General features: G+C 46.4%; 2 protein-coding genes across 5 annotated transcripts in view; both read left to right on the top strand.

Moving 5' to 3' along the window:
- The first annotated feature begins 16,860 nt into the window (after window positions 1-16,860).
- On the top strand, window positions 16,861-46,935 carry LOC135054843 (zinc finger protein OZF-like). Of its 3 annotated transcripts, none has more exons than XM_063958237.1 (7): window positions 16,861-16,957; window positions 42,260-42,418; window positions 42,681-42,872; window positions 42,989-43,061; window positions 44,242-44,318; window positions 44,891-45,002; window positions 45,519-46,935. In XM_063958237.1, exons 2-7 carry the CDS (start codon window positions 42,341-42,343, stop codon window positions 46,520-46,522), a joined length of 1,536 nt encoding a protein of 511 aa, XP_063814307.1. In that variant the 5' UTR covers window positions 16,861-16,957; window positions 42,260-42,340; the 3' UTR covers window positions 46,523-46,935. The 3 variants fall into 3 exon arrangements, with proteins under 3 accessions (XP_063814307.1, XP_063814309.1, XP_063814308.1); XM_063958239.1 differs by lacking the exon at window positions 16,861-16,957 and adding an exon at window positions 18,421-18,478; XM_063958238.1 differs by lacking the exon at window positions 16,861-16,957 and adding an exon at window positions 18,432-18,482.
- Window positions 46,936-57,491: 10,556 nt separating this feature from the next.
- Window positions 57,492-71,780, top strand: part of LOC135054839 (oocyte zinc finger protein XlCOF7.1-like) — a 25,684-nt gene continuing 11,395 nt past the window's right edge. Inside the window, exons 1-7 of one of the 2 annotated variants that reach the window (XM_063958229.1) lie at window positions 57,492-57,627; window positions 60,441-60,567; window positions 60,650-60,841; window positions 60,921-61,044; window positions 61,159-61,247; window positions 62,756-62,873; window positions 64,473-64,570. In XM_063958229.1, coding sequence (XP_063814299.1) covers window positions 60,490-60,567; window positions 60,650-60,841; window positions 60,921-61,044; window positions 61,159-61,247; window positions 62,756-62,873; window positions 64,473-64,570 — 699 coding nt within the window. In that variant the 5' untranslated portion in view covers window positions 57,492-57,627; window positions 60,441-60,489. Of the gene's footprint in view, window positions 57,628-60,440; window positions 60,568-60,649; window positions 60,842-60,920; window positions 61,045-61,158; window positions 61,296-62,755; window positions 62,874-64,472; window positions 64,571-71,780 lie in introns of both variants that reach the window. The other variant, XM_063958228.1, reaches the window with a different exon arrangement.

Below are 71,780 nucleotides of genomic sequence, written 5' to 3'. Positions count from 1 at the left end.
ACCCTTCGTATCAAACAAAGAGGGATCTCCTTGTCCATGAACATGCTATATTAACTAAACTTTCAGAATCTATCAAAGGGACCATAATCTACAAAATACATTATATAGTTAAAATATGTTACGAACGAGTCGCCCGCCAGACGCACATAAACTTTACCGTAAATGCGCACACTGTGCGCCCGCGGGTGCACGCAACAGCGAGTATGCGCACGCACGGCAGGGCTCATGAACGTGCAACAGGCACTCGCATGAGGTGCAAATATGGCAGTGTGTAGCGTGATATTTTTCTGACTTTGACAGTCCACCCTTTGGCAGTCAACAATAACTGCCACTTCCTAAAACATTTCAAAAAGAGAAAAATATATGTCATGTGTAAATATTTCTATGGTTGGGTAGGGGAGGAGAGGAGAAGGTAGGAAAAAAAGGGTATGACCTAGTGAGATAGCAGAAGCATGTGTGTATGAATCCATGTTTGGGGGGTCATGTATCATCGTGCCGTACGTGTTTTAAATCAAGCTTCGAGGTATTGCGAAGTATACATTCGAATTCCTTCTTATCCCGTGGTACGGGTCTGTGGATGGGCTGTCAAACTTTACCAAGCTCTCTTCGGCTTTTGGTTGCAACAAAATGGGGGAGCACATTTTAGTTGATGATACATGAATGGGGGAATATGTGAATGCTGATATCTGTGCCGGTATTCCCTATCGCCTATGTGTGTGCTTTACCTGAAGGTTGTAGAGATGAAGATAAGACACAATTATGGTAAATGCAGTGGTATTCTATGTCAGGTTAATGAACATTTGTCGGTTGAAGTCTTGTCTGGTGTCTGTTGAATGCAGTCTTCTTTGGGCTTTTGCCAAAAGGTGTGGGCAAAAAGCTTTGTCAATGTCCATAGACTTACAAAAGTGTTGGGCTAGCGTAATTTTAAAATTTCTAGGGAAACTGGGGGTCTATGGCATAGTTCATCAAATATCTGTGTATAAGGTTGTCAAAACTTCTTTAATCCATCAGTTGTCTGTATACAGGGTCATCAAATTCCTCGTCAAAAGTGGGTCTTTTTACCTTGGAGAAACCGGAAAAACAGGTGAAAGAAACGGACCGTATAATCGCATTTTCATCACATCATTGTTTCTACAGTTGGGTCATAAATCAAATCCACTGGAATTACAATTTCCTCACTCCTTAGACTCATTACCCTGGTACTACGTTTGCACTTCATTAAAGCCTGAACGCATCTAAATATCAAACCAATCATTATGACAACACCTAAGATACATAGGAGAAACTTCCCGACATCCATTATGACTCCTTGAGCCCATTCTCCTAAACCAGAGAACCAATTTCGCGGGTTCAACCATGACACCCAACCAGTCAGCTCATTACCCACAGCAGCAAGGGTGAGATTGTGTCTCCTGCGAAATTCCCACTTTAATTGGAGAATATCGTCCATCTTTTGGTCTATGACCTCGACCGGGTCCTCGGTACTATTCGTTATATATGTGCAGCATTTCACGCCGTACTGCGTTGCCAGTGTGACACAATATCCACCTGTCACTGCCGTGAGATAATTGAGAACCATTCTATGCTGAACCAGTTCTGTTTTATAAGCTTGAAGTTCTCTTCCAGTATACCTAAACGTGTCATCATACATTTCTGTGATATTGTCTAACAAATTTGCGAGCGCAGATATGTATTTATAATTCAGCACGCCTCTGGCGGTGCGAGTGATGTCTAACGAGAGTAGAACCTGAATCCCGATGGATTCATGGATCATGTCAGAGGCTGGATGCTCTGTTCTTTCTATCAGGTGCCGTTTAACTACGTGCTCGTAATGAGTGTGAGTATAAGGAGCTTGGGCACCACGGTGTATATCTTTCATTTTGGCATGCGATACAGTCATTACTTCAGGCAGTACTTTTCCAATATAACACAATCCTTCAGAGTTTGGGGCAAGCCACTTATACGCCTTCCTCCCGCATATGAAATATGCATCATCGGGGAGAACATATGGGACGGAGTAGGACATAACCATATTACACATCTTCCATGTGAAATCTCCTAACCCTAATTCTCCCATCTGTCTGGTACACGTATCAGTTTGTACGATATGTGCACAGTATCCTGGTGATACCTCTCCAACTCTCGTAATCCTACTTCCTAGGGTATACCTATATCGGAAAGATTTTTCTCTACTGGCTATGTGGCGTATAAGCTCTGTATCTGTCGGCATTCTATCTGCTCTATATGAAAAGGTCATGGTTTGGTTACTCCATGACACTTCCCAATTTCCCGGCTTTCGGGGATTGGAAATGTTAAAACATATTAGGGATCTATCCACGTGATATTGGTGGAGCTTCAAACTAGGAGGACTGGAGATATTAAACCTCCTGTCCACCGGTCTCCCACCCTTTAGCTCAAGCACCTCCCCTACCGTTAAAGGAAATGGTACTAGTCCTGATTTGCTATGACCTTGAGGTACTTGAGAGCATACCCAACAATCTGTTTGATTTAACACACTACCCACTAAGGAGTGATAGTCACTCAAGGGGTGCCGGTCCATGTGGATATTGAAACTGGATTGGCATTTCTTGATGCACCCATCCTCAACTACATTGTCACAGAGCCTACAGATACAGTTTTTTTCAGCTAACAATCCTTCACAATTCCTTCTATTGTCAATGCTATCGGATCGTTTTCTGATACTCGCCTTTACTTGTTGGTTAAGTTGTTCTTGGAAAACTACGCCTCCATCTTTGTCATCAGAACCCATTCCAGAACCTTTCTCGACCTCCATGGTACTCTCGCCGGAACAGACTGCTCTGGTCAACATCATGGTCAACAGGAAAATCCGGATCACAGTCTCTTGGGGCAAGTACATCTTATAGGAGGAAACGAAGAAGAATGAGAAGGGGGAAAAATATAATTTGAGGGAGAGGGGATGGGAAGTGGAGAAAAACAATAAAAGGGAACAGGGAATCGACAACTGCTTTTGATCTTGTGATTTTCAATGCTCAGGTGCCGCCTCAGTCCTCCTGGAACAGACACTCCAGTGATACAACTTCCTCTACCGTCTGTTCCTTATCACGGGACCTCTCTGGATCAGCAACCTTCTTACAATGGGACGAATGAACCCAAGTCTCTCTCTCGGCAACCTTCAATGCTGTAGTGCTAGTCAATAAGACTTGGTATGGTCCTTCCCATCTGTCAATAAGGCAACCTGAGCGTAGAAAATTCCGTATCATTACATAATCCCCAGGTTCAATGTCATGACAATTACTATCTGGTAAATCAGGAATCACTAACTTCAAATTATCATTTTGATTCCTTAGCTGTTTACTCATGTTAATCAGGTACTTTACAGTCACTTCATTGTTACACTTCAAATCATCCTGAGGGTTAATCATAACATGCGGTTGTCGACCAAACAAGATTTCAAAGGGAGACAGATTAAGAGGGGACCTGGGAGTGGTTCTGATGCTGTATAGTACAATGGGTAAAGCTTCCGGCCATGTCAATCCTGTTTCTGCCATAACTTTGCTTAATTTATTTTTAATAGTGCTGTTCACTCTTTCCACCTTCGCACTCGCCTGGGGGCGATATGGAGTGTGCAGCTTGCTATCAATTCCCATCAACTTACACATTCCTTGAAAGACATCACCTGTAAAATGGGTACCCCTATCACTTTCGATTATTCTAGGGATACCATATCTACATACAAATTCCTGCACAATTTTCTTAGCAGTAAACATAGCGGTATTTGTGGCCGCAGGAAATGCTTCGACCCAATTTGAGAATACATCTATACAAACAAGTACATATTTCAAATTTCGACAAGGGGGTAATTGAATAAAGTCAATCTGTATTACCTGAAAAGGGCCGCCTGTAGGTGGGATATGCGATGGTTCTGTTGGTATTGCCTTTCCGATATTCTTTCTCAAGCAGGTAAGGCATGACATTGCTCTCTTACCTGCATGAGATGAAAATCCTGGGGCGCACCAATATGTTCTTACCAACTTGCACATTCCCTCCTTGCCCAGATGAGTCAGCCCGTGTGCTGCCTCAGCTAAACATGGAAGATATGCTCTGGGGGCCACTGGTTTACCCTGTCCATCCGTCCAGAGTCCTGAGGACTCCTGGCCATATCCTTTTGCCTTCCAGACTGCCTTTTCCTGTGTGGAACACAAATTTTGCATCTCACACAACTTCTGTGTGTTGATGGTATTAAATACCATCAGTTGTGTGGTGTCTGTCTGTCTGGGGGTACCAGCTGCTAACTTAGCAGCTTCGTCTGCTCGGCTGTTACCAAGTGATACTGGGTCCTGGCTACATGTGTGTGCTTTACACTTGATAACAGCCACTTTGTCGGGTTCCTGTATCGCTGTTAGAAGCCTTTTTATGTGAGCTGCATGCGCTACCGGTGTACCAGCTGCCGTCATGAAATTTCTGAGGCGCCATAGGGCTCCGAAATCATGGACTACCCCGAATGCGTATCTAGAGTTGGTGTAGATATTGGCTGATTTGCCCTTAGCCAATTCACATGCTCTGGTTAGGGCGACCAGTTCAGCAACCTGGGCTGAGTGAGGTGGGCCTAGCGGTTCTGCTTCTATGGTGCCTTGGTCATCTACGACTGCGTATCCAGTACACAAGTCTCCCGAGTCTGACTGTCTGTGACAACTACCATCCGTGTAGAAGGTAAGATCTACATCTTCCAGTGGGTTGTCACTGATGTCAGGCCTTGCGGTAAAATTTTGGGTCAAATATTCCATACAATCATGTGTGTCCTCCTTTGTATTAAATTCTCCTTCCCCACCACTCTCATCTTCCGCCCTTTGTGCCTGTCCAGGCACACCTGGGAGATATGTTGCAGGATTTAATGCACTGCATCTCCTTATGGTGATGTTTACGGGGGCCATTAGTGCCAATTCCCATCTTGTAAACCTCGCTGATGAGACGTGTCTGGTTTGGGCAGAATTTAGCAAGGCTGACACTGCATGTGGTGTATGAATTGTGAGGTTGTGACCTAGCACTACATCTTCGCTTTTCGTTACTAGCAATGCTATCGCAGCAACGCTTCGCAAGCATGTGGGGAGGGATCGCGCTACCGTATCTAGCTGAGCGCTGTAGTATGCTACCGGCCTGCTGGCATCACCGTGCTTTTGGGTTAGGACGCCTGCTGCGCAACCAGCACTTTCTGTTCCGTACAGCTCAAAGGGTTTCCCATAGTCTGGCATACCTAATGCTGGTGCCTGCATTAGGCACTGTTTAAGTCTCTCAAATGCCATCTCGGACTCGTCTGTGTGCGAAATCCGATCAGGCTTGGTTGAGGAAACCATCTCCTGCAAAGGTAATGCTAGAATGGAAAATCCTGGGATCCAGTTACGGCAATACCCACACATTCCTAAAAACGTTCTGATCTGTTGCTGGGTTTGTGGCAGAGTCATGTCTCTAATTGCTTGAATTCTATCAGCGGTCAGGTGTCTCAGTCCTTGTGTTAGACAGTGTCCCAAATATTTTACTTTAGTTTGGCATAATTGCAACTTGTCTTTGGAAACCTTGTGTCCTGTGTCTGAAAGATGAAACAGGAGCTGTTTTGTATCCTTCAGGGATGCTTCCAATGAATCTGAACACAGTAGTAAATCATCCACGTACTGTATCAATATTGATCCACTCCCTGGTTGGAAAGACTGTAAACAATCATGCAAAGCCTGGGAAAATATACTTGGACTGTCTATGAAACCTTGTGGTAATCGAGTCCATGTGTATTGGACTCCTCTGTATGTAAATGCAAACAAATATTGGCTGTCAGGGTGCAGAGGTACCGAAAAGAAAGCGGAGCAGAGGTCAATAACAGTGAAAAATTTCGCAGTGGGAGGGATTTGCATAAGGATGACAGCTGGATTTGGCACTACGGGGAACTGACTCTCAACTATTTTGTTAATCCCCCTTAGATCCTGCACTAGCCTGTAACCCCTCCCCCCACTCTTTTTCACAGGGAAGATGGGACTATTGGCAGTGCTGGATGTTCTTACCAAAATGCCCTGTTGTAGCAAGCGCTCTATTACTGGGTATACTCCTAACTCCACCTCTGGCTTCAGAGGGTATTGTGGGATTTTTGGAGCTATCCTACCATCTTTCACTTGCACAACTACTGGAGCTACGTTTGCCATCAATCCAGTGTCTTGTCCGTCTTTAGTCCACAATGACTCTGGTATCTGGGATGTCATTTCTTCTACTTGGGATGGAGTCCTATTTGTCATAATGGTATGTGACATTAATTTTGATGGGGAGTCTAACATGTCTCGCACTTCCTGAGCGTGATTCTCAGGTATGTCCAAGAATACACCTTCAGGAGTACAATAAATGACGCACCCCATTTTACACAATAAGTCTCTTCCCAGGAGATTTGTCGGTGCCGATGCAGCCAGCAAAAAGGAATGCTTGGTATGTAAAGGCCCTATTGTAATCTCGGCTGGTTTGCTAACAGGGTAATGCTGGACTACTCCCGTTACTCCCATGGCTGGAATTGTCTTACCAGTGGTTCTCATGCCCACTGTCGAATTTATCACTGATTTGGCCGCCCCCGTATCTACAAGAAAGTTTAATGTTTTACCAGCTACATTAATTGCAATTTCGGGTTCACTTCCAAGACTTGCAATCAATTTTACTGGCTGCAGATTACAGGTATGGCCACACCCCTATTGGGTATGGTGACCTCCCTGAATCCCGCTGGCAGCAACTACTTGTGAAGGGGTTAACTGGGAACTGCCAGAGGCTTGCCAGTCTCTGTTCGGGGGGTATCTTTTTGTTTCCCCTGCATGTGGCTCATAACTCCGTTTCTGCGGACCCTGCTCCCAATGTCGTGTGTCGTGTCGTTGTCTAGGGGGTTGATAAGACTTTTGTATGTTTCTCGATTTACAGTCTCGTGCAAAGTGTCCCTCTCTATGACAGAAATAACAGGTTACAACATTTGACTTACCCACAGGGTTTGGTGATCTATACAAAGGCTGCCTTGTGGTCAGGGCCTGTATACTTACGGTCATTAACTTATCACCTTGTAATTCCCTGTGTCTGGTGATATTCCGATCGTGATCCACAGCTGCCTCTCTCAAAGTAGCCACCGACAGACCCCGCCAACATGGTTGCGTGGTCTGTACCCTTGTCTTTAATGCCTCTTTTAAACCATCCATTAGTACCGATACTGCTACTTCTCGATGGTTTATGTTTGTTTTAATGTCCTCTATGCCTGTGTATTTTGCCATATCTAGTAATGCCCTGTGAAAATATTCTGCAGCAGTTTCTGACTCTTTTTGTTTAATGGAGAAAATCTTGTTCCATTTAACTACAGCTGGAAAATACTCCTTTAACTGTAAACTTATCCTTTTTACATTGTCTTTGTTGTACACATCTGTAAGAGGTACATCCTGATCCAATCCACAGTCAGCTAAAAATTGAGCCGAGTCGACATTGGAGGGTAAACAAGCCCTCAGCAATACCTGCCAGTCTTTGTTATTGGGCTCTAAAGTGTTCCCTAGGTCTCTGATGTATTTCTGGCTAGCAACTAAGTCTTTCCTAGGGTCAGGGAATTCAGACACTATGGTTCTTAATTCCATTCGGGAAAACGGGCTGTACATGGCAATGTTTCTGATAGGAGTGACTCCTGTGGTGTCCGTTTTCCCATTGGGAACTGCGATTACCCTAACGGGAGCAAGTTTAATAACATCATTCTGTGTAGATTCTACAGCCTGTGGTGAAATGGTTTCAGCATAGTGTATGGTGCCGTACTTACCCGTAGATACGACCTCACCTGTCCCTCCGCTAGGGGCCTTTGTTACTAATCTTAAGGGTTGGGCCGTGCCTACTGTTGTTTCTGATATGGTGGCTGCTAGAGAGAGCGCCGATATTGTTGCCGATTCGTCCTCTTGATCACACTCCTGGGGAAAGTTCAAAACAGGGTACAACTTGCACGGGTTAATACTTGCATTGGTTAACTTATTAACATTTACACAGTTGCTAAGTGTTTGTTTGTTACACCCTAATGCGTCATTCTCCGCAACCAATTTCTCTCCTGATATGTATGGTGGCGGCGGGGCCGTGGCTATCAGTTTCCTGATAGGATTAGATCCCGCCGCCTGAGCCAATCCTCTCTGTATTTCACCCTCCTGTTGCCATAACTGCAAATAATCATAATGTTTTATTCGTCTCTTTGTTGATTTAATGAGACATATCCTCCTCCTTAGATTTTGTAACACTTCTGGGCTAAAGCTGCCTACTTATGGGAACTTCTCCCCGTCATGTACCGTCATTCTCTCCCATTCATCACATAAAACCTCTGTGTGTGAACCGTATTTTTCACACATTACGTACCTTGCCGACCCGATTGGTCGGTTTACTGAATCAACCCGAACCGAGGTTGATCGCCCCCTACCTGAACAATTGGCCCCCATAACTTGCAGGTGTTGCTTTCACCACCTCTGACCTTCAATCAGGGTCTTCAGCGAACCCTTACAAAAACCAAAATGTTCAAGATAGGCTGACGGTGGCGGTTTACCGAGTACCCCACTCACTCGCCCACGCCGACCAATACGACCTACACACTGCCCTAGTGCTGGCGTACTCGACCCAGGGCCCCTATGAACCTTCGTTTACTGGAACATGTGAGTGTGATCCGCAGAGCATTAACCCTTTCCAGTAACTGTTGGTTGTTGGATAATTTCTGAGTGACCAGCGAACTTCCCTTTAGAAAATAAAAAATTACACAAATCACGTCAGAATGTACAAATAGTGTTTATGACCCGTTTTGTACACAAATGGTACTGGTCAGATTAACTAATGCACACAATTACGTGCGGTACAATCGTTCAGCACATAAGCAACTAATCTTATGTGCAGAGCGACCAGTGGAATCGAAAATTGCGGCTGCGAATTCCTTCAGCATGAGCTTTAATGGCCTATATGGGTTCTGCACCAACCCCCTGGGTTGTGCTCTTTTCTCTATTTATAGCGGACTTCCTTGTCTGCTGTACCTGGACCTCCTGGTCAATTCCGGACCTCCTGGTCTGTGCTACAATAGACCTCCTGGTCTGCTATACTCTAATGCTCAGATTTTATGTTTAACAAAGGATGCCTCCCTTGCCACCATGCACGTCACTTACATGTATGTACCCTGCGAGAACTCGACTTCTTGTGGTTCAACCTCAAAAAATTGTATAAACTTATATATGCAAACACTCACTCACCACATGTACACTTTTGTTTCTATTTCTATTTCTGCGCAGAAATTTTCTTTCCTTTAGACCAGATGTGTTGTAAATTTGGAGAAGGATCTGTTAGTCTAAATTTCGGACACTAAAATAGATTTGCGCTATTTATCGCGTTGCCACCTTTTCGCCTGTTACAATAACACTAGCGTGTGATTTGAGTTACGTGGGCGTACCCGGATGCTCCGTTGCGTAATATACGCTGCGTGCGTCGGCCTTTGAGTTGCGTACGCGAGTCTCACCCTTTGTTAGAGACACGTGTACACAAAGCAAATATCCACCGTAACACAATTTTACACGTTTATCAATGTAGGTGATCCTCGATCATCTACCGAACACCACACCAATCTCTCCTTGTATCTTTAGGTAGAGCTGTGTGTGTGCTTTGCAATTTATCTCTTAATGTATTACTTTTACTCTTTAACTATGAAATAGCGGCAAATCTCTCTTAGCACGTTTATCAATTATAAAAATGGCAAACAGAAGAGTGATATATGAAAATACACGAATGAAAAGAAATGCAGATATATGCGTGCGTGCGTACGCAAGACAGAAATAAACAGTTTTAAAAGACACTAGCGTGTTGTTCTTACCTCCGGTTCCCGGATTCCTTCAGCACCCTTTACTAAGCGAAGCAGACGCTTATCCAGACAGCACTACGAGGAATATGATCTCCCGCCCTTTGCTGATGGATAATGTCTGCTGAAATTACCTAGCATAGATATGTGAAGGACGGGCGAGCCGCCAATTGATAAAGCTAAATATTTATCTTACTTAAAACCCTTTAAGAAGCCTAAGAACACTGTACGCTATTGACGTCTGGAGTACCGTAAGGGTACGCACGTTGTGTAACAATCGCTTAGCCGTAGTCGAGACGCTCACGCGTTACGTTCGCTCACGGCCAAGAGATCACAGGCAGGCCCGCTATTGGCTGCCGACTAACGTTATGGTTCGCTATAGCGTAGCGGACGCTCGGGACCACGAGGAGATCACCAGCGGCGCATACGCTCACAATGTTAAACCTTTACATGTAAACCATGAACACTGTATTATACAGAAAAACCTTAGTGTAATGGTGGGGTGTAGATGCAACACAATGTAACCTTATTAACTTAAAGCTGTTCGAGCGTCTCCGACACTCTGAGAATACTTAACACTATAAGAAATACACAAATACCGGGCTTAGGGTCTAACGCCTTATATGAATGTTATACTTGCAAAAGAATAATACAATACAAGTCATACACTACCAATATAACATAGACTAACTAACCAGATAACTACACAGGAAATACAATACAATACAAGTACGTTTAAGGGAAAATGAGAGAAAGAGGAGAAGAGAGAGGGAGAGAGATATGGCCCACAATACCAATAAAGACAATATGATTGCGGAGAAAACTTACGCACAAGGGGAACGATCGCATGCGCCTCTGGATATCCAGCTCCCGATTATCAGCAATGAGAACCGTTGAAGAGTGAGCTGGATAGGATCGGCTTGTCTATTTATGCCCCACACACAATGCAATTCAATGGTCCCTACAATCTCATTGTTCATTGGACACAGGAATTCGTCTTCACATTATAACAAAAGGTCATAGGTTGGTTCATACAGGTGGGCTGTGACTATTTCCAACTGCTCAGGTGGGTGGGAAACTAGGTTTCCCGCCGCATGGATAAGTAAGTGCAAATAATAGTAAAAGTACATAAACTTCTTATGTCCATAACTATTCGCACGAGCGATTAATCTGCTCCAAACCAACACCGGAATATTGCTAATTAAATACTCTTCCGATGGATACTAAACACCACTGTATGACTCATGTCTGACCCTTCGTATCAAACAAAGAGGGATCTCCTTGTCCATGAACATGCTATATTAACTAAACTTTCAGAATCTATCAAAGGGACCATGATCTACAAAATACATTATATAGTTAAAATATGTTACGAACGAGTCGCCCGCCAGACGCACATAAACTTTACCGTAAATGCGCACACTGTGCGCCCGCGGGTGCACGCAACAGCGAGTATGCGCACGCACGGCAGGGCTCATGAACGTGCAACAGGCACTCGCATGAGGTGCAAATATGGCAGTGTGTAGCGTGATATTTTTCTGACTTTGACAAGGTCGACATGGGTTTTTAACTTTTTTCCATTTTTTTTACTTTTTCATACTTTACGATCCACATGGACTACAATTGGGAACGGTAACCTGTGCCAGGCGGAGCGAGGCACCTTGCCCGAAGCATGGCGAGCGAACATATTGCACTAATTGGGGTTCCCCGTCACTTTACGAAGAAAACGACACCCAAAAAAGTAAAAAAATGCATGTCGACCTTTTCACGTCGACCTAATGACTGTGCCGACCTAGTCACCCTGTCGACCTAATGACTGTCAACCAATAGTGGTCGACCTAAATCTTGTCTACCAAATGACCCATACCCCTTTGTGCAAGCAGCCAACACAGGACATGCAGCAATATTGCATTACAATCATTAGACATGGGGGGCCATTCTGAAACGTTCGCACACTGCAGTTTATCGCAGCGGTGCGATCGGTTCAGAACTGCGCATGCGCCTGCGCTGCAGTGTGCCGGCGCATGCCAGACGGTCGAAGGCCGTCGGGCCGCTACAATCGCCTATGCCTGATTGACAAGCAGAGGCGGTCGTTGGGAGGCAGAACGGCGGCGTTTGGCCGCCGTTTCGTGGGCGCGGTCTGGCCAATGCAGACGTGGCCGGACCGAACGGGGGGCGGGCCGCAGCAGCTGCGTGAGGTCACACGCAGCCGCTGCGGGCCGGGGAGCGATGAGTAGCTCCCGGCCAGCACGCTAAAGCTGTGCTGGTCAGGAGATACTCTTGAAGTGCAAATGCATCGCCACTGTGCGATGTCTTTGCACTTCTGCAGGGGGGGGGGGGGGGGGCTGACATGCGGGGCAGACTTGCCCTGTGCTGGGCGTCCCCCCGCATGTCAGTGTGAATGATCGTAGCTTTAGCACAGCTACGATCAGATCATCTCGGAATGACCCCCATGGACTCTGGAAGTCTGCAGTTAATAGTACGCAGCCATCCATAGGAATTACCTGCAATGTAGCCATGATTAAAATATATTGTCTTACAAGGAAAACAGTAGAGATGATATAATTAAAGATCAACTGTATATTATTTAAACATATAACATAAATATACTGAAATCAAGAATAACATCCAGAAGCCATGGTGGCAGGGCCGGCGCTACCATTAGGCAGCTTTAGGCAGCTGCCTATGAGCGCCGGCCACTGGAGGGCGGCACATCCCTCCTGAATTAGTTTTACCTAAAAATCATGTGCAGGGCTGGCTAGCGGCGGCCGCAGTACGGGTCTGACCAGCCGCAGCGGCAGCCGTCCACAATCAGTCACCCCCGGCCAGCGTGAGCCGCGTCTGCCGCGCCCCCTCTGCTGACGGACCGCGGCAACAAGCTGGAGAGGCAGCGCGATGCTGCTGGGACCTAAATACGGACAGGCAGCAGCATCATTCTCTCCCTCCTCCCCCTGCAGCCGTAGGCAGGGAGGTCCGATCGCTGCCCCCGGCCGTCCATGCTCCTTCAGCCGACGCTGTTTGCCGCCCTTCTGCTCCTGGCACCTTTGTAGTTACCTGACCCTGGCTGGCTCTATACCGCATATACAGGATGACATATGAAAGTATGACCAACAGTCCCAGCCACAGTCAGAAATAATATATATATATATATATATATATATGTGTATGTATATATATATATATATATATATATATATATATATATATGTGTGTGTATGTATATATATAGATGTGTGTGTATATATATATATATATATATATATATATATACACACACACACACACACACACACACGGTATTCAGCACTCACTGCTAATTCACAGGTACAACCTGCCGGGTGCCCTCCGCAGCAAACAGCGTGGCTAATACACAAAGATATCGGTGGCACTCGCGGGCTTTTCAAAGCCAAAAGACCAGACCAGTCAGTTAGCGCTTAAGCGCTAACTGACTGGTCTGGTCTTTTGGCTTTGAAAAGCCTGTGAGTGCCGCCGATATCTTTGTGTGTATATATATATATATATATATATATATATATACAGGCCACGGTCGGCGGCACTCACGGCTCCCTCAGCGGGGAATAAAACGAGACCAAGTCACTTAGGAAGTTGACTTTCTAAGTGACTTGGTCTCGTTTTATTCTCCGCTGAGGGAGCCGTGAGTGCCGCCGACCGTGGGCTGTGTTTGGAGACATCCTTGCTGGGGATGCCATACGGAGGGCACCGGCCTAATTCATTTGTACTACATAGTATGGAGTGCTGCTGATTACTACAAAGTATATATATATATATATATATATATATATATATATATGCTCAAGGACAGAATATGGAACCCCCTGGGCCACCAGTTTCACTATCCATGTAGTTGCAGATGTAGAAGACTTCTTCGAGCACTGTGTCTGAAGACCCCTGCCGCACCGAGCTCTCGCTCCTAACCACGGTGCTACTATTTAAAATCTGCAGCGGACCGCTCCTGCTTGGCTGCCAGTCCGCGACAGATTTAAAATAATAGCGCCGCGGTCATAGGACCCACTGTGCCACCAACCACAGCAGGGCAAAGAGGTCACTAAAAGACCCCCTCTCGGGTGGGGACACATAAAAGTACCCACTCACTGCCGTTTAGTGGCTGCCTGAGAGCTGAGAGGGCTGCGGAATAAGCGAGACATGGGGAGGCAGGGAACATTAGCGGGAGGAGCAGAGCGGAGACCGTGGACACGGGGAGGAGCTGCCCCCACGACCTGCCCCCTGACGGAGAGAGGGGTACATCGTCCGGACAGCGAGGCTGGAAGAAGCGTCGCAACGCAGCTATCAGCGAGCACCATGACGGACAAGGAGGGAGGGTAAGTGTGGACTGTGCAGATATTTTGCGGCTCTTGTGCAGAAAACTCTAGAGGGGAGATCACAACCGCCCGGCCACATAAGGAGGGTCGTCAGTGTGTGTCACCCCTGGTGCCCATCTTCATCACCCAGAGTCCCGCAGAGCGGCAAAGGTTCCATGCATCTCACCGTATGCTGTTCCCTCTTTCTCCCTGTCTCTCTCTTTCTCCTGACTCTGTCTCCCTGTCTCTGCATCTCTCTCCCTCTGTCTCTCTCCCTGTCTGCGTCTCTCTCCCTCTCACTCTCTCGCCCTTTCCCTCGCTTCTCTCTCTCCCCATCTGTCTCTCCCTGTCTGTCTTCCTCCTCTCTCTCCCTGTCTGTCTCCCTCATCTCTCTCTCCCTGTCTCTATTTCCCTTTCCCTGTCTGTGTCCCTATGTCTCTCCCTTTCCATCTTTTTCCCTGGCTTCTCTCTCTCCCCATCTCTGTGTCCCTCTCCCTGTCTGTCTCTCTCTCTCTCTTCCTTTCCATGTCTGTGTCCCCATCTCTATCTCCCTCACCCTGTCTCTCCCTGTCTCTCTCCTTCTCCCTGTATCTGTCCCTGTCTCTGCATCTCTCTCCCTTGCTTCTCTCTCTACATGTCTCTCCCTGTCTCTCTCTACTGTCTCTCTCATCCCCTCCGTGTACCTGTCTCCCTGTCTCTGCATCTATCTCTCTGTCTCTCTTCCCTCCCTCGCCCCTCTCTCCCCATCTCCGTCTCTCCCTCGCCTCTGTCCCTCCCTCATCTCTCTCTCTCCGTCTGTCTCTCCATCTGTCTCTCTCTTTCTCATCCATCTCTCTCTCATCTCCCTCTCTCCCTCCCTCGTATCTCTCTCCCTTGTCTCTCTACCTCATCTCTCTCTCCCTCCTCTCCCTCTGTCCCTCGTCTCTCTCTCTGTCTCTGCGTCTCTCTCCCTCTCTGCCTTACTTCTCTCTCTCCTTATCTCTGTCTCTCTCTCCATGTCTCTCCCTCATCTCTTTCTTTCTTTCCCAGTCTCTCTCTCCCTCCCTATCTCTGTGTCTCACACAGTAGGAAGGGGGACATGGCTCAGAAAAGGAGGAAGAGGGTAATATCACTCACACAGGAGAAGTGTGTGTGTGTGTGTGTGGGGGGGGGGGGCATGGCTTACACAGGGGAAGGGGGTTATCACTCACACAGGGCAAGGAGTCAGTAAAATACAAATAATTTTTTGCAAGGGGGGCACGACATTTTTCTTGCCTGTGGGCAATTGAGCTGAAGTTACGCCACTGCTTACCCTGCTGCCTTTCTCTCTCCCTGCCCCTATGTCCCTGCTGTCACTTTCCCTGTCCCTCTTTCACTCTTCCTGTCCCTATGTCCCTGCTGTCACTTTCCCTGTCCCTCTGTCACTCTCTCTGTTCCTATGTCCCTGCTATCACTTTCCCTGTCACTCTCCCTGACCCTATTTCCCTGCTGTCACTCTCCTTGAATTTTGTCCCATTCCATGTGGCATAATGTGAATTTTGGCTCATTCTGTGTGCTATAATGTACATTTTGACTCATACCGTGTGGTATAATGTGAATTTCGTCTCATACCGTGTGCTATAATTTTAATTTCGTCTCATACTGTGTGGTATAATGTGAATTGCGGCTCATACTGTGTGCTATAATGTGATTTTCGTCTCATGCTGTCTGGTATAATGTAAGTGGCATTACTGTGTGGCATAATGTATAGGGGCATTACTTTATGGCATATAGTGTTATAAGGGGCACTATTACTGTGTGGCATAATGTGTATAAGGAGTACTACTATGTGGCAGGATGTGAATTGACTCTACTGTGTGGTTTAATGTAAATGGGCTCTATTGTGGTGTAATGTGAATAAGGGGCACTACTGTGTGATCTAACGTGATTAAGGGGCACTACTGTGTGTTGTAACGTGAATAAGGGCACTACTGTGTGACGCAACATCAATAAGAGCCACTACTGTAACGTAACCTGAATAAGGAGGGGGGGGGGGTAGGCTTAAGTTTTGCCTAGGGTGCCGAGCAACCTTCCACCGGCCCTGCATGGTGGTAAACACAATAGTGCAAAGGTCATAGTGACTTCTGGTAAGAACAATGACATCCAAGTGACTCAAAGAAATTAGCTTAGCCTCTGTCATATCTGCTTAATATAGGGTTTCCCACGCTCGGTCCTCAAAGCACACTAACAGTCCAGGTTTTAGTGATGTCCATGCTTGAGTACAGATGGTTAAATCAAAATAACGAGGCATTAAGTGTGTCACCTGTGCTCAAACATGGCTATCCTTAAAACCTGGACTGTTTTTTTTTTGTTTTGTTTTTACCTTGAGGACTGTACTTTGGAACTCCTGGCTTAATAGAACACACTACAGCCGTACAGACTGAGAAGGCGGCTTTCACCGAATCCCATTGCAATGCACCTTAGGACTTGTAGTCCCCAGCTGCCACCTTGTACTGTAAAAACAGTAGTCCTCCCATCCTCCCCCCAATTTTGGGATGAGAGAGAACTAGATATCACATGCAAAATAAGGTTTACAACTGGATTACCCACAATGAGAAAAAAGTACAAATGGGCTTGTTCGCTACGCCTTGGAAACTAATGGAACGCAAACCAGGAAGTGAGGTGGAACGCAAACCTAGGAAGCGATATGGAACGCAAACCCGGAAGCGATATGGAACGCAAGAAAAAATCCCGGAAGAAAAATGGCGTAGATGCGCAATTAGATTCCTCTGCATTGTGTATGAACAGTTTCCGGTCTGACAGATGAGTAGAGGAATCCCTGGAGGTGAGAACTGATCCCTTCATGTTATAACTATAAGTATATTGCTCATCACTTTACTTTGTTCTTTCCTGTTTAAGAACTAGGTGCACGCTGAAACAGATTAATATTGGCTTGTCCATGTACCCCAGTCATCTGAGGTGACATGCATTTATAAAGATTACAAGGAAAGTTTTAATATTAATTTGGCAGGGTGATAGAACCAATTGTAAATTAGATCTTCACATGACAGCTGTCTGTAAGAGCTATTAAACCTGTCACTGTCAATCGGGAGGGCACTTTTGCTGGAATGAGTTGGCTGATCCCATGTTACTGAAAGATAAGATCTTAGGTATATATTTTTATTAAACAGCGCCACCTACTGCTCACATTACCATAAAGTAACTCTAACACTGGTATCTCTGTATCTTGTAATCTGCTCTTATTTTAATTGATGGCAGATTACAAATATATATATTGGTAGTTGCCGTAATACTTATATCTTGGTTGACGTGTCTTCAGTGGTTGAACACAGCTGTAGCAGCAATGTCAGTCTTTTCTGAGTTACAAAAAAAAACAAAACACCTGAGTTTCCTAAAACTCTAAAATAGACAGCTATGAGCATATCACAGGATAGCAGTAATTGTGATGGAATACTGATAGAAATACATAGTTATCATATTGAATAGAATTATACATCTTTATCAGTCTGCCTTTAGGCTCTGGCGTAAAAAAGGGGCCTTGAGAGTGATAAGGTGGAGAGAGAGAAACTACCAACCAATCAGCTCTTGACTAATTTTTTCAAACACAGCTTGTAACATGGCAGCTGATTGGCCGTAACGCCATACAGCTTCAAATATAGGAAGTGTGTGTACAGTAAACCAGGGATGAAAAGACGTTCAGCATTAGGAGTAATTTCTGTCAGAGTCTGTGGTTGCACACCTTCCCTGGCTGTTTAAAAGTTTATTTTGACTCCTACGGTGTACCATCTGGCTAGGGTTGCTCAGTAGTGAAAGTATGTCGGCACTTCCGCCTTACCATCGGCTGGACCCATTTTCATGTCTGACATGTTTCTGTGCAGGGTAAATACTGGCTGCTTTATTTTTACACTGCAATTTAGATTTCAGTTTGAACACACCACACCCAAATCTAACTCTCTCTGCACATGTTACATCTGCCCCCGCCCCGCAGTGCACATGGTTTTGCCCATTAGCTAACAAATTTACTGCTGCGATCAGATCTGAATTAGGCCCTATGTCTGGATCCATAATTCACCATTGTAATACTGTCACGGAATCTGATTAACTGACATGCTGCAACTGGTTTCCATAGCTAATAACTGTTCATTTTGACCATAACCTGCTGCATACTTACCTACCTGACCCTCTCCATGAGGAAGAAAATGCTCTGTTCCTGGACTTTCCTGGTAATGTATGATTGCCATCACCTGTGGTGAGCTAGTTAATTGATAAGAAAGGTGTTTCACCACAGGTGATGGCAATCATACATTACCAGGAAGAGCATTTTCTCCCTCATGAAGAGGGTCAGGTAGGTAAGTATAACCTGCTGTGTTTGTTTCTGTGTGTACCATGACAGGTGAATGTGGGGTTGGGGTGGGGGTGGCAGCAACAAGGCGAGAACATCCAGACATGAGAAGTTTGTGCCGGCAGATTAACCCTTTACCAGCCTAGCACCCTAGAAGCTCCTTCCTGTGCAGTTTCTGGGTAGCTTCTATTCTGTATGCGCCACAAGGGACGGTTCTTGGGTGCTGTGCGCCCCGGGCGACAATAGGGGGCGTGGCTATGTACAGGGGGCGTGGTCATTTACGCCCCCTGTACAGACTGAAATGATGTGCGGTGCGCGATGACGTCATCGCGCACCGCACAGTAAAGGACCTCTCCACGAAGGGAAACTAGACGCGTACGCGTCTAGTTTCTCTTCACAGCGGCAGCGGGGGGCAACGGGCAGCGGGGGGCACAGCAGCAGCGGATCTTGCCCTGGTGCGGCGCCCTCCGGATGGCGCCCTGCGCCCTCCGGAAGGCGGCGCCCCGGGCAAAAGTCCTGCTTGCCTGTGGCAAGATCCGCTACTGTGCGCCACCGCATCAGCATCTCATTGTCACCGGTCATTTCCGGATCCAGTGCATCAGCCTGGAATCGATTCAGACAATTCCCAGTTAGTACTTCCACGGACATTGTACTAATAAGCAACCAAGGCAAAAACTGGGTCCATTAAGGCTAAATAATTACTGTAACAAAATGCTGACTTCTTGGTGCCATTGCAAACATGCTTTACTATGAGTTTAGGTGGCAGTGGCATCTGTCCGATATTAAATCATCATGTTTTACCTACAAACAAAAAATAATAAGAAAATAAAGTCTAAACAAAAAACTGGAAAATAAACACATACAAACAAACAAACAAACAAACAAACATAAATACATAGAATTTCTTATGGCTTATGTAAAAGGCTTCAGTATATTTGTCACCATTCATGATGTCGACATACTTGGGATGTTGACATTGACCTCGCTGACATTCAGTTTGTCGGCACTGTTAAAAGATTGACATTATTACAATGTTGACAAAATGTTCCTTGTGGTCCTGGTTGGCAGCTCCAGTGGTGTTTTCTGGGTCCGGCGGATGGCTGACGAGAAGTAACTCTAAAGGTGGGTACACACTGGGCGATATATCTGCCGTTCTCTTGAACGACCGTTATATCGCGGGTCCGTCGGCCAGTGTGTACGGCCGATACGTCTCTGAACTCCGTCGTTCACAGACGTATCGCGTCGGCCCCGCAGCACAGTCGACGCCCAATATATCTACCGATATATTGGCGCGTCGCTGTGTGTGTACGGCCGACCGCCCGTACACATGCTGCAGCAGCCGGCAGTAATTGACAGAAGAACTGGGCGGGTGTGTGTACACACCCGCCCAGTTCATGACGTCAGTCCCCGACGGATCGGGCAGTGTGTATACTCAACACACTGCCCGAGCCGTCCATAGATATATCTGCCGATCAATTGATCGGCAGATATATCTACCAGTGTGTACCCACCTTTACTCCTAACTCTTCCCATAGTGCCTAACCCTCCCCTTCCTCAACCTATCTCTAACCCTCTCCCTAGTGTCTAACCGTCCAGTATCCTAATCTCAACCCCCTGTTGCCGCAGCCTTACCCTATCCCTCCCCTTCCACAAGGTTACCCTAACCCTTTCCTTAGTACCTAACCCAAACCCTCCACTGCTGCAGCCTAATCTTCCGGCCCATGCAGAATGTTAACATGATCATGTCAACTTTGTGCACATGTGGATGCCATAACTGTTGACACTGTAAATGTCTAAATTATGACTACATCCCATGTAAAACGCGGGTGTGGATAATTAGACCTACACTAAAAATGTCTACAGTCAATACGTCTACCACTAATGATAGACGTGCATTAGATCGACGGGGTCAAAAGGTTGACATGGAATACATAGACAGTAGAAAAGGTCAACAGGGTCAAAAGGTCGACATGGAAATGGTTGGCACAAAAAAAGGTCAACACTATTTTTTTAACTTTTTTGGGGTGGGTGTTTTGCCACAAAAAAGCCCAATTAGTGTAGTGCGTCCCCTCGCATGGCTTATGTTCGGGCAAGGTTACTATTTCCAGTCGTAGTTCACATGGATGGTAAAGTATAAAAGGTTGGAAAAATAAGATTTTAAACCTACCGGTAAATCTTTTTCTCCTAGTCCGTAGAGGATGCTGGGGACTCCGTAAGGACCATGGGGTATAGACGGGCTCCGCAGGAGACATGGGCACTGTAAAGACTTTAGAATGGGTGTGCACTGGCTCCTCCCTCTATGCCCCTCCTCCAAACCTCAGTTAGAGAACTGTGCCCAGAGGAGAGGGACAGTACGAGGAAAGGATTTTTGTTAATCTAAGGGCAAGATTCATACCAGCCCACACCATCCACACCATATAACCTGGAATATATACGCAACCAGTTAGCATGAACAGAACAGCCTCAGCCAAAGACTGATCTTAACTGTAACATAACCCTTATGTAAGCAACAACTATAGTTTGCAGAAATATGTCCGCACAGGGACGGGCGCCCAGCATCCTCTACGGAGTAGGAGAAAAAGATTTACCGGTAGGTTTAAAATCTTATTTTCTCTGGCTGGGTCCACAGGATTATCCACAGGATAACATTGGGATATTGTCGAGCGACAGCGAAAATGGCACCAACACGGTCACGAGCTTTCTGGCCTCCCAGGATGCATTGGGGCCTCCACTATATAGTCCCGCCCACTGACTCAGTCAGATCAGTTTTTTGCTTGGTGCGGCAGGAAGCCGCATGGTCACAGGGCTGCTGTGAAAGCAGCCTCAAGTTTTCATTACTTTATTTTTATAGACTTACTGTTTTGGTTTGAGCGACTTCTCTTAACAGCGTCTTAAACGTGTATTAGAAAGAGTCGCTCCAACAACTCCCCACCGGGTCGCAACAACGCTTACCTTCGCGGTACAGTGCTGTCTCGACGGGCGTCTGTGTCGGATGTTCTAGCAGGTCCAGCAGACGTTACCAGGCTGTGGCCGGAGCATGGGGAGACAGTGAGTATATGGACTTCCTCTTACTAGAGGGGTCAGGACACAGCTACGCTGATTTGGTGGAGACTACAAACAGCGTGTTGATGCGCCGAACATCTCGAGTGTGACAGCGCTACGCTCCGGGGATCATAGGCGCCAGGACTAGGTGAGGCCGCGATCCTGGGAGTTTAAGTCAACAGGGGGTTTCAGACGCTCTCCTGGCCGTCCCTCCTCCGAGTTCATGGCCAGTTCCCGCGGGTCTCTCGTTTCATGAACTGAATGACCTCACTTCCGGCTCAGACGCTACCACGAGGGTACTCGGTCGCAGCTTAGACGCTGCGGTTGTGTACACTGGATATAAACCCGCCCAGACCGAGTCGCAGGCCTTTAGTGTCTGCATGCACGTGGAGTCGCTCAGCGTCCGTGTCCGTTGGTGAGCGTCCGTGTCCGTTATCAGTACCAAGAGCGGCAGTGTACACCAGTAGCGTCTGAATCCACTCAGCGTCTTTCGAGCGTCTTTGCTTGGATATGGAAGTGTGGTGAGTCTCCCTGTATCCCGCTCCCTGGAGGCAGGGTATACAGTACTAAAAATTCCTTCTACTTCTTAGTGTGCACTGTTAATTTTTAGTACCTATTGCATATGAGACCTGTATATTACTGTGTTTTCTGCATGTTATGTTTGAAAAAGAACCAGATAAACAGAAGTACAATTTTCCTACTTATGTATAAGTTATTATGGAGGTTGTATTCTCATATGACAATGTCTAATGCTTTAACATGTGACTGACTGCTAGTATGTGTGCTGACTTTTCTGTGTAATGTCAGTCCTGTTCTGACCCTCAAATCAGGTGCACTGTGGTCAGATTGATTTCACCTCTCTATACTGATTATAGGGTGTGGTTCAGTCACAAAATTGTGTAGTCAATATCAGAAAAAATGTCTGTGAGCGGCAAAAGTGATGAGGAGAATTTGTCAAGCACTCCTACAGCCCTAACATGCTTATCTTGTAAGTCAGGGGTAATTGATATGATTCAATTGGTCACTTATGAGGGTTTGTGTGCAAACTGTTTCTCTTTTCAGCGAAGTAAAAAACAGGAGTTAGTTCAACCTCCAGTAGAGCCACCATGGAATATGTTCGCAAAGACTCTGTCTTCAATAGCGGACAGGTTAGCTCCAGTAGCACCACCTCAAGGGTTAGGTTACACTATGAACCCATACATGCAGCTCCCTTCCTATGGTTCCAGTAGCCTCTACAAGCAACCAAGGGGTAGGTAAGACTAAGACAGATACGTCTGTATGGCAGACTACACAAGAGGATACATCGGATGATGATGCGGAAACAATAGATTCAACTCCGTATGATGCTCAGTCGCAGAGCTTTAGTTCAGATGATGTAGCTGAACTCATTAATGCAGTAAAGGCTGTGCTTTCTCTGGAAGAACCAGCCAAGACAGCGTTAAAAGCAAAAGCACCTGTATTCAAACGAACAAAGTCAGTGAAAGCTGAATTTCCAGCGTCAGAGGAGTTGACGGAAATGATGGATGAGTCTTGGGCAGCGCCCGGTAAAAAGTATAAGATTCCTAGGAGATGGGATTCTTATTATCCATTTCCTGCTGGAGATTGTTCGAAGAGAGAAGTTCCTCCAAAAGTAGATGCACATGTTCTGCGACTAGTGCACAGATCTGCTTTGCCACTGTCATCTGCCTCTTTGAATGATGTCACAGACAGGAGGGTAGAGAGCCTATTGAAAAATATTTTTTCTCTTGTGGGTGCAGTGGTAAGACCTGCTATGGCTTCGGCCTGGGTAGCAAAGGCAATGGGCGAATGGATAGAGGAACTAGAGAATGACATCCCCTCTCCTACTAGGGAGCAAGAGGATCGTCTTTGCCGTTTAAGACAATCTGCCCAGTATTTAGAAGAAGCAGCCATTGATGTAGGCACTGTTGCTTCTAAAGCTTCAGCCCTGGCAGTAGTCGCTCGCAGAGCAGTCTGGCTACGGACCTGGAAGGCAGATGCGGAGTCCAAGAAGGAATTGGAAGCATTGCCTTTCGTGGGTAATATATTATTTGGAAAACCTTTATCGGATATCCTAGAGTCAGAGGCTGAATCGAAGAAGGTCAGATTTCCGGCTACCTACAACCCTAAGTCCAAGGGTTTAAAATTTCGCTCATTTCGCTGGCAAAGCGAAAGGTAAAGAGGAGCCTAAACAACCCCAGTTTAAATCCAGGGGTAGGAAGCAGTGGGCTAGCAAAAAGCCAGCTTCCAAACCTGAACAAAAGCCCTCAGCCTGAAGAGACGGGCCTCCGCCTGGAGGATTCCAGGGTTGGGGGCCGACTCCTGCAATTTGCACACACATGGCAACAGTCAACAACAGATGCCTGGGTGCAGAAGGTAGTATCTCAGGGGTATGGGTTCCCATTCAGGAGGCAGCCTCCTCAAAGATTTTTTTGCACCAGCCCGTCTCGTATAGAGTCGAAGGCCAATGCCCTGCAAGAAGCAGTCCAAAAATTACTGCAGTCAGGTGTGATTGTCCCAGTACCTCCATCACAAAAGGGACAGGGGTATTACTCCAATCTGTTTCTAATCCAGAAACCAAATGGGTCATATCGACCAATTCTAAATCTGAAGATGTTGAACAATTACATATAGATCCCGAAGTTCCACATGGAGACGTTACGCTCCATAATGTTGGCTATGGAACCGGGAGACTATATGGTATCTCTGGATGTGCGGGATGCTTACCTACATGTGCCTATAGCACTATCACATCAGTGTTACCTCAGGTTTGCCATCCTCAAGGAACACTTCCAGTTCCAAGCTCTGCCCTTCGGGCTAGCTACAGCACCCAGGGTGTTTACCAAGATCATGGTGGTTATGGCAGCTTGTCTGCGCAAACAAGGGATAAGGATATTCCCATACCTAGACGACCTATTAATCTTAGCACAGTCGCAAGATTTACTGTTGAGCCATCTCCAACAGACGATAGTTTGTTTACAGAGACACGGGTGGCTCATAAATTGGGAGAAGTCGTCCCTGAATCCATCACAGCGGATGGTTCATTTGGGAGCCATATTGGATTCAGACCTACAGAGAGTTCTCTTACCAGAGAAGAAAATAGTCAAGGTGCAGGTCATGGCTCAGGAAGCGTTGCAAGCCCAGACAATGTCAGTCCATGCAGCAATGCGACTGTTGGGTCTGATGGTATCAACGTTCGACATGGTGGAATATGCGCAATTCCACTCCAGACCATTGCAGCATCTCATTTTGACAAAATGGAACGGAAATCATCAAACAATAAAGAAGCAGATGATAAAGATTCCAGTAAATGTAAAAAGGTCTCTAGCATGGTGGCTACAGACAGACCATTTAAACAAGGGGAGACCCTTTTGGATAAAAGAGTGGCAAGTCCTGACGACAGATGCCAGCCTGCAAGGTTGGGGGGCGGTACTCGGAAGCCTATGGTTCCAGGGAAAATGGACCGCAAGGGAAAGTCGCCTGCCGATAAATCTGTTAGAAATAAGAGCCATTTACTTGGCCCTAGTTCAGGCAAAGGACAATCTACAAGGAAGACCAGTCCAGATCCGCTCAGACAATGCGACGGCATACCTAAATCATCAAGGAGGGACTCACAGCAAGAGTCTGATGGAGGAAGTAACTCCCATTCTAAAGTGGGCAGAACTCCATCTCCCAGCATTGTCAGCAGTATTTGTCCCGGGTGTACTAAATTGGGAAGCGGATTTTCTCAGTCGGCACACCATTCAGGAAACCGAATGGGCACTACACCCAGAAGTGTTTCAGACACTGGTGAACAGATGGGGTCTACCGGAGATAGACCTTATGGCGTCTCGTCTAAACAACAAAGTTCCGAGGTACGGATCAAGAACAAGGGACCCAGGAGCAGTCCTGGTAGACGCACTGTCAGTAGAATGGAGGTTTCAGCTGGCATATCTGTTCCCTCCAATATCTCTGTTACCCAGAGTAGTGAGAAAGATAAAACAGGCAAAAGGAGCAATCATTCTAATAGCTCCAGCTTGGCCAAGAAGGCATTGGTACACAGATCTGTGGAGAATGTCCGTGGAAGCACCGATACTGCTCCCTCAACGTCCAGATCTGTTAATGCAGGGTCCTTGTTGTCACAGTCATCTGGATCGCCTGTCTTTGACGGCGTGGCTGTTGAAACCTCTATCTTAGAGGCTAAAGGATTTTCAAAGCAAGTAATCCAAACCATGCTTAGAGCAAGATAGCCTTCTTCGGCCCGTGTATATCATAAAATATGGCAAGCCTATATTCATTGGTGTTCTGGAAAAAATTACAATCCAAGAGCCTTTAAAGTAGCTAGGATTTTGGATTTTCTGCAGGCAGGATTGGATAAGGGGTTGAAGGTTGCTTCCTTGAGGGTGCAAGTCTCAGCGTTGACTGTATGGTTTCAGCAGAAGATTTCTGACCTACAGGATGTACGTACGTTTTTCCAAGGAGTAGTACATATTCAACCTCCATTTGTTCCTCCTGCAGCTCCCTGGGATTTGAATTTAGTTCTTAAATTTCTCCAGGGTCCTTTGTTTGAACCACTTGAGAGAGCGGATCTTAAGTGGTTAACGATTAAAGTTCTTTTTTTACTGGCAATGGCGTCAGCCAGAAGAGTGTCAGATTTAGGAGCATTATCATGTAAGTCTCCTTTCCTAAGTTTTTTTCCAGACAGAGCAGTTCTCAGAACGAGATCTAGTTATCTTCCAAAGGTGGTGTCAAAGTTTCACCTGAATGAAGAGATTGTAGTCCCAGCTTTTCAGGTATCGGGACTATCTGCGGGAGAAGCGTCACTGGACGTGGTCCGGTCTTTAAAAATCTATATAGATCGTACTAGTGCCATCAGGAAAACAGATTCCCTCTTCATCCTCTACGGATTCCATAGGAGAGGTTGGCCTGCTAGTAAACAGACGCTGGCGAGATGACTCCGAGTGGTAATATCTGAAGCTTATTCTCATGCAGATCTCCCTATTCCGGCTAATGTCTCTGCACACTCTACACGTAAGGTAGGTCCTTCTTGGGCAGCACAACAGGGTGCATCAGCAGAACAGATATGTAAGGCAGCCACATGGTCTTCCATAAACACATTCATCAGACATTATGCCTTGGATACTTTTGCCTCTCATGACGCAGACTTCGGGCGAAAGGTCCTCCTGTGCAATCAGGAGCGTCCCCACCACTAAAATGGCTTTGGGATCCCAATGTTATCCTGTGGATAATCCTGTGGACCCAGCCAGAGAAATAAACGTTATGGTAAGAACTTACCGTTGATAACGTGATTTCTCTTATGTCCACAGGTATCCACAGGGATCCCACCCGGACGCATCTGATTTGAGGATCTAGACAAACACTAAAAACCTCTTCCTTCTTGTATGGAAGGGTGTGCATGTGTGTTCTTATCGCCTGTACAGGTCTATACCTAATGTTCCTGCCTATAATCGCTGTGGAAAGAACTGATCTGACTGAGTCAGTGGGCGGGACTATATAGTGGAGGCCCCAATGCATCCTGGGAGGCCAGAAAGCTCGTGACCGTGTTGGTGCCATTTTCGCTGTCGCTCGACAATATCCCAATGTTATCCTGTGGATACCTGTGGACATAAGAGAAATCACGTTATCAACAGTAAGTTCTTACCATAACGTTTATTTCTCTTATGTCCTAGAGGATGCTGGGGACTCCGTAAGGACCATGGGGATTATACCAAAGCTCCAAACCGGGCGGGAGAGTGCGGATGACTCTGCAGCACCGATTGAGCAAACATGAGGTCCTCATCAGCCAGGGTATCAAACTTGTAGAATTTTGCAAAGGTGTTTGAACCCGACCAAGTAGCTGCTCGGCAAAGTTGTAAAGCCGAGACGCCTCGGGCAGCCGCCCAAGAAGAGCCCACCTTCCTAGTGGAATGGGCCTTTACCGAATTTGGTAACGGCAATCCAGCCGTAGAATGAGCCTGCTGAATCGTGTTACAGATCCAGCGAGCAATAGTCTGCTTAGAAGCAGGAGCGCCAACCTTGTTGGCTGCATACAGGACAAACAGTGCCTCTGTTTTCCTAACCCGAGCCGTCCTGGCTACGTAAATTTTTAAGGCCCTGACTACATCAAGGGACTTGGAATCCTCCAAGTCTCCCGTAGCCACCGGCACCACAATAGGTTGGTTCATATGAAACGATGAAACCACCTTAGGCAAAATTGAGGACAAGTCCTCAACTCTGCTCTATCCACATGGAAAATCAGATAGGGGCTTTTGTGAGACAAAGCCGCCAATTCGGACACCCGCCTTGCAGATGCCAAGGCTAACAACATGACCACCTTCCAAGTGAAAATTTTTAATTTAACTGTTTGAAGAGGCTCAAACCAGTGAGAGTTTAGGAACTGTAACACCACGTTAAGGTCCCATGGTGCCACTGGGGGCACAAAAGGAGGCTGGATGTGCAGCACTCCCTTTACAAAAGTCTGGACTTCTGGGAGAGAAGCCAATTCCTTCTGAAAGAATATAGATAGGGCCGAAATCTGTACCTTAATGGAGCCTAACTTCAGGCCCATATCCACTCCTGTCTGTAGAAAGTGGAGAAAATGGCCCAAGTGGAAATCTTCCATAGGAGCATTCTTGGCTTCACACCAACATACATACTTCCTCCAGATCCGGTGATAATGTTTCGCCGTCACCTCCTTCCTAGGCTTTATCAGAGTAGGGATGACTTCTTCCGGAATACCTTTCCCAGCTAGGATTCGGAGTTCAACCGCCATGCCGTCAAACGTAACCGCGGTAAGTCTTGGAACACGCAGGGCCCCTGCTGCAACAGGTCCTCCCTGAGAGGAAGAGGCCATGGATCTTCTGTGAGCATCTCCTGAAGATCTGAATACCAGGCCCTTCGAGGCCAATCTGGAACAATGAGTATTGTCTGCACTCTCTTTCGTCTTATGATTCTCAATATTTTTGAGATGAGAGGAAGAGGAGGGAACACATAGACCGACTGAAACACCCATGGTGTCACCAGGGCGTCTACCGCTACTGCCTGAGGGTCCCTTGACCTGGCACAATACCTCCGAAGCTTCTTGTTGAGGCGTGACGCCATCATGTCTATTTGAGGAAGTCCCCAAAGACTTGTTATCTCTGCAAAAACTTCTTGATGAAACCCCCACTCTCCTGGATGGAGATCGTGTCTGCTTCCCAGTTGTCCACTCCCGGAATGAAGACTGCTGACAGAGCGCTTACGTGATTTTCCGCCCAGCGAAGAATCCTGGTGGCTTCCGCCATTGCCACTCTGCTCCTTGTCCCGCCTTGGCGGTTTACATGAGCCACGGCTGTGACGTTGTCTGATTGAATAAGAACCGGTAGGTCGCGAAGAAGATTCTCCGCTTGTCGTAGGCCGTTGTATATGGCCCTTAATTCTAGAATGTTGATGTGTAAACAAGCCTCCTGGCTTGACCATAGTCCCTGAAAATTTCTTCCTTGTGTGACTGCTCCCCATTCTTGGAGGCTCGTGTCCGTGGTTACCAGAACCCAGTCTTGAATGCTGAACCTGCGACCCTCTAGAAGGTGAGCACTCTGCAGCCACCACAGGAGAGACACCCTGGCCCTGGGGGACAGGCTTATTTTCTGATGAATTTGAAGATGGGACCCCTACCACTTGTCCAGAAGGTCCCACTGAAATGTCCTCGCATGAAACCTGCCAAAGGGGATGGCCTCGTAGGTCGCCACCATTTTTCCCATTATTCGAGTGCATTGATGAACTGACACTCTGTTCGGTTTTAACAGGTCTCTGACCATGTTCTGGAGTTCCTGGGCTTTTTCCATTGGGAGAAAAACCCTCTTTTGTTCCGTGTCCAGAATCATGCCTAAGAATGATAGCCGAGTCGTTGGAACCAACTGTGACTTTGGTAGATTGAGAATCCAGCCATGCTGCTGGAGCACTCTCAGGGAGAGCGACACGCTTATCAGCAACTGATCTCTCGATCTCGCTTTTATTAGGAGATCGTCCAAGTACGGGATAATTGTGACTCCCTGCCTGCGCAGGAGCACCATCATTTCCACCATTACCTTGGTGAAAATCCTCAGGGCCATGGAAAGCCCAAACGGCAACGTCTGAAACTGGTAATGACAGTCCTGTACAGCGAATCTCAGGTATGCCTGATGAGGGGGATATATGGGGACATGAAGGCACGCATCCTTTATGTTCAGTGACACCATAAAATCCCCCCCTTCCAGGCTGGAGATAACTGCCCGGAGCGATTCCATCTTGAATTTGAACTTTTGCAAGTACAGGTTTAGGGATTTTAGATTTAGAATGGGTCTGACCGAGCCATCCGGTTTCGGAACCACAAACCGGGTTAAATAGTACCCCTTCCCCTGTTGAACTAGGGGAACCTTGACAATCACTTGCTGTTGACACAGCTTTTGAATTGCAGCTAAAACTATCTCCCTCTCTGGGGGAGAAGCTGGTAAAGCCGATTTGAAAAATTGGCGCGGAGGCACCTCTTCGAATTCCAGCTTGTAGCCTTGGGATACAATTTCCATCGCCCAAGGATCCACGTCTGACTTAACCCAGATGTGGCTGAAGAGTCGAAGACGTGCCCCCACCGGCGCGGACTCCCTCAGTGGAGCCCCAGCGTCATGCGGTGGATTTAGTAGAAGCCGGGGAGGACTTCTGCTCCTGGAAACTAGCTGTGGCAGGCATTCTTTTCCCTCTACCCTTACCTCTGGCGAGGAAGGAAGAGCCCCGACCTCTTCTGGACTTATGCGACCGAAAGGACTGCATCTGATATTGTGGTGTTTTCTTTTGCTGTGGGGGAACATAAGGCAAAAAAAGTAGATTTACCCGCGGTAGCTGTGGAAACCAGGTCCGCGAGACCTTCCCCAAATAAAACCTCACCCTTGTAAGGCAAAACTTCCATATGCCTCTTTGAGTCGGCATCACCCGTCCATTGGCGGGTCCACAGGGCTCGCCTAGCAGAAATCGCCATGGCGTTGGCTCTCGAACCTAGCAGCCCAACGTCTCTCTGAGCGTCTCTCATATATAAGACTGCGTCTTTAATGTGACCTAAGGTCAATAAAATGGTATCCCTATCTAGGGTATCAATGTCAGCTGACAAGGTATCTGTCCAAGCTGCTACCGCACTACAAACCCAAGCCGATGCTATTGCCGGTCTGAGCAAAGCACCCGTATGTGTATAAATTGATTTTAAGGTAGTTTCCTGTCTGCGATCAGCAGGATCCTTGAGGGCCGCCGTGTCTGGAGACGGTAGCGCCACCTTCTTGGACAAGCGCGTTAAAGCCTTGTCCACCCTGGGCGAGGATTCCCACCGAACCCTGTCCTGTGCAGGGAAAGGATACGCCATAAGAATCCTATTGGGAATCTGCAGTTTTTTGTCTGGAGTTTCCCAAGCTTTTTCAAATAATGCGTTCAGCTCATGAGATGGGGGAAAGTTTACCTCAGGTTTCTTTTCCTTAAACATGCATACCCTCGTGTCAAGGACATAGGGGGTCATCTGTGATATGTAAAACATCTTTTATTGCAATAATCATATAATGAATACTTTTGGCCACCCTTGGGTGTAACCTCGCATCATCGTAGTCGACACTGGAGTCAGAATCCGTGTCGGTATCAGTGTCTGCTACTTGGGACAGGGGACGTTTTTGAGACCCTAAAGGGCCCCGTGACACAGTCAAAGCCATTGATTGACTCCCTGTTTTATCCCTTGTCAAAGTCAGAAAAATATCACGCTGCACGTTGCCATATATGCACTTCATGCGTGTGCACGCTGCATATTTAATCAAAATAATGTATTTTATAAGTTAATATTCCCCTGAGTTCAACAGGTATCAGTGGGTCTCAAGATGGCTCTTTGACCTTAGAGATTCGCCAAACAATAGCTTTCCACAAGACAGGAATGTGTTAGTCATCACCCAACGTTTTGCATAACCAAGATCACATGCTCAGCTCATTGATACAGCTAGCCCACATGCTGTGAAAGACGCACACTTCCTGTGGTTGACACACCCCCACAGCTGGAATGCAGGTATGATATATCCACTGGAAATCACAGGGCAGACTGACTCACACAGCTACCTAGCACCCAGAAGCATGGCTGGCTCATCACCAGGACTGACCTCCTTACGAAGGCTAAGTATTGAATTCACATGGCTTAATGGCATAGAATAGTTTAAATATGTGTTTGTGGTAAAGTAGTTGTGAAATGATTGGCATAGAATAGTTAGTTTGGAGATACAAATGGCTTAAGGTTAATGATGCTTGTGCAGTTGTGTGATTGTTGGGTGTTTGGGATGATACTCTATGAAATCTGTAATGAATTGGAACAGTAGACAATCTGTAGCATAGCATCTCTGGTATACATTTACGGATGGTGATTTATAACAGATTATAGTAGTTTTACATGATACATCTTGCTGAAGGTTAGAAGTCAAAACATACTTCCTTTTGTTACTGTAGTCATGTGCTTGTAGCAATAGCAGGCAGATACTTGTGGGTACCTGGTGATCTGGTCTTGTGATGGCTCATATGCTCTGGTTATTGAGATACTGTGTTGGCTTGAAATTGTGAAAGGTGATTTAGATGGTTTGGAATTGTAAAATCAGAACATATGCATTATATTGAAGCTTAGACATTTTGGAATATAGTGGAGTCTTATGTCTTCTGCTATGTGATTATGGTAAAGCAAAGAATGCCATGTGTTTGGACTTGCAAATCTAAAATGGCTGCTAGCATTCCCTTTTAAATCATATGTTACAGACTTTGGAATCATGGGAGTTTTTCCCAAAATGGAGTCTAGCTTCTGTCCCATGCGGTATTGTAGGGACCATTGTGTTGTTGCTGTGTGTTGTGTATATAGGGACAGCCAGCCTGGGTGAGCACAAGTTTCTCAACACAAGGGTTCTCAACATTGACTAACTGCGCAGCGATCGCTCCCACATGTGTAAATTCTCTGCAACCATATTGTCTCTTATTTTAATGTTATAAGCCATTCTTTCTCTCCTTCCCCCTTAAGTGTATTTGTATCTTTATTGTACGCTCATACAGCTTTTAAACTAACAAGGTTACACTGTGTTGCATTAACACCTTATCACTGCACAAGGGTTTACAGTATAAGTACATTGTTTATGGTATAGTTATAAAAGTTTAATTCTGTAAGTGTCTGCGACGCCTGTGCTCACACCCTGTGCACAGCGTCTGCTACACTAAGGGCGTACCCTTGCGGTACCTTTTGCGCCAATTGCGTACTGTGTCTCTTAACCTTTTAAAGTGTTTTAAATAGGATAAACATATAGGCTTTGTCAATTGAGGGCTCCTCCGGTCTTCACATATCTGCACTAGGTAACTTTAGCAGACATTATCGATCAGCAAAAGGCGGGAAGGTGCTATCCCTCGCAGTGCTGACCAGATAAGCGTCTGCTTCACTTAGTAAGGAGTGCTGAGGGAATCTGGAACCGGAAGGTAGGAACAGTACGTTATTGTCTTTGTAAATCTGGTTTTTATTTCTATTTGGTGCCAACTACACACGCAGATTGGATGGCGTCTGTTTAAATAGGTTTAAAAATTATTTTTAATCGCTCTGCATAGCGTGATAACTAAAAGGAGCTGGCATGATGGTTTTCTTTGTGACAAAAGGTCTGTCCCCCATTTTGTGTAAACCTCATGGATGTGGAAGGGGGAGGAGCAGCGGCCATTTTGGGAAGGTCAAAAATTGTTTGTTTTTTTCTAAAATGGCTGATTTTCAGGAAATAATCAGCCATCCATTGTCAAAAAGAAATCATAATTTAATGAGTTTTTTTTTTTTATGCATTCGTTTAGTCCATATCATAGTCAATCATAAGTGGTTCAGATAGAGTTTAATAAAAAATTAATAATACATTAAATATTTGATTTAAGAAATACACAAATAAAACAAAGTAGTTTTTTTTTTTTTTTTTTGGTCACTGTCTCTCTTCAAGAACCTGTTTTAACTCTGCTACTTGTAGGATGGCCATTGAAATGCAAATGAACCTGTGTGACTGGTTTTTTTTTTTTTTTCTCCAAGCAGTAAAGAAAATCACCCTCACACACACAGTCAAGGGCACATTCATATGCAAATTAGAGAAGTGAATGGGTCTCATATATGTCATATCTATATGTGTGTGACATCAATGTATGTTCTACAGGATAGCTATACAATGAGAATCATACTATTGCAAGCAGTGATTATTAGATTAATTTAGAATTGCATGTTCATCTGTGTATTTTCACATCTCATTCTCCTGATTGCCACATACCATTGGTAAAGCGCTGAGACATTTGTTGTTATTAATAGTTAAAAGATAAAAAGTAATATTTAAGGGTATAATTGTAAAAGGCATGCACACAGTCTCGCCTAAGAATACAAGGGAGATTTGGGTGGTGTATAGTGAATGATTACAGTTAAAGATCATTCACATTGATAAACGTGTAGTGTGTTACTGTGAACGTACTTGGTCTGTGTACACGTGTCCTTACAAGGGCAGGGCGTACGCAGCAAGGGTCGACGCACGGAGCGTATATTACGCAACGGAGCGTACGGATACACCCACGTAATACAAACCGCACGATAGTATTGTTTAGTAGGCGATAAGGAAGTAACGCGAAAAATAACACAAATCTATCTCAAATCCAAAAGTTTAAAAGTTAAAAGAAAAAGACTTTCTCTGTTGCAATTCTTCTGGGTTAGGCTAATACCGAATGAAAGGATTTCTGCGCAGAAATAAAAATTAAAGTGTACATGTGGTAAGAGTGTGTGTATATATAAGAATTCTCTTTTATTACGGAAGCGGGAACCATAGGCCAGTAGAAAGAGATACACCAGCGAGAGTGATATCGTGGGGTGGCTTGGGAGGCGTCCCTTGTTAGACTCGACACATTAATGAGCAGTAGAGTCTGCTGTACATAACAGACCAGGAGGTCACGGACCAGGGGGTCACGGACCAGGAGGTCACAGAACAAGAGGTTCAGGTACAGCAGACTAGAAGTAGAGAGCACAACCGAAGAGGGTTGGTGCGAAACCCATATAGGCCAACAAAGCTCATCGCTGAAGGAATTCGCAGCAGAAATTTTCGATTCCACTGATCGTTCCGCACATAAGATTAGTTGCTTGTGTGCAGATACGATTGTACCGCATGTGATTGTGTGCATTAGCGTGTCTTGAATTCAGAAGAACGCTACTTGCACATTGTTAACGTGATTTGTGTAATTTTTTTTATTTTAAGGGAAGTAGCCTGATCACTCGGGGACATTCCAACAACCGATACTTGCTGGGGACTGGAAGGTCCAACACGCCCCAGTAAATAAAGGTTCATAGGGGCCCTAGGTTGGGTACAGCAGCTCTGGGAACAGTGATTGCAGTACTGGCCAACGTGGGCGGAGTTAAGTGGGCGGACCTCGTTGCAAAACCCCCACCGCAGCCTTACCCCGGACATTTTGGTTTTCTGTGAGGGTTGCCGGAGACCCTGATTGGAAGTCAGAGGTAGTGAAAGCAACGCCTGCAGAGATGGGGGCCGCTTGTTCAGGTAAGGGGCGATCAACCCTGGTTCAGGTTGATTTGAAACCGATCAATCAGGTCGGCAAGGTCATGTGTGAGAAATCAGACCAAGATGGTCATCACACAGAAATATTATGCAATGAATGGGAAAGGATGACTGTGTATGACGGGGAGAAGTTTCCCCGGGTAGGTACTTTTAACCCAGAAGTGTTACAGAATTTAAAGAGAAGAGTTTGCCTGATTAAATCTTCAAAAAGGCGTATTAGACATTATGATTATTTAAAATTGTGGCAACAGGAAAGTGAAATGCAAAGAAATTTAACTTACATATCTGACTCTCATCTTGGGAAGAGAGACATGGCAATGGAGAGGATTATGGCTGCAGAGAATGGCGCGATGGTGTACGATAAAAATGCACTTAGTAACTGTATTAAGAATGAAAGTAACAAATGTAATAATGTTTATAAAAATGAAAGTGTCAAAATTACAAATGTTAACCTGTGCAAGTCGCACCCCATGTTAAACTCCCCTCAGGATTACCAGCGAGAAGGTGAAACCAACACAATGTCAACACTCTACCCAGCAGTCATCATACGAGACACCCAGAGGGACACGGCCAAGTTGGTAAAGGCAATAGCAGAACCCCCTAACGGAGGGTCAGGTGAGGTCGTGTCAACAGGTAAGTACGGTATTGTATGTTACTCACAGACAAATTCATCTTACACCAAAGAGTTAACACAAAATAGCATAATGGAACAAAATCCTGTCAGGGTGAACACAATATATTAAAACAAATGTACACTACAGGAAAGTAGCAGTTTATGTGTTAATAAATGGTTTAAAGGAAGTATTAAGAACGAGTATACAAGCCTCTCTACCTAACTGGAGAAATAACTCAGTAACTGCATTAAGGAACTACGCTGTTGTGCATGAGCAAAACATCATCAAGCACAGGGAAACAAAGAAGCCCCAGATCCCTGTGGGTAAGTCAAAGGTGAAAAGGTGTTATAATTGCCAGAAGGAAGGTCATTTTGCAAGAGATTGTAGATCAAGAAGTAGACCAAATTCATATAAACCCCCTAGACAAAGATATGAGCAAAGTTATGACACACCAAATTGTAATCAGAGATCACATAGGAAGGAGTTTGGGCCACACCCATGATATGTAGTCAGGAAAGGTGATCATTAGGACTGATGGTAAGCCTGAGGTAACGGTTAATAAATTGGGAGGTCATTCCCTGAAGACACAGGAATGACCGGGTAAAATTTGTAATGTATCTGTGAAATGTTTTCTTTTTCCCCATCTCTGACGGTCATCGGTAGGACTCAAACATTGCATAGCTACTTGGTCTTTGCAGAAGTCTACCAAACCCCAGCATGACCTACCCGCATCAATGTATCCTGGCCAGATACAAAGGGTGGAGTATGGAGGTGCTGGTGGGAGGGACTGAGCAAGGATACCATTGGACATGTAGATATGACAGCCTGATGATGAACGGCAGATCTGACAATGTTCTAAAATGTTTGAAAAATGTTTTTTTTTTCCTGTTGTTGTTTATTGTTGGTTTATGTAATATATATGTATATGAATTGTTCTCTCTCTCTTTTGTTTTTTTTTTGTTTTCTCTCTTCTCACTCATGTTTTCATGTTTTAAAGATGGTATGTCACACATCAGTTAGACAAATGGTGATGCAAGATTTATTCTCCTTACAGAAAGAGCGCTGGTTTGGAAGAAATATTGTATCACCAGAATGTTCGGTTGGAAGACTGAGAGACGGCACCTTTGAGATGACAGCAGAACAAGAAGAACAACAAGACTAGAGAACTAATTATCGTAACAAGTTTCTCTCCCCCTCAAACTGTTTTCCTGTACCCCCATTACAAATTTCTCCTTTCTCCTCCTGTAAGATGGACTCGCCTCAAGAGACTGTGATCCGTGTTTTCATGTCGACCCTGATGTTGACCAGAGCAGTCTGTTTCGGTGAGAGTACCAGTGAGGTCGAGAAAGGATCCAGAAAGGTTCTGATGACAAAGATGGAGGCGTAGATTTCCAAGAACAACATAATCACCAAGCAAAGGCGAGTATCAGAAAACAATCTGGTAGCATTGACCATAGAAGGAATTGTGAAGGATTGTTAGCTGAAGAAAATTGCATCTGTAGGCATTGTGATAACTTAGTTGTGGATGGGTGCATCAAGAAATGTCAGTCCAGTTTTAACATTAACATGGACCGGCATCCGTTGGGTGACTATCACTCATTAGTGGGTAAGGTGTTAAACCAAACAGACTGTTGGGTATGCTCTCAAGTACCTCAAGGCCATAGCAAATCAGGATTAGTACCATTCCCTTTAACTATAGGAGAGGTACTTGAGTTAAGTGGTGGGAGACCGGTGGACAAGAGGTTTAATATCTCTAGTCCTCCTAGTTTGAAGCTCCACCAATATCATGTGGATAGGTCCTTAGTGTGTTTTAACATTTCCAATCCCCGAAAGCCAGGAAATTGGGAAGTGTCATGGAATAACAAAACCATGACCTTTTCATATAGAGCCGATAGAATGCCTACAGATACAGAGCTCATACGCCACATAGCCGATAGTGGAAAATATTTCCGATATAGGTATACCCTAGGAAGTAGGATCATGAGAGTTGGAGAAGTATCACCAGGATACTGTGCACATATCATACAATCGGATACGTGTACCAGACAGATGGGAGAATTAGGGTTAGGAGAGTCCACATGGAAAATGTGTAACATGGTAATGACATATTCAGTCCCATATGTTCTCCCCGATGATGCATATTTCATATGCGGGAGAAAGGCGTATGAGCGGCTTGCCCCAAACTCAGAGGGATTATGTTATATTAAAAAAGTACCGCCTGAAGTAATGACTGTATCGCATAACAAAATTGATTTGACTTACGACCCAACCATTGAAACCACGCTGTGATAAAAGGTGATTCCACGACCTGTTTCTTTCACCCGTTTCTCCTTTGTTTTCCTCCAAGGTACAAGGACTCGCTTGGAAGAAGAATTTGACAACCTCTTACACAGACAACTGATGGACTATGCCATAGACCCCCCATATCCCTAGTGACTTTAATTTTACGCTAGCCCAACACTTTTTTGTAAGTCTATGGACATTGAGAAAGCTTTTTGCTTGCATTTTGGCAAAAGCCCAAAGAGACTACAGTCAACATGTACATCAAGACAAGACACCAGACAAGACTTCAATCAACAAATGTATATTAAACTCACATAGTTTATGACTGCATTTACCATAATTGCTCCTTATCTTCATTTCTACAACCTTCAGGTAATGACACACATAGTCGATAGGGAATACAGGCACAGATATCAGCACTCACATATCCCCCCATTCATGTATCATCAACTAAAATGTGCTCCCCCATTTTGTTGCAACCAAAAGCCGAAAAGAGCTCGGTAAAGTTTGACAGCCCATCCACAGACCCTTAATACGGGATAAGAAGGAATTCAAATGTATACTTCGCAATACCTCGAAGCTTGATTTTAAAACACGTACGGCACGATGATACATGACCCCCCAAACATGAATTCATACACACATGCTTCTGCTATCTCACTAGGTCATACCCTTTTCCCACCTTCTTCTCTCCTCCCTTACCCAATCATAGAAATGTATTTACATATGACATATATTTTTCTCTTTTTGAAATGTTTCAGGAAGTGGCAGTTATTGGTGACTGCCAAAGGGTGGACTGTCAAAGTCAGAAAAATATCACGCTGCACGTTGCCATATATGCACTTCATGCGTGTGCACGCTGCATATTTAATCAAAATAATGTATTTTATAAGTTAATATTCCCCTGAGTTCAACAGGTATCAGTGGGTCTCAAGATGGCTCTTTGACCTTAGAGATTCGCCAAACAATAGCTTTCCACAAGACAGGAATGTGTTAGTCATCACCCAACGTTTTGCATAACCAAGATCACATGCTCAGCTCATTGATACAGCTAGCCCACATGCTGTGAAAGACACACACTTCCTGTGGTTGACACACCCCCACAGCTGGAATGCAGGTATGATATATCCACTGGAAATCACAGGGCAGACTGACTCACACGGCTACCTAGCACCCAGAAGCATGGCCGGCTCATCACCAGGACTGACCTCCTTACGAAGGCTAAGTATTGAATTCACATGGCTTAATGGCATAGAATAGTTTAAATATGTGTTTGTGGTAAAGTAGTTGTGAAATGATTGGCATAGAATAGTTAGTTTGGAGATACAAATGGCTTAAGGTTAATGATGCTTGTGCAGTTGTGTGATTGTTGGGTGTTTGGGATGATACTCTATGAAATCTGTAATGAATTGGAACAGTAGACAATCTGTAGCATAGCATCTCTGGTATACATTTATGGATGGTGATTTATAACAGATTATAGTAGTTTTACATGATACATCTTGCTGAAGGTTAGAAGTCAAAACATACTTCCTTTTGTTACTGTAGTCATGTGCTTGTAGCAATAGCAGGCAGATACTTGTGGGTACCTGGTGATCTGGTCTTGTGATGGCTCATATGCTCTGGTTATTGAGATACTGTGTTGGCTTGAAATTGTGAAAGGTGATTTAGATGGTTTGGAATTGTAAAATCAGAACATATGCATTATATTGAAGCTTAGACATTTTGGAATATAGTGGAGTCTTATGTCTTCTGCTATGTGATTATGGTAAAGCAAAGAATGCCATGTGTTTGGACTTGCAAATCTAAAATGGCTGCTAGCATTCCCTTTTAAATCATATGTTACAGACTTTGGAATCATGGGAGTTTTTCCCAAAATGGAGTCTAGCTTCTGTCCCATGCGGTATTGTAGGGACCATTGTGTTGTTGCTGTGTGTTGTGTATATAGGGACAGCCAGCCTGGGTGAGCACAAGTTTCTCAACACAAGGGTTCTCAACATTGACTAACTGCGCAGTGATCGCTCCCACATGTGTAAATTCTCTGCAACCATATTGTCTCTTATTTTAATGTTATAAGCCATTCTTTCTCTCCTTCCCCCTTAAGTGTATTTGTATCTTTATTGTATTTTATGTGTAGTGATTCGGTTAGGTATTTTATGTTATCTTGGTAGTGTATAACTTGTATTGTGTTATTCTTTTGCAATTGAACGTTCATTCATTTCCTTAAAAGGCGTTAGACCCTTAGACCGGTATTTGAGTGTTTATTTATTGCTAAAGGGTTCTCAGAGCGTCACATACGCTCATACAGCTTTTAAACTAACAAGGTTACACTGTGTTGCATTTACACCTTATCACTGCACAAGGGTTTACAGTATAAGTACATTGTTTATGGTATAGTTATAAAAGTTTAATTCTGTAAGTGTCTGCGACGCCTGTGCTCACACCCTGTGCACAGCGTCTGCTACACTAAGGGCGTACCCTTGCGGTACCTTTTGCGCCAATTGCGTACTGTGTCTCTTAACCTTTTAAAGTGTTTTAAATAGGATAAACATATAGGCTTTGTCACCCTGGACTCTGCTTCGTCCAATCTTCTTATGTAATAAAGCCACATTTGCATTTAAAACATTCCACATATCCAACCAATCAGGTGTCGGCGTTGCCGACGGAGACACCACAATCATCTGCTCCACCTCCTCCTTAGATGAGCCTTCCGCTTCAGACATGCCGACACACACGTACCGACACCCCCACACACTCAGGGATATATCTATATGGAGACAGTCCCCCAATAAGGCCCTTTGGAGAGACAGAGAGAGAGTATGCCAGCGCCACCGGACACTGGAATAAAATCCCAGTTAGTACAACGCTTTTATATAAATATGTATAAATACACTCACTGCGCCAATTAAATGTGCCCCCCCTCCCCTCTTTTTTGCCCTCTGTAACCGTGTTCAGCAGGGGAGAGTCCGGGGAGCCAGCTTCTCTGCAGTGCTGTGGAGAAAATGGAGCTGTTTAGTGCTGGAGGATCAAGCCCCGCCCCCTCACCGGCGGGCTTCGGTCCCGCTCAGATTATTTATACTGGTGGGGGTTTATTAATATACTGCCTCCACAGTATCTACTTTATATGCCAGTGTCCCTAGAGGTTTTTATTGCTGCCCAGGGCGCCCCCCCTGCGCCCTGCACCCTTACAGTGCCCGCTATGTGTATGTGTGGGAGCAATGGCGCGCAGCGTTACCACAGTGAAGATCTGAAGTCTTCTGCCGCCTGTGAAGTCTTCTTTTCTTCTTAATACTCACCCGGCTTCTATCTTCCGGCTCTGTGAGGAGGACGGCGGCGCGGCTCCGGGACGAACGGCAAGGGTGAGACCTGCGTTCGGACCCTCTGGAGCTAATGGTGTCCAGTAGCCTAAGAAGCAGAGCCTATCATTTAAGTAGATCTGCTTCTCTCCCCTCAGTCCCACGATGCAGGGAGCCTGTTGCCAGCAGTGCTCCCTGAAAATAAAAAACCTAACAAAAAGTCTATTTCAGAGAAACTCAGGAGAGCTCCCCTGCAGTGCACCCAGTCTCCTCTGGGCACAGGATCTAACTGAGGTCTGGAGGAGGGGCATAGAGGGAGGAGCCAGTGCACACCCATTCTAAAGTCTTTAGAGTGCCCATGTCTCCTGCGGAGCCCGTCTATACCCCATGGTCCTTACGGAGTCCCCAAAATCCTCTAGGACGTAGGAGAAAAAACACAAAAACCTGTGTCGACCTTTGAAACTTTTGACCCTTTGATCTGTTGACCTTTTGACCCTGTCAACTTAATGCATGTCGACATATTGACTGTAGACCTTCTTAGTGTAGATCTATAGACTGGATACCGTAAAAAAGCACTAAGGGGAAATGTAAAAAGTTCCGGTTTTGGAAAACTGAAAACCTCATACATTTCTCCCCAAGCCTGTATTAAATTACATGTGTTTAGTATCTCTGCAAATTCTCATAGTTGCAGAATATAATGGTAGGGTATTTCTCTGGTGGTGTACTAACCAAACGATATCTACATAAATAAACACGTTCCCTTCCCCGCGCCCATATCTGTGAACAAGAGGTGGTGCTGTGCCCCGACGTCTGATCAATGTTTAGTTTTTAATGATAATATGAAATAAAAAGATTAGTACAGACTGTCGTTAAGCATTTAAAAGAAATTCCACTCGATGGTACTTGTTTTTAAGCTTCCTTTATTCCTTCCTTTATTTATAAAAACCCTCAAAATTAATATGACATATCATAATGGTATAATTCTTTATCACCTAGATATGAGAAATATTGCGTCTGTACTATTTGCTGGTCTTGTCGGTACATTCCGGTGCATATTAAGGTTGGCGAGTGCTGAGGATGGACAAGGGCAGGAGCTACATGACTGAGAGGATATTAACCCTCACCCTGGAGATCATCTACCTGCTGACAGGAGAGGTGAGGGAGTCTGGGAGCGTCACAGTGACATCACTCTTTTCTATATCACTAACAGAGGGACCTGACTGTGGAGGTGAGGGGGTCTGGGAGTGTCACAGTGACATCACTCATATCTATTCCTAACACAGGGACCTGACTGGGAAGGTGAGGGGATCTGGGAATGTTGATATCCTCATTTCTATCTTGTTCCATGCAGCTGTGTTTTTCATGGCTAACAGGACATGTCTCGGCAAAATGTGCTGATATTTGTCTACTTACTTAGAACTACAGAGTAGTGAAGAAATCCGGTGGGAGCTTAACAGTGGGCAACAGCCGACCCGGTTTATCAGAAGGATGGAGCAGGGCCCAGAGCCCCATCACGGAGTCCCCACCTCACTCACTGATACATGAGAGAGACAATGAGCAGAAGATCCTGGAACTCACCAACAAGATCATTCAGCTGCTGACTGGAGAGGTGACTGCTGGGAATGGAGCATTATACAGTAACTCCAGGGGATGTGTCTGGGTGATGACTGTGTCATTGTGTGTGCCAAGTTCCTATAAGGTGTCACTGTCTGCTTCTTCATACAGGAGAATATATGTGGAGATAAGGATTTTCAGAAGGAAGTGACGATGGAGAATGAGAAGTCCCCTAGCTCACTAGGTAAGGATAGACTTCCTCTTTGTATGGCAGCCTATCAATGGTTTAGTTAGACTGCAGAGGTGTAGTTTAGCTTGTCCTGAACTGACTGGTGTCTTCATACTCCAGGCCTGGCCAACCTGTGGCTCTCCAGATGTTGTTAAACTACACATATCAGCATGCCCTGCAACAGTTTTAGCATTCCCTAATAGCAAAACTGTGGCAAAGCATGATGGGATTTGTAGTTTTACAACAGCTGGAGAGTCACATGTTGGCCAGGCCTGTCATACACCATTGCTGCAGCCGCGCCAAGCAGCCTTTCTCATCACGCCGGGTCCCATGTGACGCTGGCTTGCTGAGCGCCTTATTCACTCAATGGGAGGAGTTCAACTGATTTTTGGGTGCCCTGTGCCTGATGTTGTGATTCAATTGTTGCTTCGTTCGGGTGCGAATACCACGGGCGCCCATTAATCCTTTTCGCCCCTGGGCAGTCTTTTCACATGTTTTCCTTGCCTCCCCCATTAGTTAAGATGACTTTACGCAGCTAAACCCTGATTATATGATGGCGATTACTGCAAAAAAACAATTAGCGCCTAGCTCCAGAAAAACAATCGAATTCCGTTCCGTCTAAAGTGACAGGGCATGCTAAAACAATTGAATTGAGACAATTTGATCCTGACAGAACTACTTTGCTAGATTGCACTGATCAATTTAATGTACAACATTTGTACATCTGTGTGCGGATGAGTCTGAATCCATTGTGCTTCACCTGTGACAGTGTAAAAATAAAGATGTCTAACATTTGTGGGCTACATGTAAAAGCAGCCAGTATTTGCCCTGCACAGAAAACATGTAAATGTATTTTCTCCCCTTGCATGGCAGCATGGTTTGTTCCAGACACAAAGGGGCAGATGTATTAAAGCCTGGAGAAGTGATAAAGCAGTGATAAGTGGATGGTGATAACGCACCAGCCAATCAGCTCCAATATGTAAACTGACTGTTAGGAGCTGATTGGCTGGTGCATTATCACCTTCCACTTATCACTGCTTTATCACTTCTCCTTTCTTGATACATCTGCCCCAAAGTGACTTGCTTTTTTTGCTTTACGTATATACATGAATCCGGCCCATACATACTGTGCTGGTCACTGATATATAAAACCTATGTGGTCAGTTTGTCTAGTCACTGTGTGCGTTTCCCACAGATGGATCCAGTAGCAGAAATAGATGCCCCAGTCCTCGTTGTACAGAGGAAGATCACAGTACCCCACGTGATTATCAGGTAACAGTATAAAAAGGTCATCTGTCAGTAATCTGTATATACTTTACATAACGTAGAATAGTTCTTGTTATCTGACACCACAGGACATTTGAGCACTTTGGTTTAATCTCATTCAGAGCTAATCATTGCCTCTAGCTGCAGATCATTTCCCATACTCTTTCTACCTCCCGTTTTGTGCCTTTATTTTTAAAAATGGACAATTTTCAGCCCCAATGATTTTTCGCCGATAATCAGATACACCCCCCCCCCTCCTTATATATTAATTCACATCAGTGGAGTTTATATTCATTACTACATGGTCTCACACGCACGGATTACTGTATCTTCCACTTCAATTAACCTTGACGTGGGTAGAACAGTTTTAGAATGTTTTTGGGAGGTAACATGGGGAGAACATACAAACTGAACACAGAATGAACCCTGGTTGAAGTCGAACCCATGACCCCAGCACTGTGTGGCATGTGTTTTTCATCCGGCTCTTAATGGATGTCAAATTGATAGTTTGTTAAGTCAGTGTTATTATACTATCAGGATATATACAGTATAATAATATTACATCTGTGACATTTCAGGTAAATTCTCTGAGGAATGTTAAGGTGGTTGTTGTATCCCAAGCTGTAGAGAGTGAAGAGGACTTTACAGGCCAGTGTAAGGAGGAAGAAATCCCTGTAGCCATCAGCACAGGTAAGTGATTAGGTCTGCCTGTCCCCCTGGTTCTGTCACTACTATTGGGTACACGGGTGACTGACTGCATCAGCACGGGAGACCTGCACTGTACAAGAAGCCCCGGACAGGGTGATATCATTATGATCAGGAACTCCTGTTAGTAAATGCTGAGGTTATATTTTGTGATTCATGTAATGTATATACAGTACGGGAATAGTCAGGGGCTGTATCATGTGTGTCGCAGGAGTGGCTACAAACTCAAGCACTTAATCGCGTAGATTGAAGTATATGCACCTAGGATGGGGCTGGTGCAAGTCCCGATGTTGCGATGAAAAGTCGCGGCTGCAGACGCACAAAGTGGGTGTCCCAGTCTTTGCGGATGCAGATGCACGCTTGTACACGAGGGGAAGGGCTGATACTAGTATTAAAGACGCTAAAATGGTTGCAGCAGCGTGCAAATCGGCATGTTTTTCTATCACCAACAACTACTTTTTATTCCAAAATAAATGTATTTATTTTTTATTTTGGCTCTAGATCATGGTGAGATGGATAACGACCAGACTAATTGCCTCCACTCCAGAGTAACGTCGGAAATAGGCCCTGGCCTTCCCGACTCATCCAGCTGTTCTGAATCCGGACAGTTCAAGAGCTCAGACTATAAAGCTGATAAGAACGCCGCAAGCGGGCCAGAGGTGTGTATCTGCTCTGAGTGCGGAAAACATTTCCCCAACAACTCTGCTCTGCTGCAACACCAGGGAGTTCACACCGGCGAGAAGCCGCACACCTGCTGTCAGTGTGGAAAATATTTCCCCAATAACTCTGCTCTGCTGAAACACCAGGGCGTTCACACTGGCGAGAAGCCGTACGCCTGCTCTCAGTGTGGGAAATGCTTTATCCAGAAATCCAATCGCGACATACACGAGCGGGTGCACAATGGGGAGAAGCCCTTCGTGTGCACGGAGTGTGGCAAGTGTTTCATCCACAACTCAGCACTGGTCACGCATCACAGGAGTCACACTGGGGAGAAGCCGTTCTCCTGCTCCGACTGCGGCAAGTGTTTCACGCAGAAATCAAACCGCGACAAGCACCAGAAGATCCACAAGGGAGACAAACCGTACGTCTGCTCCGAGTGTGGGGTCGGCTTCTTTCACAAGAGCGACTTTCTCCGACACGAGAAAATCCACACGGGGGACAAGCCGTTCGCGTGCTCGGACTGCGGGAAAAGTTTCATACGGAGGGCAAACCTTGTTTCGCACCAGTGGACTCACTTAAACCAGAGGCCGTTCACGTGCTCCGACTGCGGCAAAGGCTACACTCAAAAGTCCGATCTGGTCGCCCATCAGATGATTCACGCTGACGATAAGCTGTTCTCCTGTCCTGAGTGCGGGAAATGTTTTCCAGGGAAGTCGCCTCTCATCAGACATCAGCGCAGGCACACAGGAGAAAGGCCGTTCTCCTGTTCTGAGTGCGGGAAGAAATTCAAGCGGAAGGAAAATGTTACCAAGCACCAGGTCATACATAAGAGACATAACAGGTAACACGACCTGTCTGGTATGTTGTGGCTATACCTATAGGCTTGTCCTGTCATTGCAGCCCCTTACTGACTGGGCTTGCTGCCTGGCCCTACATCCAATTACAGCATAGATTGACAATGTGGAGCTGGCATCTGCAGCATCTATGTATGACCCACCTCTGCTTGTGTAAGGGCAGTGTGGACACTATCGTTCTCGAGCTCCGGACTCCAGTGAAGGTTCCAGGTGCCAGTGGCAGGAAAATGTCTTATTTATTTTATTCGCAGATAATCCTTAAAGCACTTTAAGATGTGCAGTGGTATTTTGTTGATCTTTAGAATGTTATCCTTACGGACACTGCACAATTGTTCTGTGAACTGATGATCCACTATCCAATGAGACCCATTAAATGCTAATAAGAATAAATGCATTTGATGCTATCTGCTTAGATTGTAGCTATATATTCCGTGTGAATGATGCTGATCCCAAAGTGAGGAGGTAAAAGAGGAGTAACGTCCCAGATAGGATTAGGCAGCGGTTGTGTAATAGGACTAAAGGTTTTACTGACTTGCCGACCCCCTATCCGGACCACCAGGACTGCAACAAGCTTTCTCAGGGCTTTGCTAGTTCTGTAATACACCATTGGCAAATAAATCGGACCGGGGGTGTGACTGGGAGCACCAATCAGAAACTACAGTTTCTTGATTGCAGCTTGTGATCGGTTCATGTCATCAGCTCATTCCCGATCTCCACTGCTTTTTCCCGGAGCTGTAGGCCAAATGCAGCAGTCTTGGGGAAAAATGATATAGAGCAACAATCAGGACTCTAGCCAAGGCGAGTGGCACGTGCCAGCAGGTGGTAGGGGCAGCTTTAGTATGCTACTGAAACATAAGAGATGATTTTAAGTTGGATGCGTCTGCGTCTGTTTTCGGACGCCCATCTGCAACATTATGCTGTACTGAGACACCCACTGTCAGTGTCCATAGATGTTGAAATACAGATTGGGGTGACTTTAGATGCCACCATTGGTCACGCCATCTGAGTAAGCAAAAAGCATCTCTGAATGGTGGTCTCATATCCATGGCCGAGATCAGTAAATCTGCTTTGGAAGCCGCAGACACCGGGCTCGGCACTACCACAAACCGGAGGCGACACACCTCTGTTTAGGGAAATGGACCTTGTCGCCACCTTCCCCACTGAGCACAGACAGCGGCAGCATGTCCTTAATGGTGCAGCATGGGGGTACAGCAGAAACCCGGCAGCAAGTCACAGGTTCTATTCCCACGCGATTGGTGGCGTGGACCCACCAACCGAGTGGGAATACCGAGCGTTTGTCAGTATTCCGGGCGTCGGTATTTCACCGGCTGTTGGGATTCCGGTGTCGGCCTCTTGAACGCCGGTATTCCGACAGCCGGTATATTGACTGCATCCCCTCTGCGCATGCGCTCAGCCACCTCTCTGTCACCGCCCAGGAATGACTGTTGCATTTTTAACACACATCCGTGCAACTCAATCGCAACTCCGACTCTGGGCCTAATTCAGAGTTGATCGCAGCAGAAAATTTGTTAGCAGTTGGGCAAAACCATGTGCACTGCAGGGGAGGCAGATATAACATGTGCAGAGAGAGTTAGATTCGGGTGGGTTATTTTGTTTCTATGCAGGGTAAATACTGGCTGCTTTATTTTTAGATTGCAGATTGAACACACCACACCCAAATCTAACTCTCTCTGCACATGTTATATCTGCCTCCCCTGCAGTGCACATGGTTTTGCCCAACTGCTAACAAATTTTCTGCTGCGATCAACTCTGAATTACCCTCTCTGTGCGCTCGCTATTCAAATGCATGTATCTGCAAATTGTTCCACTGCGTCCAACATCGGCAATGCATGCAAATGAGAATCAGGCCCATCATTTCTATGTTCTAATTGGGAGAAGATTTCATTCACCAGTGATGAAATATGAATACAATTTCCACACTTAGGGTGGGGGGGAAGGAGGGGGGGGAGGTGGAATCCTATTAGCTACGAACAGCTCGCACGGGGGGCCATTTGCTTGTGCGTGTAAACGCTGGCAATGGCATTCGAACTCTTCCCCCCCTCCTGGCCCCTTCTAGTGCCAGGCTTGAACATTTTTGATGACCACTCCACAGGACTGCGAACAAAAAATCTGTGAGACCTGCGGTGCCAAAAGTGCTGCATGCAGCCGCATGTACTCGCACCGGAAACTGTTCACAGCTAATTGGATTGCCCCCACAGACTGTGTATATATGTTACACAACATAATATGGATGGGTATGATATGCCGGCTGCCAGCATACCGACACCGGGATCCCAGCAGCAGAATGGCGTGGAAGGGGAGGGGATGAGCGCAAAAAAGCCCCTTGTGGGCTCGCTGCGCTCACTATGCAGCAGGCTCGGTGGTTCACTGCGCTCGCAACAGGTTCTATTCCCACTCTGTGGGTGTCGTGGATACCCGTGAGTGGGAATAGACCCTGTAAGTCAGCATTCCAACTGCCAGCATTTTTAGCATTCGAGATTCCGACGTCGGAATGCTGACTGTCCGGATCCCGAGCGCCGGTAACATAACCGCATCCTGATGAAATAATCAAATTATTTCAAATAGGGTCTATCTTTATTTTTATCTAAATGTTGATTAAACATTTAGACACTAGATGGCAAACATCCCTAGCTGGGACAAAGTAATGCCCCACAGGGGTGGTACTTGATATACCGGCTGTCAGGATCCCGGCGCTCAGCATACCGGTGACGGAATCCCGACCGCCGGTATACCGACAACTAATCTCCCTCTTGGTGTGTCCACGACACTCCTGGAGGGAGACTAAATAGCGTGGTGCGCTTAGCATGCCACCATGCCCGCAGCATGGCGAGCGCAGCAAGCCCACAAGGGGCTCTTTTGCGCTCGCACTGTTGCCGGCATTCCGACGGTCGGGATCCCGGCGCCGGTATGCTGGGAACTCAAGCGCCGGCAATTCATACTACACCCCCCCACGGGACACCGGTGCAGCAGACCCCCTACTCTGGGCAGCGAATCCCTCCTCCTCCACGGTGTTATCTTCCCAGTGATATTTGGGCAGATGGCGCATGTGCACAGTGACAGGGTCTTTGCTTTCACTGCACGGCACCATCTTCCTAAAGAGGTCACTGGGAAGATGGTGTCGAGGAGGAGAAGGGACCTGCTTGATGGCACAAGGTCATTAGACTCAAGTGCAAGAGGTGTGATGCAGGGGCCCAACTGCACTCATTATAAATACACCTGTCTTCCCTAGATCCAGGGCCAATTCAATTACAGTAGGTCTGTGTCTCAGGCTGGCAAATGCGGACAAGCTCTTCTTCCTGTGTGTGAGGAAGTGGAATGAGGAAGGAGTAGGTTGGGTAATGTTGGGTTACTGGGCTCTGTCACAGAACCAGTTAGGCTACAGCATGCTCTGCTGTAAAAGGCTGTAAGTAGTGGTTGGAGCAAAGATTACCTCAGCAATGTATGGGTGCGCCTACCAGTGGCGTGCGGTGAGGTCAGTGGCTGGTGAGGCACTACAGCCATAATGTACGCTGCATCCTGCCGATGACCCCTACCGCCTCCGAGCCAATGCCCGCTGCCACCGCCAATGGCTTACAAACTCGCCCATCATCAACTGACCCAGCCCTCCGCCACTAATTTGCATCTCAGTCCGATGCCGCCAATGCCCACTGCCTGCCTGCTCATCATACTTGTTGTATATTGTACATTTTTATAGAAAAAAATAAATAAAAATAGTGTTTGGGACTGGGAAGGAAGTGGGAGGAGGGCATGAATGCAATTTTTTTGTCCAGGGCTTCCATTAACTTAATGGAGAAGGGTCTGAATGGGTTAAAAGAATGTAAAAAAAAAATGCGTGAGGTCCCCCCTCCTAAGTATAACCAGCCTCGGGCTCTTTGAGCCGGTCCTGGTTGTTTAAATACTGGGGAAAAATTGGACAGGGGTTCCCCGTATTTAGACAACCAGCACCGGGCTCTTAGTCCGGTCCTGGTTCCAAAAATACGGGGAACAAAAGATGTAGAGGTCCCCCGTATTTTTAAAACCAGCACCGGGCTCCACTAGCCAGGGACATAATGCTACAGCCGGGGAACACATTTATGTAGGTCCCTGCGGCCGTGGCATTACCCCCCCAACTAGTCACCCCTGGCCGGGATTCCCTGGAGGAGTGGGGACCCCTTAAATCAAGGGGTCACCTCCCCTCCAGGCACCCAAGGGCCAGGGGTGAAGCCCGAGGCTGTCCCCAGCACCCCTGGGCGGTGGGTGCCGGGCTGATAGTCATGTGTGTAAAAAAAAGAATATTGTTTTTTGTTGTGGAACTACAAGGCCCATCAAGCCTCCCCCGCTTGCTGGTACTTGGAGAACCTCAAGTACTAGCATGCGGGGAAATAACGGGCCCGCTGGTACCTGTAATTCTACAACAAAAAAAATACCCAAATAAAAACACAACTCACACACCGTGAAAGTAAAGATTTATTAAAACACACACTCACACATACTTACCTACATCCCACGCCGGTCACGTCCACTTGTCCAGTAGAATCCAATAGGGGTACCTGTAAAAATGAGAGACAGATTACTTACCTACATCCCACGCCGATCACGTCCACTTGTCCAGTAGAATCCAATAGGGTAGGGGTTCCTGCAAAAATGAACATTATACTTACAAACTGAGAGAGAGAGAGGGAGAGAGAGAGAGAGAGAGTGTGAGGGCGGGATGTACTAAGCAGTAATATAGCGGTAAAACCTGTTACCGGCCCGATGTCTTTTCCCTGTATGTTCTATTAATCCTCAGCCTACTGCGCTGTCAGTTGCTTCTGCATCTCCTGTTACACGTGACTTCTTCTGCACGGTACCTGCTGTCATAGGTAGCCTATTGTTCCACCACGGGCACCGTATGTACGAGCGTACAGGACCTGTCACCTCCAGGCATATGTGCCATCGTTTAATGATCGGAGGTGATGGGTCCCGTACGTTCGTATATACGGTGCCCGCGGTGGACCAATAGGCTACCTATGAGAGCAGGTATCGTGCAGAAGTCACGTGTAACAGGTGCAAGTGACAGCGTGGCAGGCTGGGGGTTAATTCAATACGGGGAAAAGATATTGAGCTGGTAGGACACCCCCCCCCCCCCCCCTACCTGCTGCTGGGGAGAGTCGCACGAGACCCACACACACACACACACACACACCCCTACCTGCTGCTGCGCACACACACACACACACACACACACACCCCTACCTGCTGCTGCACACCCCCCCCCTCCCCCCTACCTGCTGCTGCTGGACACCCCCCCCACACACACCTGCTGCTGCTGGACACACACACACACACACACACACACACACACGCACACTACCTCTGCTGCTGCTGGACGACCCCCCCCCCCTACCTGCTGCTGCTGGACACACACACAACACACACAAACACTACCTCTGATGCTGCTGTACCCCCCCCCCCCCCCACACACACCTGCTGCTGCTGGACGGACACACACACAAACACACACTATCTCTGCTTCTGGACGACCCCCCCCCGCCCCCACACACACCTGCTGCTGCTGGACGGACACACACACAAACACACACTATCTCTGCTGCTGGACGACCCCCCCGCCCCCACACACACCTGCTGCTGCTGGCTGGACACACAACACACACAAACATTACCTGCTGGGGAGAACCGCACCGGAGGAGAGAGAGCCGCTCCGGTCAGCGGGAGGGTGAAGGAGGGGGAGAGCCGCACACCATGGCGCTTTGATCAGCAGGAAGACGTAGGAGGTCGGGGAAGAGCCGCACTCCCGCCTACCTCCAGCGCCACTCGCCGCCGGGACCCGCCGCCTCCAGCGCCGCATGTGTGGGATTGGACAGCAGATCCAGCACTGGATCTGAGAGAGAGAGAGAGAGAGTGTGAGGGCGGGATGTACTAAGCAGTAATATAGCGGTAAAACCTGTTACCGGCCCGATGTCTTTTCCCCGTATGTTCTATTAATCCTCAGCCTACTGCGCTGTCAGTTGCTTCTGCATCTCCTGTTACACGTGACTTCTTCGGCACGGTACCTGCTGTCATAGGTAGCCTATTGTTCCACCACGGGCACCGTATGTACGAGCGTACAGGACCTGTCACCTCCAGGCATATGTGCCATCGTTTAATGATCGGAGGTGATGGGTCCCGTACGTTCGTATATACGGTGCCCGCGGTGGACCAATAGGCTACCTATGAGAGCAGGTATCGTGCAGAAGTCACGTGTAACAGGTGCAAGTGACAGCGTGGCAGGCTGGGGGTTAATTCAATACGGGGAAAAGATATTGAGCTGGTAGGACACACATACCCCCCCTACCTGCTGCTGGGGAGAGTCGCACGAGACCCACACACACACACACACACACACCCCTACCTGCTGCTGCGCACACACACACACACACACCCCTACCTGCTGCTGCTGCGCACACACACACACACACCCCTACCTGCTGCTGCACACACACCCCCTCCCCCCTACCTGCTGCTGCTGGACACCCCCCCACACACACCTGCTGCTGCTGGACACCCCCCCACACACACACTACCTCTGCGTGAGGCAGAATCATCGATGTTGGTGGTCCTGATATGCTATTTCGGGAGAGTCGCACGAGACCCACACACACACACACACACACACACACACACACACACACACACACACACACACCCCTACCTGCTGCTGCGCACACACACACACACACACACACACACACCCCTACCTGCTGCTGCACACACACCCCCTCCCCCCTACCTGCTGCTGCTGGACACCCCCCCCCACACACACCTGCTGCTGCTGGACACACACACACACACACACACACACACACACACACACACACTACCTCTGCTGCTGCTGGACGACCCCCCCCCCCCCCCCTACCTGCTGCTGCTGGACACACACACAACACACACAAACACTACCTCTGATGCTGCTGTACCCCCCCCCCGCCCCCACACACACCTGCTGCTGCTGGACGGACACACACACAAACACACACTATCTCTGCTTCTGGACGACCCTAACCCCCCGCCCCCACACACACCTGCTGCTGCTGGACGGACACACACACAAACACACACTATCTCTGCTGCTGGACGACCCTAACCCCCCTCCCCGCCCCCACACACACCTGCTGCTGCTGGCTGGACACACAACACACACAAACATTACCTGCTGGGGAGAACCGCACCGGAGGAGAGAGAGCCGCTCCGGTCAGCGGGAGGGTGAAGGAGGGGGAGAGCCGCACACCATGGCGCTTTGATCAGCGTAGGAGGTCGGGGAAGAGTAGCACTCCCGCCTACCTCCAGCGCCACTCGCCGCCGGGACCCGCCGCCTCCAGCGCCGCATGTGTGGGATTGGACAGCAGATCCAGCACTGGATCCGCTGTCCAATCACAGGTGCCTCGCTGATATGGGGGTGGTGTCCCTGTCAGCGAGACACTTGTATATGTGCCGCTTTACCTATCTATTTGAATGGGCTTTTACAGCCCAGTGCTTGGTCCCGCCCCCCAGCTCAGTCCCGTTTCAATTATGTTTGGGAGGCACTGCTATCAGTGCCTCCCAAACACATTTCAACCAGAAAAATTATTAGAATTACATAAAGAATATACTTATGACACAGAATATGTGTCATAAGTATCTTCTTTATATTATTTTAATAATTAATCACAGGGGAGGCACTGCCTCCCCTGACTGCACGTCCCTGGCGCCTACAGGCTTCGTCACTGCCAACTCAGACCCGTCTAGGTGAATAATGCTCCTAATAAAACGCTTTTATGGAAAATCATAGAATGTTTCATTCTAATTACAAATATAAGACATTAGTCCACTTGTTTTATTCATGTCCTGCGCACCTCTCTCGGGCGTGAGGCCAGGGCCGTCTTTTCGTATGGGCTCAATGGGCTCTTGCCCAAGGGCCCCAGAAGTATAAGGACCCTAGGCTGGTAGCTGAGGGTCCACTCTTTCCAGGGGGACCAGATTTTTGAAAATCGGCCCTGGGGAACCGGAGATATCCAACTTGAAAGCAGTGGTCCCCATTCAAGCCCATTAAGTGCTCTTCCCAGCCGGATATCTCAGATTCTGTCTGACTTGGAGTTTTTATGAGTGTATACTCCAAAAGCTGGGACTCTCCCCTTTTGGTGGACACTGGCAGCTTGTCTCTACTATGCCCAGAACCAGAGATATCAGCATTCAAGCAGCTGGTCCCTGCTCCAGCTCCACACGCCTGGTATGCAGTTTTATATTTTCATTGGTGGATTGCTCTGGCTCCTGATCTCTGATCTCCAAGTCCCCAGGACCTCCTGAAAGATGTCCCCAGTACCTCCTGAAAGGTGGGACTCTCTAGATTTTTATCGCATTCAAAGCTAAGAAATATATTTACAGAAACTTGAGATATCTGCAGTCAAGCAAGAGGCCATCCCACTGGAAAATGATAAATATTAAGCCCACTCTACTATCCACCCCTCCCCTAAGTATTAAACACCCCCTACCACCTTGGAAGTCATGTACCAGGGCTTCTTCATTCAGCCCAATGCCCCTTCCTACAGTTTAGCTCAATCTGTGCAGTAAAGGAGTAATTACCAGAAATTACTGCTCCAGGTCCTACATGCTGAGCGAAAGATAGAACACCCCCTACCGCCCGCAGGACATCAAAGCTGCTGCTGATAGCACCCTCCACCCCTACCGCTGGAGAATGGGTAGGGGGCCCAGTGCATTGCTGTGCCCAGGGGCCTACACTGCTGTTAAGACTGCCCTGCGTGAGGCAGAATCATCGATGTTGGTGGTCCTGATATGCTATTTCGGACTGCACATCGCTGCCATAGCGCTGAATTGGACATCAGTTGCTGCCATCAAAAAATTTAATGTACCATCAGAAATGTATCCCTTCGTAATGGTTGATGTGTGTAAAATTAGTGTACCTGTTCCACCATTGATTTGTCTTTTTCCCAGGTGTCACCATGAGAACTGGTGTGACAGTATGGACATCCTACTGGTTTGTATCAGATTTCTAGCTCATTGACAGTTTGCATTATCTTAATTATTGGTTCCAAAAATAACTGTTGCGTCATTAGAGGCAACTGTATATGTTTAAAAGAAAAACGGAAGGAGAAAATCAGTACCTGTGCATTCACTTCTAGGAAACTAGTTTGGCCTACATAATGGGTTAAGTGGTCTATTCATGAAGCAGTGAAAAGAGTGGAGAAGTTGCCCATGGCAACCAATCAGCTATTCCGTACAATTGTATAGTATGCAAATTATAAATGATACTTTAATGCTGACTGGTTGCCATGGGCAATGTTTCCACTGGCTCACTTCTCTACACTTTTCACTGCTTCATGAGACCCCTTTTCTTCATCCAAGGCTTAGTAAATATACCCCTAAAAGTGGCCCTGGAAAAATTTGCAGAAGGGGCCTGGAAAGGGCGTGGCCTATGAGAAAGGGGGCGTGGCCTTACGGGAGGACCCGCGATCGCGAGCCACACCCCCGATTTCGTCATTGAGGGGGCATGCCCAGCGCTCCGTGAGCTGCTGGCATGCCCTCTCTCCCTCTGTCTGCACTGAATAGACGCTGTGCGCATGCGCACAGCGTCTATTCATCGCTGCTCTGCTAAGCAGAGCAGCGCGTGCAGGAGCCTCCCAACTGCCCCCCCCCACCGCGGGACACTGCGGCCCGCGGGTGGGACAGCGGGACAGTCCCCAAAAAACGGGACTGTCCCGCGAAAATCGGGACAGTTGGGAGGTATGATGTATACTGCCATCATACCCACCTTTGTAAACACCTATGATAAGAATACATTAGCATACCCTCCAACTGTACCTTTTTAGTAGGTACAGTACCTACTTTTATGGTCTGTACCAATTTTTGGCTCTCCTAACTTCTATTGAAAGTATAGGAAAAGGCCCTTTACCCGTGGCCACGCCCCTTTTTTGCATTTGTACCGATTTTTTGGGGTCATTCCGAGTTGATCGCTCGCTAGCTACTTTTAGCAGCTGTGCGTTTGCATAGTCGCTGCCCACGGGGGAGTGTATTTTCGCTTTGCAAGTGTGCGAACGCCGTTTCTGAGTAGCTCTGGACTTACTCAGCCCTTGCGATCACTTCAGTCTTTTTGGTCCCGGAATTGATGTCATAGACCCGCCCTGCAAACGCCTGGACACACCTGCGTTTTTCCAAACAGTCCCTGAAAACGGTCAGTTGACACCCATAAACCACTTCCTCCTGTCAATCTCCTTGCGATCTGCTGTGCGAATGGATTCTTTGTTAAATCCATCTCCCAGCAACGATTCGCTTTGTACCCGTCCGACACGCCTGCGCATGGCGGTGCATGCGCCGTAGTAACCTGTTCGCTGCGCTGCGAAAAACGGCAGCGAGCAATCAACTCGGAATGACCCCCTTTATGTTTAAAATGTTGGAGGTTATGCATTAGTCTGCTTTTTCCCCAAATGTATCTTTTATTGCTATTTATCAATCTGAAATATGCTTTTAATATATTTATATATTAAACTTGCTTCCTCTAGGATTTCATATTTCAGTTTCTGTCTGCTTGCCCCCAAAAAATGATGTTGAGATAATGATTAAAGTGCATTTTCTTTAATATTGCATCACAAATTCTCTTGAGTGAAGTATATTACAAATTAATAGTGAATAGGCCACTCCTGATGAACCTGTTATTATTATTGGCGCCACAAGGGAACCGCAGCGCCCAATTACAGAATTGATGAAATAAATGTGGATTTGTCATATGGGTAACAAACAAAAACAAATGTTAAACGCATGGACTGGAAGAAGTTATTTATTATATACCAGGAATAGCATTCTGCCACTAAGTAACTGAGCAGCAGAGCTGAAAATACGATTTAATTCAGGTGAAACGCACAGCCCGGAAGCTCGGTGGAACGCACAGCCCGGAAGTTAGCTGGAACGCATATCAGATAGCCCAGCGGTGCGCACTGTAACCCGGATGTAAGGGCAATAATGAAGCCTTGAGCCCAGTGGACCGCAAAGCCAGGAACTAAAATTGACCCCAATAGCTTCCTATTCCGGTGTGTGAGGACCTGGGTGGTAGAAAGGGGGTTTGCACGGTAAGTGATGATTTTCTGTGCAGGTGTCGATAAATGCATGTTATACAGGGCGCAGGGCATGCTATGCAGGCTGTCTAGGAGGAGTAATGTGTGTCCTGCCTTTCATTGTAAAGCCATTGCATAGAGGTGCAGGGGTAATTGTACATGCAATGTGCAATAGGTGCACAATCAGCTCTGCACTCACTGAGTAATGGATGCATCATAAATATCCACATTATACTGAGTACCGGTCACTGTATCCCCTTAGCAAAATACTGCAAGCCTTATATCACCTAGGTAATTAAGTTTATTGACTTATTGTCCACATTAAAATGGACTCATTTACTAAGAGCAGGAATTGCAGCAATCAGGGTAAATGTATCAATCTCCTTTATGTATAATGCACCATATAAATACAGTGATGTAAATTGAGGGGATATAGTGAAACAGATGGCACTGCCCTAGTGAGCTTACAATCAAAGAGGTGTGGGGGGACCAGATGACACACGAGGTAGCAGAATTATTTATAAATCTATTTAAGGCATACATATTACCACTTTATCGAAATTCACATCAGTCCCTGCACCAGGGAGCTTACGATCTATAGGGCATTACACACTCTGGTCCATTATTTCTATTTGCCAGAATCCAGTTCACCTACCTGTATGATTTTGGAAACCGGAGTACCCAGAGAAAACTCCCGAAATGATTGGAGAACATACAAACTCCTCACATATATGCCCTTACTAGAAATGTAACCAAAGACCTCAGTGCTGAGAGTCAGTAGTGATAACCACTACATCAACCGTGCTGCCCCAGAATGACAATTGTAGCTGGCATTTGGTGGGATGTAGTATGGTTTGCCAGCGGTCGGGGTCCCAGCGACCAGCATACCGGCGCCGGCATACCGACAGCTGGGCGAACGCAAATGATCCCCTTGCGGGCTCGCGCTCGCCACGCTGCAGGCACGGTGGCGAGCTACGCGCGCCACGCTATCTATTCTCCCTCCAGGGGGGTCGTGGACCCCAAGAGGGAGAAAAGATGTCGGTATGCCGGCGGTCGGTATGCCGGCGATCGGGATTCCGGCGTCGGTATGGTGGTCACCGGGAGACCGGCCGCCGGCAACCTAGTAACCACCCGTTTGGTGACGTGTGTGTGTGTGGCTGCTTTAAGGCAGGAGCATTATGAACCACCAATAATAAGTAGCCCTGTTAGCTGGTGGAGTGGAACAATATGAACCAGGAGAGACAGTGGGAGACTCTGAGGGGTCTGTTCATGAATCAGTTAAAAGGGTGGAGAAGTGAGCATGTGGTGAAGTTGCCCATGGCAACCAATGAGCATTGACGTAACATTTATAATTTGCATACTATACGATTGTACGGAGCAGCTGATTGGTCCATGGGCAACTTCTCCACTGGCTCACTTCTACACTATTTTCACTGCTTCATGAATAGACCCCTAAACATGAACCAAGCTCCGCAGAAGAGTCAGGACAGTGAGCTGTTAGCACCATAATTGTTCTTCACCAACTATCTCAGCTGAACCTTCTTGTTCCTCTGGTTGCAGAGAAGGCACTTCTGTAGTTATGGGCCAGCTCAGATTAGCTGTGTGCGACTTGTTATTGTTTCTTTAGTATTATGCCCACAGCTGGAAACAGCCTAGTCACTTGTACCCCATGTTCAGTGGCAGCTGCTGCCATGAAAGAGGGACATCAATGTTCGTCTATCTCGAACTGAACATAACGCATTTCTTTTTCAGGGTCCATAGGCTCCACAGGATTACCATGGGGTTTAGGTGGTTTGGAACCCCCTGTGAATGTCAACAGTCACAATATCGACACACGCAGTTAGGTTTAGTTTGAGGCAAAAATATCAGTGTCAACATTGTGGCTATCCCTATATCAGTCCACACCTGTCTTTTATCCTGAACTGACTAATATATATTGCACAACATTTCAGCTGGAGCCCAGGCTGAATATTAGCGGCAGTGGTGCACTCCCACCTTTGCGTCACACACAGATGCACACGCCCAAAACTTTGGAATCTGTTGCCCGATAGGTGGGCTTAGTATGTTGCCAAGGGCTACATCAGTGCTTTGGAAAACAATATATAGCGGTAGATTTACTAAAGATACTAAAATTGAGATGTGGTGGTATTGTTCATATTAACATTAATCAGATTTTGTCTAACATTTTCTAGGATGCAATAGTGAAATGATAGAATCTGGTTGCTATGGGCAACATCAGCACTCTTCATTATTAGAAGCTTCAGTAAATCTACCTTCTAGTCAGGGTCGTTTTAACAGAGGAAGGGGCTCGTGCAGATTCTGGGCTGGCCCCCTCCTCTCTATGGTGCAGAAGGTCTCCAGAAACATGGCGCCCACCATGTTTCGGCTACTAGTCACTACTGCGCTTGTGTGGTGGCCATTTTGCCGGTGACTTATGACGGACTCCAAAAAGGTAATTCATTAAACAAGGGTGCGGCATGGGTCCTCCTAGACTCAAGGGGCTATGTGCACCGCACAAACTGCACCCATTATAGATATGTCAACGTCCCTAGTATTTATATACTAACCAGACACTGTTTCTATTCACCACATTGTATTGTTAGGACACCCCTATCGCAGGCAGGATGCCTGGGAAATGCTCTCCCTTTACATTCATAGACTATACTAGACCTATAGCAATGCAGCGGTAGTTCTGTAGTGGGCAACTCATTCCAATCACTTTGGTCAATGTCCTATTTTTGTTTTTTATATTAATGGTATTGCTTATTAATCCTTCCTCTTGATCAACAACTGGATGAACTCTGATTTATACACTTTCCATTATTCAGGTCTCCTCAGAGTCTGTCCCTACCACCAGGACCATAGGTCGGTCTCAGGATGGACAAGGACAGGAGTCACATGACTAAGCAGATATTGAACCTCACCCTGGAGATCATCTACCTGCTGACCGGAGAGGTGAGGGCTTCTGGGAGTGTCATTGACATGCATTGTCTCGCTCTTTGCAGAGATATTCATCAGTTTATTTCTCATTACACAGGATTACACAGTACTGAGGAAGAAGTCTGGAGAGGATGTGACCCCCAGCAGCGGTCCCCGTGGGTTAGGAAGATGGAGCAGGACCCAGAGCCCCATCACGGTGTCCCCACCTCACTCACCGATACATAAGAGAGACAATGAGCAGAAGATCCTGGAACTCACCAACAAGATCATTCAGCTGCTGACTGGAGAGGTGACTGCTGGGAATGGGACATTATACGGTAACACCAGGGGAGGTGTCTGGGTGATGACTGTGTCATTGTGTGTGTCAGGTTCCTATAAGGTGTGAGGATGTCACTGTCTATCTCTCCATGGAGGAGTGGGAGTATATAGAGGGACACAAGGATCTGTACAAGGACATCATGACGGAGCATCACTGGCCAATCACATCACTGGGTAAGAGTGGTCATCAGCTATAAAGGAGAAAGCATTTCTTAAGGGCCCCAATACATACACATATCTTCTAAAAAAAATCCTGATAAAATTGGTTTGTGTGTATGTTCCCTACAGATGGTTCCAGTAACCGAAATACACCTGAGACCTGTCCCAGTTCTCTCTATTCACCGGCATGTACTGAAGAGCATCTCAGTATTCTACAGGTCTGTAATGAGGAACATGACCAGCACTACAACAAGAAAAATGCTGAGGTATTATGGGTACTTTGTAGCTGGTGTTCAGGAGTAGTGTTCATTCTCGCACCCTGCACTTTTCAAAACGCGTGCAGTTCCTCTTTCCTGCCTGGGGTGTTGCTTCCTGCCCGAGTGCTTCTAGCACACTCTGGCCTGTATCCCAGTGCTGAGATACAGACCAGACTGCATAGAAAATGATGAATTACACTGCGCTCTACAGGAGTAATGATAGTGGAATAACAGAAAAAGAGAGAGGAAGAATGGTGCTGCTGTATGTAGAGGTGTCCTTCCTCCAGTTTATGTGAATAAGGTAGATATACAGCGCTGCTCGAGGGTGTTTAGGAAGAAGAAGAAACAGAAGGAAAAGATTAAAGGAGGATGAGGGAAGGTGATTGCAGTCATGGTGGGTGTGGTGTATGCTGATGATAGTAATGCAATTAACAGATGGTATGTTATGTTTGGCACATTAGCAGACAACAATTTTTAATATGTTTGAAGAAAAATTACAAATTAATCTCAAAATTAAAATTTAGAAAAATTCGGAAATAGAGAACAAAAAAAATAGAAAAATCATATACAGTATATAAAAAATGAGTTATTTGCAGTCTTTGTTGATTATCTCTGTCAGTGCATTGTCACCTGAGGGGGATTCTCACTTAGAGTGAGGATGGGGTTAATCTTTAGACGCACCCTAATATCATAAACCCCTAATCCCGGGGATTATGTTCCCTCCCGGCGATTGCACTGAGTTAGATGTAAGTGGATGCAAAGGTATATTACAAGTCAGTGGCAAAGATATCACTGGGAAGATGGCTCCACTTTTGTCCACACCACTGCCCATGTATACTCGGGGGGGGGTTAGAGGACCCAGATGAAGAAGAGGGCGGAATCAAGGATGACACTGAGACAGAGGACTTGGGAGACAGAGCAAAGGGTGGTAAACCATTTCTTTTAGTTTTGCTATACTAATGGGACATTATACCAAAGTATTAGTATTCTACCAATTTCCTTGACATATTAGTCTCTTGAAATTCCTTTCCATAAACTCTTGTCCTCTGTTATTTGTCATTTCAAGCATTCAACAAGGAATTATGATGAATTGAGGATGACATATGCATTTGTTCAGTTGATTTGTGGGACAATCTTACACAGGGCCGCTCATATTTTAGTGTTCATTTAGTTTAAATAAGAGGGGGGGTTTCTATTAAAAATGCACCGTTACTACGAAAAAAGCTTTTGGTACTCGCCTAACTTGCTGATGGTCCTTTGGCCAGGTAAGTGTCTCCCTGGTGATATATATTTGCTCCTTGAGAGCTGTAGTTACTGCTTTGTGTGAGATCGTAAACTTCATTAGACAATAGGCTGGACATTCTGTTTGTGATAGAGTAACATGATATATTTTAACACCTATGTTAAACGACTCTGCTTGCTGTAAGGGTCGGCACTTTGAACCTTTTTGTTGTGTGTGTGGCATTTAGGAAGAAGATGTAAATATTTGGCCGGCTGACATCAGCCCTCTAATTAAGGGAGAAGGGACGTACGTGATACCTAAACAGCCGTGTCAGGATGCTGGAACTCCTATAGATATTAGCACAGGTGAGTAATCCTCGCTAACCACAGAAGGGTCTCCGGATGATAGAAGTGTCTAGTTAGACAGCCAATAGATAGACCCCATATGTTAGACAGACGTTAGGTCGACATGAAAAAGTAGACAGTACAAAAGGTTGACAGGGTCAAACGGTCAACATAAAAAAAAGTAGACACGGGTTTTTTTAAAACGTTTTCATCCCTTCTCTATCCATGTCGGCATAGTGTTGGTCATAAACCTTGTGGCGAGCTCAACGAGCGGATGCCTTTCTACAATTATTGGTCCCAGATGACAAAACTATCCACACAAACCCGACCTTTTGACCCCGTTGACCCTGTCGACCTTATGTACTGACTACCATGTGGTGTCTATCTATTGACTGTCTAACTAGACACTGTCTATTATACCAGACCCCCACAAGAAGAAGGCTCACGTTCTCATTCTTCGCTGATTGCCCTAATCTCCTGTCCTGCCCCACCTTCTGTCATTCCAAATAAATAACTGAAGAAGAGTATCTGCCCAGGAGGGAGTGTAATGGACAAGTTTCCGGTTGTTACCAACAAATTGCAAATCATTTTATATTTCTATCAAACTTGTTTTCTTATAATTGCATTATTTGTTGTACTTGTGATCGGAATCCGGTCTTTAGGACGACAGTAAGTAGGTCGACAATGTTTTGGTCGACCACTATTGGTCGACAGTAAGTAGGTCGACATGTTCTAGGTCGACAGGTAAAAAGGTTGATATGAGTTTTTCACATTTTTTTTAAACTTTTTTTGGACTTTTTCATACTTTACGATCCACGTGGACTACAATTGGGAACGGTAACCTGTGTTGAGTGCAGCGGTAGTGGAGCGAGGCACCTTGACCGAAGCATGGCGAGCGGAAACGGTGCACTAATCAAAAACTCATGTCGACCTTTTGACCTGTCTACCTAGAACATGTCGACCAACTTACTGTCAACCAATAGTGGTCGACCCAAATACTATCGACCTTGCATACCACACCCCTTGTGATCGGTTGGCTGCTTTTGTTAGAGTAAATAGGAATTCTGTTATAGCGTTATTTGACGCTTCTTACAAGGTGCACCCTAATATTCCACAGCTTGGAATTTTTACATATCTGTGTTACTTATTATTGACTTGGAAGTGTACTGGAAACACTATAGGGGGTTCAAATGGGGGTAAAAACTTGCCTAAAAGCCCCCCTTTAAAGTGCTGTTGCTCAGGCCTGGGAGGGTCCCAGTTTCATGAGATCATCCCGAAAAGGGATGCGGTGACCTCAGTAAGCCCCACCCCTTCAAGGCAAAATACTGCAGCCAGTAAATAGGGGAGAGAGGATTAAAAGGGTTCTCTCTCTCTATCTTCCATCTTGGCGCTCACAGACGCGGAGGTACTCTCATTGGAAAGATAGGAGTCACACAATGACCAGAGGACACTCTCGCACTGCAGGGATGGGGGAATAGCTCTACCATCCTGGTTTAAAGTTAAAGGGGAATTAATTCAAAAACTCTAACTCATATGTTTTGAGCATTTCATATGTAAGTTTGAATTGCCTACCTACTAGTATACTGCTGTATTAAGTCACTGTGTGTGTGTTTCCTCCAGATGAATCCAGTGTCGCTAGTACACCAGAGAGATGTCCCAGCCCTCTTTATATAGAAGACCATGCACTGAACAAAAAGTTCTACAAAAGACACAGTGAGGTAATTTATCTCTAGTACATGAAATAGTAATGCATTTCCACTTATATCTCGCATCTCCAAGTAAGGTTTTCAGTCACTATTAACATTTGTCATCAGCAATACGAGGGGTGATTGATAAGTACCCGTGTTAGGCAAGAAAAGATTTTTTTATTGGGAAAGTTTTTTGATTTCTTTTTCAACATAGTCCCTTTTTAGCTCGATACACTTGGGCCAACAATAGTCCAACTTTTTCAAGCCCTCCAAAAAATGGGATTTGTCGACCTCTGCGAAATAGGCTTCAGTATCGGTGATGACCTCCTCGTTCCATGCAAATCTCTTTCCGCCAAGCCATTTTTTCATGTTTGGAAACAGGAAGAAGTTGCAGGGGGCCAAATCTGGAGAATACGGTGGATGCGGCAGCAATTCGTAGCCCAATTTCGCTGTGGAGACGTGAGACGAGAGTGTTGGCGCATTGTCGTGGTGGAACAGCACTTTTTTCTTCGCCAAGTGGGGCTGTTTTCTCTTCAATGCGTTGTTGAATCTGCCCAATAATTGAGCATAATACTGTCCTGTGATCAGTCTTCCCTTTTCTAAACAGTCGATGAAGATTATGCCTTTCGAATCCCAGAAAATTCTGACAGTCGTTGTTTGACAGATGACACTAAACAATGACATACAAGTTTGACGTCGGTGGCGCCATCTGTCTTCAAACACGGGTACTTATCAATCACCCCTCGTATGTACTAGACGAAGCGGTGCAATGCTCTCCCATGGACAAATCTGATCGACCTTCAGTCCCATACTCCGCTGGGTTATCCAACTTTCATTCGATTTTACCTAATCATTTATCATCCCTTAATCTCTTTCTTTGTCCACCCCTTTCCCCTCTGTCTCTTTCTCTGTCTTTACCCGTGTTTCCCCCTCTTTTCTCTTTCTCTCCGCTTTTTTCTCTTTCTCTCCCCTCTTTTTTTCTTTTTGTCGCCCCTCTTCTCTCTCATTATTTCTAACCCCCTCCCCCCTACATTTGCTGTCTCCCCATCTTTCCACACTTGCGGTGTCCACCTCCTGCCTGTCACTGTTCACTATTGTACCCAATGCTCCTCTTTCTGGTTGTTACATCTGGAATATACCTTCTTATTCACCAGGAGCCCCAGCTGTAGGGATCCTTGAGCAAGGTAGCCAGTCACAGTGTGAAACCGTTGAGGGTGATTGTGAGACGTGTGGAGGGCTAGGTGTCATTGAGGCTGCAATCAGTTTTGTCCTTCAATAGTAGATAGTAGATTGACAGAGAAAGGGCGAGGAGCAGAATCTCAGGCGTCACCATGAGTGCAAGCATCTGTAGGGTCTATAACTATTACAGTGTGACCCCGACATGAGCTCCCTGGCAGGATAGGTCCAGCAGTGCTGTTGATGGCATCTGGCAGAAGTAGAAAAAGGGGAAAGGTGCTGAAACTCTAATACCTCTTTTACCCCGAGCCTTGGACCGGAGAAAAACCCCGGTTGTGTCTTAGGGGTATATGCAATTGCCGGCAAATCGCGGCAATTTTTCGCCCGTTTTGTAATTCGACACAATTCGACCGTCGAATTCCGGCAGGTGGGTGCCAGAATTCAACATATTCAATAAAAAACGGATTCGACAGTCCCGCTGTCGAAAAACGGCCGATTTGACGGATTTTGATTAGACTTGTAAAAATGTAAAAAAAAACGGGAAAAACGGTAAAAACCCCGAAAAAAATTTGTATGGTGTCCCCCCTCCCCTTCGAGCCGGTCCTGGTTCTAAAAATCTGGGGGGAAAACTGACATGGGATCCCCCGTATTTTTAAAACCAGCACCGGGCTCTGCGCCTGGTGCTGGTGCAAAAAATACGGGGGACAAAAAGCGTAGGGGTCCCCCGTATTTTTTACACCAGCATCGGGCTCCACTAGCTGGACAGATAATGCCACAGCCCGGGATCACTTTTATACAGCGCCCTGCGGCCGTGGCATTAAATATCCAACTAGTCACCCCTGGCCTGGGTACCCTGGGGGAGTGGGGACCCCTTCAATCAAGGGGTTTCCCCCCCCCCCCCCCCCCCAGACACCCAAGGGCCAGGGGTGAAGCCCGAGGCTGTCCCCCCATCCAAGGGCTGCGGATGGGGGGCTGATAGCCTTGAGTAAAATGATAGAATATTGTTTTTTCCAGAAGAACTACAAGTCTCAGCAAGCCTCCCCGCAAGCTGGTACTTGGAGAACCACAAGTACCAGCATGCGGGTGGAAAAACGGGCCGCTGGTACCTGTAGTTCTACTGGAAAAAAAATACCCAAATAAAAACAGGAGACACACACCGTGAAAGTAAAAGTTTATTTCATACATGCCGACACCTACATACTTACCTATGTTGACCCGCCGACTGCCACGCGCCCCTCGTCACTGAAGAATCCGGGGTACCTGTGAATAAAATTATACTCACCTGATCCAGTGTCCGGATCTTTTTAAATAATCCTCGTACTTGGCAAAACAACAAAACGGCAACCCGGACCAAACGGACTGAAAGGGGTCCCATGTTTACACATGGGACCCCTTTCCACGAATGCCGGGACCCCACATGACTCCTGTCACAGAGGGTCCCTTCAGCCAATCAGCGAGTGCAACGTCGTGGCACTCTGCTGATTGGCTATGCGCGTCTGAGCTGTCAGACAGCGCATCGCAAAGCCTTACCATTATATTCAATGGTGGGAACTTTGCGGTCAGCGGTGAGGTCACCCGCGGTCAGCGGCTGACCGCGGGTAACCCCACCGCTGACCGCAAAGTTCCCACCATTGAAACTAATGGAGGGAGCTGTGCGATGTGCTGTCTGCCAGCTCAGACGCGCATACAGCCAATCAGGAGAGTGCCACGAAGCGGCGCTTCCTGATTGGCTGAAGAGACCTTTCTGTGACAGCAGTCACGGGGGGGTCTCCTTTCAGTCCGCCTGGTCCGGGTGTTCGTTTTTTTTTTGCCAAGTACGTGGATTATAATAAAAGACCACAGGACACTGGATCAGGTGAGTATAATTTTATTTTCAGGTACACCGTGGATTCTACTTGGACAAGTGGACAGAGGTCGGCGTGTGAACATAGGTAAGTATGTGTGTGTCGACATGTGTGAAATAAAGTTTTACTCTCACGGTGTACGTGTACTGTTTTTATTTGGGTATCTTTTTTCCAGTAGAACTACAGGTACCAGCGGGCCCGTTTTTCTCCCGCATGCTGGTACTTGTGGTTCTCCAAGTACCAGCTTGCGGGGGAGGCTTGCTGGGACTTGTAGTAGTACTACTGTAAAAAACAATATTCTTTCAATTTTCAAAAGGCTATCAGCCCCCCATCCGCAGCCCTTGGATGGGGGGGACAGCCTCGGGCTTCACCCCTGGCCCTTGGGTGGCTGGAGGGGGGGACACCTTGATTGAAGGGGTCCCCACTCCTCCAGGGTACCCCGGCCAGGGGTGACTAGTTGCGTATTTAATGCCACGGCCGCAGGGCGCTGTATAAAAGTGACCCCCGGCTGTGGCATGATCTACCCAGCTAGTGGAGCCCGATGCTGGTGTAAAAAATACGGGGGACCCCTACGCTTTTTGTCCCCCGTATTTTTTGCACCAGCACCAGGCGCAGAGCCCGGTGCTGGTTTTAAAAATACGGGGGATCCCATGTCAGTTTTCCCCCCGGATTTTTAGATCCAGGACCGGCTCGAAGAGCCCGAGGCTGGTTATGCTTAGGAGGGGGGACCCCACGCATTTTTTTTTCTTCTGATTTTTACCATTCCATTAAAAAAAATAAAAAAAAATATATATATACAGGTACACCACCGATTTTCCGGCATCCTCGGTTCCAGTGCCGTGCCGGATTATTGATTTTGCCGGATTAACGGTGGAAACTAATTTTGCACCTTCAGAACATTTCTAAAGCAATAAATAGTAAAATATATGCTACAGTATAATATTAATTAATGAATAAACACAGTAGTGTATGCAAAACTGTTTATAAGCCATAACAGCCCCACTGTTGCTTGCTGTGTCACCTGCAGTGCCCTCAGAAGCTGTACTCACTGACACTTGTGTGCGCTGTGTCTTCCGCCCATGTGCGGTACTTGCTGTGACCTTGGACGCCATAACAGCCCCACTGATGCTTGCTGTGTCACCTGCAGTGTCCGTGGAAGCTGTACTCACTGACACTTGCGCGTATTGCCCATGCGCAGAAAATGTTCCGGATTAAAGGATGTCCCTAACCCCCTTTAATCCGGACAAATCAAAATTGTATATATATAATACTTGTGCCTCCAAAATAGACAAACCAAGTACCTAATCCCTTCTAATATAAATAGATATGCTATTACCAATAAAAAAAAACATGTTTTTTTATTTTTTTATTTGATTCCGCCAGCAAAGTGTGGCGGATTGAAAATGACGAATTTACTGTCTAAAAGCACTGTTGTCGCATTTACAATCTTCAATTGAATATACTGTTGTCGAATTGCCGCATTTGTACCATTGCAGAAATGTCGAATTTGACAAATGTCGAATTTCTAAAAGTCGTATTTGGAAAGTCAGTTTTTTTGGCGAAAAGTACTGAATTGCATTGTCGAATTATTATTTTTTTGCGAAAATGTCCCGTTTTTCGACAATTTCGGGAATTCGACCGCAATTGCATATACCTATTAGTGTGAAAGGGTTGTGTGTCATGGAACTGTAACTCTGGTGATGACCAGCGTTATTCCTGGGTCTGTGGAGGGAAAGGGGGCATCCGGGTTACTCTACCCAGGTTATGTTTAAAAGGTGCTGAATGAGCTACTTTTAACATAGGGCTAAATTCATGTTTGTACGCAAATGCAGTTGCGATTTTCTAGGCTACGGAGCTGCTAATATCAACAAGTGAAGCTGCCACCCGGAAATGGAAAAAGACAGCCACTGGAGCCATTGTAAACTCATTCACAATTGCGTACACATTCACAGCCTGTACAGAAAAAACTGGGGAACATGGGGGGTAAGTGCTGGTGCATATTGGGGGTCATTCCGAGTTGATCGCTCGCTAGATATTTTTTGCAGCGCTGCGATCAGATAGTCGCCGCCTATAGGGGAGTGTATTTTTAGCTTTGCAAGTGTGCTAACGCCTGTGCAGCCGACGGCACAAAAACAGTTTGTTCAGTTCTGAGTAGGTCTGAACATACTCAGCCGCTGCGATCGCTTCAGCCTGTCCGGTCCCGGAATTGACGTCAGACACCCGCCCTGCAAACGCTTGGACACCCCTGTGTTTTTCCAACCACTCCCTGAAATCGGTCAGTTGACACCCATAAACGCCTTCTTCCTGTCAATCTTCTTGCTTTCGGCTGTGCGAATTGATTCTTTGTTAAATCCATTGCCCAGCACCAATCCGCTTTGTACCTGTACGACGCGCCTGCGCATTGCAGTGCATACGCATGCGCAGGTTTTCCAAGTTTTGACCTGATCGCAGCGCTGCAAAAAATAGCTAGCATGCGATCAACTCGGAATGACCCCCATTAGCAGTAGCGACTCAGACACCATGTTTTTGCATGTATGAACTTGCAGCTGACGGAAGATACAAGCAAAAAAACGGACATGACGCGCCTGCATTTTCCCAGCCATTTCTCATAGACTCCCCATTAATACCTCCAAACAGTCACTTCCTGTCATTCAGTTTGCAAATTAAATCCTCATTGCGAGCAAGATCGCAGCGGCACCTTCGCGCATGTGTATTGCGATCACAGCACGCCCGCAGTCTGCCAATAAAAATCGCTCCATTCTGTGATAATTGGCCATTGTGTACAAACCTGAATTAGGCCCATAACCTGGGGACTCCCATCTAGACTGCAGCGAAAAATCCTGCTCATGGCCATGGTCACAGACCCAAATGGAGCCATTCACAGCGACACACCACCTGTGAAAGGGGTATCAAGTTCAACATTGGTTTACCAGGTTGGACCCGGGATTTATGTGTGGAAGGGGTATAACATGTTATAACTTTCATCCAAAATAGCTTAAGTTTTCTGATGGATGTTCATCGGCATGTGATCAGTACTAAAATATCTGGGTTCGGTATGAAATAGATTGTAAGCTTGCGAGCAGGGCCTTCCTACCTCTGTTTGTTTTTACCCAGTTTTGTTCTATTACTGTTGTTCTAATTGTAAAGCGCAACGGAATATGCTGCGCTATATAAGAAACTGTTAATAAATAAATAAATAAATAAATAAAATACCGGTGATTGAGATGCTGGCAGTCACATGACATCGGAAAGGGGGGGGGGGGGGGGATTTTTTTGCCTCCCCTAACCCTCCGGGGGTGGCGGCTAGGGCTTCCTCCAACCAGCCCCCCCACCCCCCTTCCCGGCCCTGATCATAACCAGTAAACCAATATCTACCTTCGGAATGTCTGCTGTCGGGGTGTCAAGATTCCGGTGTTGGTCACATAACTGCCGGCATCCCATATATCTCTGTAGTAATTGCCTGAGCTCTAGTAGAGCTCCTGTTACCTTGCAGAACAGTTACACATATCTAGGAGACAGCTACCTGTTCTTTACATACTCGTATTTCTCGTTGTATGCTTTAAAAATGTATGGCACAGTGGTATAAGTAGGAGCTGTCCGGGACGGGGCATGTAAGTGTGAGAATAGTAAGCCAGTGTTTACTGTGCCAGCTAGCTGATTTATTTTGGAGGCAGCTCTATTAATAATAATCTCCTATATAATAGCCCATATCTATTACTCTGTGACTGTATGGATAACGCTGGGCGTGGCTAGGAGCTCTCATTGGGTTAGCAGTAGGTCTATCACACCCAGTCCACAGCTGATTGGGCGAGAAACGCCCTCCCACACAGGTTACATCCCATGGGAGGCTCTACCCTTTGGCTGCTGTGTGTTCCCAAAGCAGGATTAACAATCGGGCTGATGGAGCTGCAGCTTCAGGTCCACACCCCAAAATAGGCCCACTGCATCTGCAGCAACATGCTCTCCAACACTTTACACATAAAAATTGGTACAAATTCGAAAAGGGGGCGTGGTCACGGGTACAGTGGCGTTACCACGCCCCCTTTCCTATACTTTCAATAGAAGTTTGGAGAGCCAAAAATCAGTACAGACCATAAAAAAGGTACTGTACCTGCCAAAAAGGTACAGTTTGAGGGTATGCCACTGCATCTGCAGCAAGTCTCTGCGCTGTAGATAGGGAAAATAAATCCTTTACTGCAGTGTCCTATGTCCTGCTGCCA

This window comes from Pseudophryne corroboree, chromosome 3, assembly GCF_028390025.1.
Source record: "Pseudophryne corroboree isolate aPseCor3 chromosome 3, aPseCor3.hap2, whole genome shotgun sequence".
In the NCBI taxonomy this organism is placed as follows: Eukaryota; Metazoa; Chordata; class Amphibia; order Anura; family Myobatrachidae; genus Pseudophryne; species Pseudophryne corroboree.
The sequence above is the reverse complement of the archived record's forward strand: the minus strand, read 5'-3'. Positions and strand labels throughout refer to the sequence as shown.

Coding starts and splice junctions, on each gene's coding strand:
- LOC135054843 (XM_063958237.1), top strand. CDS start 42,341: ATGGACAAGGGCAGGAGCTACATGACTGAGAGGATATTAACCCTCACC. Junction 44,319..44,890: donor GTACCCCACGTGATTATCAG/GTAACAGTATAA, acceptor GTGACATTTCAG/GTAAATTCTCTGAGGAATGT. Junction 45,003..45,518: donor CCCTGTAGCCATCAGCACAG/GTAAGTGATTAG, acceptor TTTTGGCTCTAG/ATCATGGTGAGATGGATAAC.